This window comes from Impatiens glandulifera, chromosome 8 (assembly GCF_907164915.1).
Source record: "Impatiens glandulifera chromosome 8, dImpGla2.1, whole genome shotgun sequence".
In the NCBI taxonomy this organism is placed as follows: Eukaryota; Viridiplantae; Streptophyta; class Magnoliopsida; order Ericales; family Balsaminaceae; genus Impatiens; species Impatiens glandulifera.
In genome coordinates this window covers 20,871,866-20,932,813 of record NC_061869.1, presented here as the reverse complement: position 1 = coordinate 20,932,813, position 60,948 = coordinate 20,871,866, and the positions used below count along the sequence as shown (strand labels likewise).

The 60,948-nt window shown below is 34.4% G+C and overlaps 3 protein-coding genes and 1 pseudogene across 3 annotated transcripts; 1 reads left to right on the top strand and 3 right to left on the bottom strand.

Moving 5' to 3' along the window:
- Window positions 1-553: 553 nt before the first annotated feature.
- Window positions 554-1,669, bottom strand: LOC124913163 (annotated as a pseudogene).
- A 1,143-nt stretch (window positions 1,670-2,812) lies between these two features.
- On the top strand, window positions 2,813-6,904 carry LOC124911238 (putative potassium transporter 12). The gene is made up of 9 exons (XM_047451692.1): window positions 2,813-3,319; window positions 3,490-3,718; window positions 3,796-4,044; window positions 4,133-4,183; window positions 4,427-4,687; window positions 4,766-4,818; window positions 4,895-5,009; window positions 5,081-5,335; window positions 5,768-6,904. The coding sequence occupies exons 1-9, from the start codon at window positions 3,059-3,061 to the stop codon at window positions 6,796-6,798; spliced, it is 2,505 nt and encodes an 834-aa protein (XP_047307648.1). The 5' UTR covers window positions 2,813-3,058; the 3' UTR covers window positions 6,799-6,904.
- Window positions 6,905-7,975: 1,071 nt separating this feature from the next.
- Window positions 7,976-9,192, bottom strand: LOC124912382 (RING-H2 finger protein ATL47-like). The gene has a single exon (XM_047452993.1). It carries the CDS (start codon window positions 8,987-8,989, stop codon window positions 8,096-8,098), a length of 894 nt encoding a protein of 297 aa, XP_047308949.1. The 5' UTR covers window positions 8,990-9,192; the 3' UTR covers window positions 7,976-8,095.
- Window positions 9,193-18,614: 9,422 nt separating this feature from the next.
- LOC124912576 (xyloglucan O-acetyltransferase 1-like) lies at window positions 18,615-20,606 on the bottom strand. Its single transcript, XM_047453215.1, has 3 exons — window positions 20,302-20,606; window positions 19,630-20,225; window positions 18,615-19,243 (listed from the first exon to the last, which is right to left on the bottom strand). Exons 1-3 carry the CDS (start codon window positions 20,474-20,476, stop codon window positions 18,743-18,745), a joined length of 1,272 nt encoding a protein of 423 aa, XP_047309171.1. The 5' UTR covers window positions 20,477-20,606; the 3' UTR covers window positions 18,615-18,742.
- Window positions 20,607-60,948: the final 40,342 nt, after the last annotated feature.

Below are 60,948 nucleotides of genomic sequence, written 5' to 3'. Positions count from 1 at the left end.
TTGTTGCATTATGTGTTGACTCACTTCTCCTTTGGAATCAGATAAATCTGGATTTTAATCTATGATGGAAACTAGCTTGACGATAGCTGAGTCTTTGTGATAGTAAACTACTTAGTAAAACAGGACAGACACCTTTTGTTTTTGTTCCTACACCGGGATATTGTAAAAGGTATTAAACAAACTCGTCAAAGATGTTTAAAAGAAAATTATGATTGAAACAATATGACATTAGTAGAACACAGTAGAAGAATTTGGATTTATGATTGATCTTTTTTTGTCTTCATACTCGCTACAAAAGGCATAGAAGAACTTTTTTTTTAATATAATCATCATTTAACATAAATTAAACTTCATATGTCTCTATTTTTTGGTAACTTACTCAAATGATATAATATATGTTTTATTTATTTGATAATTTATTTTAACAAAAATCTCAAGATCTTAATAAAGTCCAAGACAAACACAAGTTACATCCCACAACATAATTAACAAAATTAGAACAAAGTTGACATAACTCATCATCTTCCCACGACAGAATAGAAACGAGATGAAGCTACTTGACTTTCTTCTTCTCCTTGATTGACGATGAAGATGATACAACACCAATTTTGTAGGGGTCGACACTATAAGCGTACTGCTGAATAATGGCGAAAAAACCCATCTCCAGACACACCAACACATTTTGATACGCCTCTTCAATTTGCTCCACATCAATCTAAATATGATGGGATTTTATTACCCCCATGGCAGCTAGAATCTCAAGCACAATCCCCTATTTTGTTTGTACACAATAAATTGAATGATTCACAAATATAATGATTTGGATCCATATTCAAACGGAAGGTTAGAATATTACCTGCCAGAAACAGAAGAAGACAATTCCTTTGATGCACAAGAATTTCGCTAGAGGGCTGTGTGGTTTCAATTTTTTATCAAACACATGGTAAAAGATCACAAGAGAATACAAGGCAAGTGAGACTGAAACGTTTAAGATAATAGTGAATGTCCAGTTGATCCAACTCGGATATATTCCCATTCTTTGAAGAACTATCATCAAGATTTAACATACAAGTCGAATCACAACAAACTGCCATGTTCACTTTTTTTAGAAGCTTTAGCGATTGGTGATTCAACCGAACTGTATGGGACTGCAATCAGACTAAAAAGAACCACATCTTTGAAACAGAGTAAACAAAATCCTCAAAAACTACACCCAAAAAAACAAGTTTTACCCACCTGAAAGAGAGTCATTGGAAACGAGTAGTGAATTTCTCTTCCTTTTACCCCATCTGGAACTATGTTCTTGCTCAAGGATATGTTCGAAGTAGCTATACATCAACGCCATAAACTTAGCAATCACCTGCATTTATAACAACAACAGAATAATCTCTCATTGGAATTACAAAACCCTTAAAAATGTTTGGTACTATACTTACCAAAGCTTCATAGCATTCCTTGATTTATTCAAGAAAAGTAAAATAAGAACTGCTCCATGTAAATGTAACAAACTAGTGTAGGATACAACACCATATAAAGGAGCCATGAGAATGATAACCAATATAGCATTCTGTTCCTTTGGTTCCCTTTAGCATAATATATCTGTCAAGACTAATTTAGCAGAAACTAACAGTGTAATCACCAAGCAACAAGTTGTTGCAATATAAGTCATTTGTGATGGATGCATCTTTCCTTAATAACTGAGAACCTACATTACAGATTTGAAACTTCAACCTTAATAACTAGATTTGTTGTATTATTCACGCGGTAGATTTCAGAAAATTTAATGAGATTCTAAATCTAGAAGTTAGAAAGAAAGGTGTATGATCAAAGTAACTAGGATTCCGAGTAGAATCGCGCAAGCAGCGAAGGTTGTGAACTCCGATAGACGAAAAATGTATTTTTCGCAGGCGACAGATGCATTTTTCGCAGGCGACAGATGCATTTTTCGCAAGCGACAAATGCATTTTTCGCCAGCGACATATGCATTTTTCGCCTGCGACAGATGCATATTCGTCTGCGACGCCTGCGACAGATGCATATTAAACCTTAAACCATTCATCCCCCTAAAAAACGCTAAAACCCTAAACCATTATTCCATTTCAGCATTCATGCAAGGAAAACGACAGAAAATGGGCATAACTCACCTGAAATGATGAAGGCATTCCGGGACGTTGTTTCGGGGAGTTGATCTATCGGCTTCCTTCGTTTCATTGCTTCGCTTAGATCGTCGGGGGAGAAACTGAAATGGGAGAAACTGAAATGAGAGAAAGGGAAATCAAAGATAGGTTGAGGAGAGACTGAAAGGAAATGAGGAGAGAGAGGAAAAGAAATAGAAATAACTCAAAATTTTAATTAAGGGTAGAATTGTCTTTTACCCATGGTAAAAAGTTAATTTTACAAAATATCTCATGCCTATGTTAAATTTGAAAATGAGCCTATCATTAGGGTTATTTCGTCAAATTTCCCGGGACAAGAAGGGTTAGTTGAAATAAGAAAAAAGACATTCCATTTTAATACTAGAATAAATTTAGATCACCAAAATATGAAGTTTAATAAATTTAGTTCACCAACTTTTTAGGTACAATATAAATATATGGCACAGCAGATCTCACACCAATTTAATATACTTTAATACTAAAGCTCAATAACCAATTTGAAGTTCCAATTATTTTTCTTAAAATTTTAAAAAAGAAGTGTAATGAAAAATTTACCATCCTCGAGATGACATCTATAGAAAGATGGACGGTGGATGAGCTTATATCAAATCCCATTGTGTTTCCAAGATCAATGGACAGCCATCCCCCAATCGTAATCCATGGGTAAGCGAGAATCTAGCTCACTCGCCGCCATTGGTTTTATTCAAGGACACAACTTGACAGCAGCATGCTTTTATTCTTCTTCCCTCACCCCAATTATTTTCAAATAAATCATGTACAATATTATTTGCTGGCATATCTACCATGAATTGAATAACATATATTTTGAAAAAAAGATTCAAAACCCGGATCAGTATTCATAGACCAGTCCCCGGTTAGGAGAAATCAGCGAATTTGAAGAAATGAGGACGGAGGATGAAGAAATTGAGGAAATGAGTTTGAGATTAAGGAGTAGTAGTGGGGGTGGTGATGGGTCTACTAGATGGGTTGATGGAAGTGAAGTGGATTCAGAATCGCCGCCATGGTCAACTTTTGAAGAATGTGAGAGCAGAGAAGCTGAATATGGTTCTGTTAGGAGAAGACTGGTTAAGAAACCCAAAAGGGTTGATTCGTTTGATGTTGAAGCTATGGAAATCGCTGGATCTCATGGGCATCATTATAAGGTGAGATTGATGATACTTCCATCCACTTTTCTTCGTTGACTTATCCAAACCCACTCATATTTTCTTTCAGAAAATGGGATCTATTGTCTTCTTTGTTGTTTAGTAGGACAGATTCATGTGGGTTTTAACATATGTTTGAGCTGAGCTGAAATTATTTGAAATTTTCACAGGATATGTCGACATGGAAAACTATTGCTTTGGCATTTCAAACTCTTGGTGTGGTTTATGGTGATATGGGTACAAGTCCTTTGTATGTGTTTGCTGATGTGTTCAGTAAGGTTCCCATTACATCCGATGTAGATGTCTTAGGAGCTCTGTCTTTAGTTATGTATACAATTGCTCTCCTTCCATTAGCTAAATATGTGTTTATAGTTCTTAAAGCAAACGACAATGGTGAAGGTAATCATATATGTTTCACAAAACTTTTCTATTTAACAACATTTGTTTTTAAAAGACTAAACGAACTGTACTTATAGGAGGAACATTTGCACTATATTCGCTTATATCCCGTTATGCTCAAGTCAATATGCTGCCTAACCGCCAGCCTGCTGATGAACAAATATCCAGTTTCAAGCTGAAGTTGCCTACTCCTGAATTAGAAAGGGCTTTGAACATAAAAGAAGCTTTGGAAAGAAGATCATATCTTAAAACCCTTCTTTTGTTGTTGGTTCTAATGGGTACTTCCATGATTATAGGAGATGGTATCTTGACTCCAGCAATATCAGGTGATTTTTTTTTTTGTAACTGCTATGCAAACTTAAAATTGTCTAAATGATGGTTGTCAGTTTCATAAATTGGGTTTTCTTATTGCAGTAATGTCTGCTGTGAGCGGCCTACAGGGTAGAATTCCGGGGTTTGGTACAAGTGAGTGTAGTTGTTCATTATCATGACATTGCGTATAAACTTGCATTCTAAATGTGTGTTAAATTAGTTGAGATTGATATAGGGTGTTTTTGAAATAATCCTATTTTTTTTCAAACAATCTTGTTCGATGAAATTGGATGTCGATACTAATTCATGTCTGGCATGTCAGAATGAAGGTGTTTTGAAATGAAAAGCAAGAAAAATGACTGATGGAAGTTGCATTAAATTTTATTCTTCTTCCAGATGCTTTAGTGATAGTCTCGATTGTTATCCTCATCGGGTTGTTTAGCATCCAGAGATTTGGCACAAGCAAAGTTGGATTCATGTTTGCTCCTGCGCTAGCATTATGGTTCTTCTGTCTAGGAACCATGGGAATCTACAATATAGTCAAGCATGATACTAGTGTCTTAAGGGCTTTCAATCCTGCATATATCTTTTACTTCTTCAAGAAGAACTCTTTCAAAGCATGGTCATCCCTTGGGGGTTGTGTTCTCTGTATTACGGGTATGCGATTATTTCTTTTTATATTTTCGTAGGCTCGAGTACTTTTGACGTAGTAGTAGTAATAATGTTACTCTGCAGGTGCAGAAGCAATGTTTGCTGATTTAGGCCATTTCTCTGTTCCATCAATACAGGTTTTTTTTTTTCATTTTGGCTATAATAAGCTGGCTGCTTTAATTTATAGAAATTGATTTACTTTGGCCATTACAGATTGCCTTCACTTGTGTAGTATTCCCCTGTCTTCTCTTGGCTTACATGGGTCAAGCTGCTTACCTGATGAAATTTCCTGATTCTGCTGAAAGGATATTTTATGAATCAATTCCAGGTAAAAGATTTCTCCATTTCCTGATCAAGCTGACTGAATGACTGACTGTCTGTTGATGCATTTCTTGTTAGATGGGTTTTTCTGGCCAGTGTTTGTAATAGCTACTATTGCTGCTGTAATTGCTAGTCAAGCAATGATATCGGCTTCATTCTCGTGCATAAAACAATCTATGGCTCTCGGATGTTTCCCGAGGCTGAAAATAGTTCACACATCGAGGAAGTTTATGGGTCAGATTTACATCCCTGTTGTCAACTGGTTTTTGATGGTGATGTGTGTTCTTGTGGTTGCTTCTTTCAGGAGCACCAATGATATCGCAAATGCATATGGTAGGTCCTGAGAGCTTTTCTTTTATAATCAAATATCATTGCAATCACATCATTAATTCAACCAAAATATTAAAATACTCTTTATTTCTTTAAAAAAATAAATTATCATTACATATTCATATCCTTTTAAGGTTTTTTACCCCAAAAAAATCACTTTCTATAAATCAATATCAATCAAGATTTTCTAAATAATCCATAGATTATTCTAAAAAGCTAGGTTTAACAAAATTGCCTATTATGCCGTTTTCCAAAAGAAATAAACTGATAGAACTCAAACTGCATGGTTTAAATATTCCAAGAAAGTGGGATAGGAAACCACAAGAAAGTATATATTAAATTAGATGTTATGTGATTGGCTCTTCGTAACCCTTCCGTATCGCTATATTGTAAACAACTTCTAAACTGACTTCCCCCCGCTTGTTTTGGGTGCAGGCATAGCAGAAGTAGGTGTCATGATGGTAAGTACAACATTGGTGACACTAGTTTTGCTTCTGATTTGGCAAACCAATTTATTTCTCGCAATCAGTTTCCCTCTTGTATTCGGGACAGTTGAAATCCTCTACATGTCAGCTGTCCTGACCAAGCTCCTAGAAGGCGGTTGGCTTCCTCTTGCATTCGCCTGTTTCTTCCTTTGTCTAATGTACACATGGAATTACGGAAGCGTATTAAAGTACCAGAGCGAAGTAAGAGAAAAGATCTCAATGGATTTCATGCTTGAACTCGGGTCCAATTTAGGAACTGTAAGAGTCCCAGGAATCGGATTACTCTACAATGAGCTTGTCCAAGGGATACCCTCTGTTCTTGGGCAGTTCTTATTAGATCTTCCAGCAATCCACTCAACAATTGTGTTTGTCTGCATTAAATATGTCCCTGTCCCTATTGTCCCCCAAGAGGAAAGGTTCCTTTTTCGTAGAGTATGCCCAAAAGACTACCACATGTTTCGTTGTGTGGCTAGATATGGGTATAAGGATGTTAGGAAGGAGGATCATCATGCTTTTGAGCAACTTTTGGTTGAATCACTTGAGATTTTCTTGAGGAAAGAAGCTCAAGATCTAGCATTAGAGAGTAATCTTCGAGAGTTGGAGTTTGATAGTGTTTCTGTTATATCAAGGGACACTGAGTTCTCCGATGGTGGAGGAGATACAGAAGGTCTCGGGGAGCTTAGAGTTCCTTTAATGCGAGATCAGAGGGTTGAAGAAATGGAGAGGAATATGAATATGGTAATGGAAGAGGATCCAGGGCTTGAATATGAATTGTCTGCATTAAGGGAGGCTAAGGAATCTGGTTTTACTTATTTGCTTGGGCATGGTGAGATGAGAGCAAAGAAAAGCTCATGGTTCATAAAGAAATTGGTGATAAATTATTTTTATGGATTCATGAGGAGGAACTGTAGAGGAGGTGCTGCAACAATGAGGGTTCCCCATACAAATATAATGCAAGTTGGAATTACATATATGGTTTGAATAACTTAGTTTAGACTTGTTTAATGAGGTAATAATAGTTTTAAACAAGTACTTGTATCCTTTTTGATTAAGAATTTAGGTAATAATATTGGATCTCTTTGCATTAGTTTTTAAATTGGCTCATTTTGCTTGTATTTCTTTCTTTTATATATATATATATATATATATATATATATATATATATATATATATATATATATATATATATATATATATATATATATATATATATATATATAAAAGAAAGAATATATTGATGACTCTCAAAATTGAGAGTTTATTTAGTAAATTTGTTAAGAGTTAATTTCAAAATATATTAGTTATATATTATTATTTTTATTATATATATATAATTAAGAATGTTATACATTGATCATTTTCTTAATTAAAAAATAATAATATCTAAACTACCATATGTTACTCACAAAAATTAACAATAATTTATCAATTCAATTATGAATCAAATTAATTAACATAAACATTAAACTACATGGGTTATTTAATTAATTACCCAAAACCCTCCATATCATGATAGTAACCCTTAAAATAAACTTGATAATAATAATAATAATAATAATAATAAAAAGAGGAGTAATAGAGATAGGAAATTTGGTGAGGGAATGACTTAGCATCACCTTCATAAATAAACTTGATAATAATAATAATAATAATAAAAAAAAAGGAGTGATAGAGATAGGGAATTTGGTGAGAGAATGACTTAGCATCACCTTCATTGGTTGGAAAATGTAAAAGTGAGAGGAAAGAGAGAAAAGAGAAAAATTATTTGATTTTTTCAGCGGATTATGTGAAGTCATTCCCTCACCAAATTCTCTCACCTAATCATTTCTCTAATAAAAAATAACTAAACTATTCTTTATTTCTTTTAGAAGAAAAGTTATATTATCATTATATATTAGTATTTTTACTTTTTATAAATAAAATTTCATTTCTCAAAACCTCTATCAAGATTATTTAAAAAGTCTATAAAATATTTAAATAACCTCAATATTAACAAGCTCTTGAAAAGCAAAAATGCACAAATTTGGTGTTTAATGTAAGTAATGAAGGTTAAGGGTGTTGTAGTCAGACATGGCTTTTGTACTTTTCATTTAACTAATAACACAAAAGCAAACTAGAAGCAATTATTTAATCAAAATAAGAACCATATAGAATTTATATTTAGAATGATTGTGTGTGGACTGTTTATATAATTCAAACTATTTCCAAATATAATGTGATGGGTTTTATGGTATAAACAAACACACCTACAGAAACAAATCATTACAGATAGCTACCATCATCTTGGCAAACTCAAATTTACAGGGTTATCTGAAGAAGAAGATACAAATTTATTCTTCTTAGACCACAACCAGATCTTAGAAACAGAAAAGCTGTCACCTTTACTTCTACTGTTAATATTTTTTCCCTCAGTTTCTCCTCCACCATCAATGGCTAAATTCACACTCTTCTCTATTCCTCCTGCAGTTATATTGGGTTTCAAAATCACTTGTAGCTCAGAATTTTGAACAACATATTGGAATGAACCCATTGAGTAACATCTCCTTGCATCCACACTTCTACTACTGCTGCTTGTTTCCCCTTCACCAACATTTGTGTTTTTAAATTTGCCAAGTCTAACTGAGAAAACCCTCTTTTCCCTTACGATTTCTGCTTCAACTGGCTTTGGATTTGAAAAATCCCCTTCTTCTGTTGAATCATCGAAATCAAAACATGGGTTTTGGATGGAGAAATCAGCTGCGAAAAGGGTTCCTCTACAAAGTGGACATGTTGAATTTGACAGTAGCCATGTATCAATACAGTCTACATGGAAAGCATGACTGCATAAAGGAAGCAATCTCAACTTATCATGCTCTGAGAATTCACAAAGACAGACAGCACAATCAAATGATTCTTTCAAACCCATTATTTCTTTATGCAGGAAAACTGGGAGTGCATCAATATATTCTTGATCAAGGCCAGAGTCATGTAGATGGAAGAGCTGCTGCAATTGCCTCTGGACAGAATCTGGGTTCGGCTCAGAGCGAGACACAGGTGAGGAAGATCTTTGTTTGATTAGAAATCTAGCAAGAAGATGGAGAAGACCAGCTATGAAGAATATAACTGCTAGTATAACTATGATAAAGAGAGGAGATAGAAAAGGGCTATTACTCCCAAAGCCATTACTTTTCATGATTTGCAGAAATTTCAGAGGATCAAAGAAAGAAGATGGATTCACTTTCACATGCTAAACCCAACTCAGGAATTTGAGATAAACACGCAAGATAACCAGTAGTTTAATAATAACATTGTTCGAAACCAGAAGAAACCCTATTGAGTATAAAAAAAACAAATAGAGACAGACAGGAATTGGAAATATTTTACTGAAATAAAACCCTTGCTTTAAGAGAAGATTACGTGGCAAGAAGAAGTACCATTTCTCCCTCTGCTTTGACATAAAACCTCTAATTAACCTTAGAGATCTGGATGGTTTCTACTTAACCTAACACAGTTGGTAAGAATTTTTCATAAATGGCGACATTCCTCAAAACCACACGTTTTCTCTTGGGTGTCTTCATAAACAATAATGCATGTATGGGAAAAATGAGGGTTTGGAAATTGTTTTGGTGGAGGAACAGAAAGATGATTGAACTCTCCGCACTTCAGTTTATGGCGCTCACTAATAAAGATACTGAATAGTAGTTTCAAAAAGGCAAAAGTGAAAGGTTAGGAGAAGGGAAAAGGAATATAAAAAGATTGTTTTTGTCATATTAATTGGAAAGGATGATAATGTCAAATTAGAAATAACAAATAATAAAGATTTTCTTTGAACAAAAGTTACAAACCAAAAGTCACAATATAAATTGTTTGATCTTGTTATTTGGGAGGTTTAAGCTATTTGATTTTTTTTTTTGTTATATAATAATTAAAAATTTAAAATCATTTGTATTAAATTATTAATATTAATTTATTAATATTTTATTTATGTAACTAGGGCTTATTGGTTAAAGTTATTTAAATGACACAGTCTAATTAAATATTATTTTATTTTTTATCTGTTTATCACATCACTCAATTTATTAATAAAATATTAAAATATATTCTATTTTAAAAAAATATTTTATCATTATATATTAATATCCTTTAAGTATATTTACCAATAAAATTTATCTATCAAAATCATTATCAATCATTAATTTTTAAATAACTCAAATAATTTGAATAACCTAAATCTGAACAAGTCTATCGAAATATCTCAAGTTACAAGAATTTTGAAAAAAATAAATTTAATAAAAAAAAATATTTAGGCCTTTAAATAATCCTAACCCAAAAACATCATATCATTCTCTCTCTTCTCCATCATATCACTCAATTCATTACATAAAATTTAAAATATCATTTATTTTAAATTATTATTTTTTATTTTATCATTATATATTAATACTTTTTAAGTCATTTATATATATAAAAAATTATTATCTTCTCAAAATTATCTTGAATAACCTATATCGAACAACCAAATCATTAGCAAAAAAAATCCAAAATGTATATTTAATGAATGATTCAAAAGTAAATAAACAATAAATAAAGTTTGAATTTAACTCATATACCTTTTAGACGAAATGGAGGTCGTAGCACTTCAAGGTATACTCATCATATTTTTTGGACAAACATAAACATATAGTAGTTGGAATAGATTAAAAAATGAGTTTTCTAATGGTAGTAAACATTCTTTAAACAAGATTACTCCAAATGCAAATCGTAATAGCAAAAATCATCATAAATGTACCATTTGCAATAGATTAGGACATGCTAGCGTCAATTGTCAAACACATATTATATGTAAGATTTGCAATAAAAATGAGCATCAAGCGCCGAATTGTTATCCACGTTATGATAAGAAATAGTCTTCTCCAATAGTTATGATGACTTCTCCTCCTTCTAAGTCAGATTTATCATTGTATCCGACTATGGTGCATCTAATCATATTACATCAGATTTAGGTAAACTTTAAACTCACACTCCTTACACAGGTGACCATGATATTAAAATGGGTAATAGCATGGGTATTTAAACTCAACTATTCCGAGCATTCAAAGGCCACTACATTTTCAAAATATTTTTCACGTACTAGATAATTCAAAAAAATTATTAAGTGTAACTCATTTTGCAACCGAAAATAATGATTTTTCTTAATTTCCCCCTATCTTTTGTGTTGTGAAGGACCGAGTTTCAAAGATTAAGCTTCTAAGAGGATCACTTAGAGGAGGTATATACTGTCTTGACAATTTACCTAACAATGTAAGGCATCAAGAGGTTTTTATTGCAACACGCTTTAATGTTGACACATTGCATCATCGTTTGGGTCATCCCACTTCAACAATAACATCTTTTATCATTTCTCGTTTTAAACTACCGATATTAGGTAAAAATAATATCTCATTTTGTGAATCGTGTAAAAGCTCACAAACTTCCATTTCTAGTTTTTTATTCACGAACTCATACACTCTTAATTTGGTACATTCTAATGTTTGGGACCCACCCTAATTGCTTCTTCATATGATTATCGATACTTTGTTTTGTTTATGGATTATTACAATCGATTACGTGATTATATCAATTTACACAAAAAGAGATGTCTTGAATGTTTTTACCAAATTTAAAAACTTAGTTGAAAATCAATTTAATAGGAAAATTAAACTTCTACAAACAGATTGGAGATGAGAATATCACAATCCTAAATCAATTACAGATCTTCATGGTATACAACATCGACTCTCTTGTCCACACACTAGTGAGAAAAATGGCGTTGTTGAAAGAAAAAATTGTCAACTAATTGAAACAAGCCTAACCTTACATGCTCATGCAAAGTTACCACACACATATTGGGTTAATGTTTTTCTTACCGCTACATATTTGATGAATAGACTACCAACACTAATATTTGAGCGTAAATGGCCGTTTGAAATTTCATTCAATAAACTATCTGACTATACAATACTAAAAACCTATGGTGCATGTTACCACCTTACACGACCATATAATCAACACAAACAAGATTTTAGATTAGTTCAATATTTATTTTTTAGTTGTAGATCTTCTCACAAAAGATACAGAGGTTTACATATTCCAACATGTTGGAACTTCATATCTCAACATGTCACTTTCAATGAAACAATCTTCTTAATGTCACTTCCAGTATCAACAACAACAAAAAATGTGACTAATATACCAACAATGATTCCAAACTCCGTTGAGATACAAATTGATCCCTCTTGCACTCAAATCCTGAAACAGTCACCATGATTTCACATACAAAAGTTAGTCTCATAAATACTCCTCATGTTGAGCCCATTGATCATATATAAGTAGTATAACTACTTAGTTAGAGCCTATGTAAGATGTTGTTAGAACCTTAGCACCACAAGAAGCGCATCAATGTTCAACTCATCCTATGATAACTCGTGCTTGTACTCAATCTCGATATGATGTTCTCATTATTAACTCTTCTACTACTATTTTCACTTTAGAACCAACATGTTATACTACTGCCCATAAAGATCTAGCATGATATTCTACTATGACTTCTAGATTCAATGCACTTATCCATAATTCAATATGGTCACTTATTTCTTATTCGTCACAACAAAATATTATCGGGTACAAATGGGTTTTCAAAATCAAACTCAAAGCTAATGGTTCCATTGAACGAAATAAAGCATGATTTGTTGCAAAAGGATTTCATCACCAACCTGGTACTGATTTTGCAGAAACATTTAGTCTAGTGGTCAAACCAACAACGATTCAAATCGTTTTAACTCTTGTAGTCACTCGTGAGGTGGTCGATTCATCAGTTAAATGTGAGTAATACCTTTTTACATGGTACAACCTACGTGCTTTATCAATCAAGAATTTCTTGATCATGTATGTCGTATTCATAAAGATATGTATTACCTCAAACAAGCCGGCCATCAGACTTGGTGTGCTACATTCCTAACTAAATTACTTTTCAAGGGCTTCATTGAATCAAAGTCAAATATATTTTTATTTCTATTTCACTCTAGTGATATTATTTCATACATTCTTGTCTATATCGATGATATGGTCTTCATAGGTAACTCTACAACCCATATCACTACAATAATTAAACGTCTAGGTGAAGAATTTCCAATAAAAGATCTTATTCAAATAGAACAGTTTCTAAGGTTGGAAGCAACACGTACTACCTCAGGATTATTTCTATCTCAAACAAAGTACATTGATGATATTATTACACGTGTTTATATGCTTGATGCCAAGCCACTCCACAACCTTTTGACTTTAGGTTCATTTCTCTCTCAACATGATGGTGATCCACTCTTTAATCCTACAATTTACAGAAATATTGTTGGAGCTCTTCAAAGTTTGACACTTACTCGTCATAATATAGCATATATTGTTAATAAAGCATGTCAATTTATGCAAACTCCACATCATTTCACTAGATAGTTGTCAAACAAATAATGTGATATTTAAACATACTCATAATCATGAATTATTCATATGATGCACATCAAATTTGAACTTGATAACTTATTATGATTCAGATTGGACTGTATGTCTAGATGATAGACGGTTGAAAACTGGTTATTGCATTTTTCTCGGAGATACTCTTATTTCTTGGAATTCAAAGAAATAATAAGTCGTGAATTGATCTAGTACCGAGTCTTAATATCATGCACGTGCCCATGCAGCAACATAACTATGTTGGCTTCAATAATTATATAATGAATTGAGAGTTGATTTACCAGCTTATCCTACTCTATGGTGCAATATTGATGATTTTCATTTTCTTCGTGAACGAGGTGCAAAGAAATTACTTCAAATAAAATATATTCTCACTTTATCCCAAATTACAGATACTCAAACAAAAGGACTTTCATCACACATATTTTCATTTCTACGGGATAAACTCACAGTGTGCGCTTCATTGTTTCTCTTATGGGGGAATGTTAAAAAGAAAGACCATGTACTCATATTATTATTTTCAAATCTTTTTCTTTTTCCTTTTCCTTTTCCTATTTTATTTTATTTCTTTATTTTTGAAAAATCTAATTTCTATAGTTTAGTTTAGTCAGTTATAAATAAGTTAATTCAATTATTTTGTAATAAATTTGATTAATCAATAAAACATACAATCTCACAATTTATGACTCTTTATTGTTAAAGTTATACAAAATGAGAATTGATTTAACAATTTAATTCGACATTAACTTATTATCTACGTGACATTTATAAATAAATAAATATTTATGCCACTAATTTAACTACCAAATATTAGTGAATTAAAAGTTTTGATAAAATTTGAGTATTAAAGAATATACATCCTCTAATAGTAAAAATAAATCTATTCGACTAATTTTAACAAATAAATCTCTATAAATTAATTAGTTGGAGCATTTTATTAATAATTTAAAAATTATTGGTGCAAGATCTTAATAGTCATGTATTTAGGTTTTGTTTAACCAATAATCTTTAACTATATATAATAATAATAATAATAATAGGTGAATACTAACCCTAAGTTCCTGAGTTCGAGCATATCAAAAAACAAGTTCTATGCCTAGTTAAATGGTTAAGTGTGTTTGTGAGTTATATACTTAATCTGTTGTCTCATTTTATTGTATATATAATAATAATAAGAATAATGCTTAATTTGAATTTGTTTAATTTGTCGGGTTGAGAGTTGTGATTAATTTGAATATATATGTGAGAGTAAATAGACACTTCTTTACAATCATTCAATTAGAAATCCAAACATTAAATTTCAGCTCACATATCATTTTCGAATTCCCTAAACTCCAACTTTGGGCCGGATTATAGGTTTCATCCTCTCATAAAATTGAAACGGTTAAAAATAAAATTAAAAATACTTTAAGTATGTTTCAAACTTGCAAACTAACAAAAATAAATACAACATTTTAACCAACTAAGATAATAAAAAATTAAATTTTAAATTCAACACAAAATTTGATGAACGTATGACATTTATAACATTATAAGTTCAACTTTTTAACTAACTAATATATATATATATATATATATATATATATAATACTTAATTTGAAATTTCTTGGTTTTTCGGGTCGAGAGTTGTGGTTAATTTGGATATATATGTGAGAATAAATAGATAATTTGGTTGGATCGTGGGTTGACCCGTCCATAAACTTGAAACGGTTAAAAATAAAATTAAAAATGTTATATGTATGTCGAACATGCAACCTAACAAAAATAAGTACAATATTTTAAACAAGTTTTAATGTAAAACCAAGTTGGTCTAGTAAACCGAGAAAGATTAAATTCTCCAAAGGTCTGTGACGTGTCGTATGTCCGTCAATACCCTCTCGATTCAGATCAAGGTACAGAACAATACTTTACTTAGCCTCCGTTTGATTAGGGGTATAAGACTGTAGGTACAATAGAACTATACCCACAATAAAATTTTAAGATGTTTGGTTTTGAAGTTTTGTATATACAGTAAATAAATAAATTACAAATTATCTCAAGAATAAAATTGTAACCGGTGAAACAAATTACAAGCCTTTACTAAAATATTTATTCCATTAATACCCTTTTCTTCTTCCTTCATCTTCTTATTTCCCTATCATTCACTCTCCTTTATCTTCAACTTTCTTCATTCATTTGTCTTTCATTCTACAACAACCAAATTTACAACACCGGAGTGAAGAACACATGAGTAAAGAGTAATTTCAAGTCATCAAGTATGTGTCATTCTTAACTTATTCTATTGTTGATCTATATAAAAAGTGAGAAAGTTAGATTAAACCTCAATCACTTTTCTCGTACTCTCTCTTTATATACAATCAGTACATCTAGATTTCATTTCTTAGCTAGAAAGAATCATGGGCAAGGGTCTTAGTCTATACTCTGATTTTGGCAAGAAAGTCAAATGTACAAGCTTCCATCTTGTTTGGTTGGGTTATAATATTGTAAGTTAAAATAATTTAAATGACAAAAGAAAAAAAAAAAACCAAGCATTAGCCTCCAGCTGGGTGATTCCATCAACGACATACCAAATATCATACAATAAGTCTGAAACATTCCATTAGATGGATGACCATAACAATTTAAGCTATTAACATTTAATTTTCTTTAACAACCAAACATTTTTTTAATTCTGTGACAAATTAGACATCTAGCTTCTATGATCCGTAAACATGAGATCAAGTGTCTGGATTCAATGCGAGGATTGGAAGGGATAACGCATAAACTCCATGTCTCACTATGTCTCACTAGTAGATGAAATTGTTTTAAATGACATATCATGAAGGCATAAGGCTTTGGTTTCAACCGTTACATTGAAAATCCTTCAAAGTCTCTTGTGAAGCTCTAATGTGAAATGCATTTGATGAGAGTTTCTATACGCTCTCATGAGAGATTCACATGAGAACATTGAAAGCACTTCATATGAGATCTTAACATGAGAACTTCAATTACATGAGACCTTTGCACGAGAACTTCTACATGAGAGCTTCAAATGAGAGTTTCACATCAGAACTTCACATAAGAGCTTCAAATGAGAGTTTCACATCAGAACTTCACATAAGAGCTTCACATGAGAGCTTCAAATGAGAGAATACAACAGTTCTCATGTGAAGCGCACTTCAAATGAGAGCTTCACAAGAGAGCGTACAACAACTCCCATATGAAGCGCTTAACTTAACATGAGAGCTTCGCATGAGAGTGTACAACAACTTTCATGTGAAGCGTAATTCACATGAGAACGTACATCACCTCTTATGTGAAGCGCTTCACATGAGAACTTCAGATAAGAGCTTTACATGAGAGGGTTCAACAACTTTCATGTGAAGTGTGATTCACATGAGCGCTCCCATGTGAAACACTTATCATGAGAACTTCGCATGAGAGTTTCACATTGAAACTTGGCAACAAAAGATCTGGAGTGGAGGCTCTACAAGACTTAACTCTAATAATCCTCATGATTTATGAGGTAGCATCTATCGGAGTTGGCGAAGATTGGCCTGCCGAAATGTATGATGGTATAAAAATAATAATTTCTATTTTCTTGGTGGTTATAGTTAATGTAACTAACTATAACTAGTGACTATACTAAATTTTTACATTTCATTAATTTGGATAATGTAAAAAGAATAGAAGTAACAAGTTCTATAAACAATTATTTATAATTCATTCACCACATACAATTAAATCAAGTAATACAATAAGCTTCATCAAATAAAATTAAAATAATAATTTAAAATAATTTATATAAAATGATAAAATAGTTTTTTTTTATACTTTTTACTACTTTCTTATACTATCAACTAAACACAAAATAATAAAATTATATAATTTATACTCTTTTTATACCTCTAACCAAACACTAATAACATATATAATTTATACATTTCAATACCCTTGTACAATTAATACCCCTTATAACTTGTACCCATATACCTCGTACCAAATTTAGGCTTAAAATACTGTGAGTTTCGCCCTTGTCCATTTGTTATAGTATTCGAAAGTAAGAGAATCTAATCGGGCTCGTATGAACTAACTAGATGAGCAATACACAAGTCTCTCATCTCCATCGATTCACGTATCAACATATATTATTCTTTAACAATACACCAATGCTTATATTAGTTATGCATAGAGATCTTAGTATTAGGTGCTAAAATTTTGATTTAAAATTCTACTTAAAACACCTAATATTCCAACAATTAATGTACTATTTGTATTAGATCTCAAAATATTGAAGAAATTATGTAATTCAATTTAATATATAATTACTAAACTTTGAGAGTACAATTAATGTAGACAATTTATTCCATTATTTTAAAAGTCCTAGTATTTTGTTTTAAGCCAATTTCGATTAATAGTGTTAAACCTATCATTATTACAATTGAGTCCTATAGCGTCACGTATGACTAAAAGTTTACATATTAAATTAAAGGAATGAATGATTGATATATTATTAATAATAAATAACAATATTTATTTATGAAATAAATAAAATAAAATATTATATATAATTAAAGGATTTTAATTGTGTAATTAATATTTTAAAAAATATTATTTATTTATAAAATAAATAATATATAATTAAATGTATTAATTATGGAGTTAAGAATTTAAAAAATATATATTATTTAATTAAAGAATATTAAATAAATAAAATAATATATAATTAAAGATTAATTCAAATCCTCTCTTTCAATATTTTTTCGTCTATTTATACGGGATTAAACATTTTTAATTGATCTTTTGATTATATATTATTTTATTTCATACAAAAATATATATATTCTTTAAAATCTTATCTACATAATTAAGCCATATAAATAAATAATATTTATTTTAAAATTCTTTAATTTCATAATTAAACTCTTTAATTATATATATTGTTTTATTTCATTGAAATGTACTTTTATTTTTCAATTAATTGCCACCATATATTTTTGATGAAAAATTAACCTTTTATATTGAGAGACATGCCTGATAAGTATATTGACACCCATATCTCCACCATTCCCCCACATAAAGATCCGCTGCTTTTTTTCTTCATAACATAAGAACATTTTATTTTTAATGAAAAATATATATAGTGAATAAAAAAGAAATAAAATTATTATTCACCTTAACATATTTAAGTAAGTTTTTGTATGATTAGACCGACAGCCATATTTTTTTTTTATCATTTTTCAAAAATAATATAAAGATATACACTTTTTAATATTTTATTATCAACTCATATTTTCAAAGATTTATCTTGTATGCTAATATTATATCAATAATTATAATATAATATTATATAGATTAACAATTACATAGTAAAACAAGATATTTGAGACATGATACCCATATTATAGTTCATCATTCACTTAAAATAAATTAAGCTTGAAGACAATAACAATTTGACTAATCACAATGCCATCTTATCATCACGATGCCAACTCTTCATCATCTCGAGAAGTATTTCGTTCCATGTATCAATGGCTCCCGGCATACACCAATGGACACAATCATTCTGAACTCTCTCTTTTATACCATTTCCAAATGGATTCGCATACATATATGGTCCCGGATGACCATCCGCCCTCAATAGTGCCAACTTCGTCACGTCCAAACCTTCCAACCTTATTTTCCTAGACGACTCCTTCGCCTTCACCCTAGCCAAATCTATCTCATTCATTGCCACTTTTCTCATTTTCATATTCATCCCTTCCAAATCCTTTTCTCCCTCGTCCAACGGCCTTGTTTTAGGACATGCACCAAATTTATCCCACTCCCCTTCAAAATGATGAGGAGAAAACGTAGTCACTATAGCATGAAAATATCCTTCGCTTCTTTGATGTCCTCTTCTCTTGATTATTGTCTCAAGAGATGTCTTTATTGCTTTTCCAAACACTTTGTAGAATCCAACCTAGTTAAATAGATAATATATAAAATTATAACAATGATATATATAAATCTTATTGAATAATTCAAATCATCTTCCTTTCAATAAAGAACTAATAAATAATTGTCAAATATAATTATTTTTATAAAAAATTAAATTTTATCAATCAAATCACTTAATTAATTAACTAAAATACTAAATTTATTTATTTTAAAAAACTATTATTAGTCCTTCTATCAAAACATAAGAAACAAAAAAAATTGAAAAAAATCTCAAAATCCATCCAAATTAACCCTAAATCAAGATTTTTTAAAATAATATCAATCCATAAATTATTTAAAAAATCCTATACCGAACAAAGCATAGTAATATATTATTTAAATTTCATAATATAATATAATTGAATAAACCTCTGTTATGTTCTTAACACCACAGGAATGACAACCAATGACTGCGCCATTGTAGTAATACACCGCAGGGTGAAGAAACCAGTGACCGACCGACAACACAACCATGTCGAAATAATCAATATTCGACGCCCATGTCTCATCAACGGATTCCAAGTACAAACGATTATAATTGATCGATTGATCAGATTTCTCAATCCCCTTCACAAGAAACGGAGACCAATAGATCGATATGGTAAGATTATAAGACGGGAAATTCCAACGCCTGAACTTGTTGTCATACCCACTTGTGTAAACAAGGATAGGTTGAGAGAAAGAAGAGATCATGCAAAGGAGAGACTCAAGTTGATTCCTGGCCATGGAGTCTCCGATGAAGGCCAAATGTTTGTTTTTAGTTAGTGACAGAAAATGCATAGGATTGAATCTCGAGATCTTGCATTGATTTTGATGGGGCCTCCATCGCCAGTAGAGATAATTGGTATCGGGTCTTCCATTGTTTATACAGTTTTGGCCATCTTTAATTGTTTCACAGCTAGTGTCATTGTATAAAGGACCCATCTTGTCAGAAACCCATTTTCCATTTCCATAGTCGCATTTATCTGGAAAAAGAAAAGAAAAGAATGGTTTATCAATTAATCTCAAATATAATTACAAAGAAAATGAAAAAGATGAGACCTTTTGGTGAAAGAGGAGAATGGCGGTCAATGAAGAGGGGTTGAGTGAGAGTGATTGGATATAGGAAAATGCAAAAGAGAGATAAAGGGAAGAGGGCATAGAGGGAAAATGGGAGAAGCTTCTTGAAGTGAGAGAAGTTTAATTCATTATTGATGTATGGAGATGGGATTCTCATTTCTTGGAATGGTTGCTTCCTTTTCTTCTAAAGCTTCTTCCTTTTTCTCTTTCTAGAGTTAGAAAATTTTGGATCTTTAGATGCTCATTTTGATATCACAGATTGAGAGAAGAGAGAAAGAGAGTTGTAAGGGAAGTGTTGGTACATTTTCCTTTTATTTCTTTATTTTTATGTTTAATAATCAATTTTATTTTCAAGGAAAGAAAGATGTGGATGGCCTATAATATTTATTTCAGTGAGCTTGTTTGATTTTGGTTTTTTCTGTTTTTTTTTTATAAGATATTAAAAAAAAAATTGTTTTGATACAAAACAAAAGTAAGTTATTTTTGAGTTTGTAAATGAGTTAGTTATTAAAATGTTCTTTTTGTATTTAAGGTCTAGTTAGGTATAAAATTGTTGAAATAATTTATGGATTATAACAATAATCTTGTATGGTGTAAATTTTGAAAATATAGTTTTTTTCAAGTAAAAATACTTAAAATGTCGTAATATTATAATGAAAATAAAATTTTAAAAAATAAATTAGAGAATTTAAGTATTTTTATTAATAAATTAAATAATATAATTGATGAAAAAAGAGTAAAATTGTCACGTCCCAAAAAATCAACTTTTCTAGATTGAGAAATCTACGGTCTTGACAGAGATCTAGGACCGTGGATGATGGAACCAAAGACCGAGTGGTCCGACCGATGATCATGCAGATAAAGGATTTATTAGGCAAGTATCTTTTCTATATGTTTTATAAACCCACACAATGCTATTTATTCATGTATTTTATATAAACGATGCATAAGGTTTTCAAAGCATGTCCATGATTTCTAAAGAATGATGATTTTATAGAAGGGATATCGAATCAAAGTGATAATGATGAGGTATTGATGGATACGGGAGGATGGCTACTAGGATGAGCTCTGGTGGTCCGATGCTCCCAAAATATGGCTGAAGTATTGACGGATGGATGCCTTCCCTTGAGGATCAGCTCTCAAGGCTTAAGGTCCCAAACATGTGCTCAAGATGTTAATGTCATTTAATACTGATGATATTCCCTTAAAAACCCTCATGAATGCAATGTAGTATAAATGTCTTTTATGTATTTTTTTTCAATGTTTGCTGGGTCTATCGACTCACTATTCTTGTGTGGGGTAGGGACCCAACCAACGGTTTTAAATGACAGGTGAAGGGAGACTTGGAGTGGAGCAAGATGGTGGAGATGCGTGTGGAAGGAGGGACCGAGACCATATGACCGACTTTTATATCAACCATTTCAATAGAAACCTTAAAAAGACACCTAGCTATCGCATTTATGACAGATATTACGTTGAATTAGGTGCAAAAAATTAAGATTTTAGAGCGTCACAAAAATGGTCTTTATTAAGTTGAGATTATTACAAAATAATTTAATTGCTCACTGTATTTTAATATTTTAATTGATTAAATAAATAATTTTATATTTAAAACGATAGGGAAGGTAATAGATAAAATTTAAAAATAATTTAAAAAATCTAAAAATATCAAACTAGTCTATGATGCCTAAATTTGAAGTATAACCTAGTTTTAAGCCAAAAATATTGATTTTAATATATTTTTTCTCTATAAATATATCATTAGCCAATTGATTTGAAATAAGTTAATATTTTTTAACATAACTTAGTTATATATGTTCATATAATCATTCCTTTTCTTTTAAACTTAATTCTATCTTCAAACTCTATAGCTTCCTATGTCTTATATTTACTAAATTATTACAATAAAAATAAAATTATAAAAGTGTATAATTTATATAATCAATTAATTATATATTTTTTTTTAGAAAACGGTTAAAACTATTTCATTAAAATAACAAAAGTGGGAGGGTCAGAAATCAAAGCTAGACAAACCCTAACTATGATTAAGGATGACAATCAAAACACCCTAAAAACTAATTAATAGCATTCATACATTCTAAAAAAACAGAGATTACAAACAGAAAAGATTACATTCAAAACTAACCGTCCCAGCCTGGGATTTCGTATGCCATCTATCTTCATTGAGAGGCCTTCTTCCCCTTCCTCTTCATCTTCCTTTTCCTCTAACGATAAAAGGAGATTATATTGAAGAGGATGATGAGTATTGTTGTATCTCATTTTGAATTCTCTCTTTGTACGAGCCCGTTCTGATTTGATAGAAAGAATTGTTTTTGAGAGTTTTAGGGCTTTTACCTTTGTTATCTTCAACTTGAATTTCTGTATTCTTGTCTTCCTTATCTTCAGCTTCATCTTCAGACTCCACATTAATTTTGAAATCTTCTTTATCGACTTTAGAATTCGCTGTTTCAGCTTTGAAATTCTGGGTGTTTTCATCTTGACTTTCCTCAACAACAACTTGAGGTTCATCTTCCATTTTAGGCCTAATCCTTTGCATTACAGAAAATTTTATTTTTATTTTCACCTTAATTCCCTTTACTTTCTTTCTTTCGCTGATTTCATTTTTTTCAGAATCCTTCTTGCTTTCTTCTATAAATGTTTGATCTTTGATTTTAGCCTCCCAAGTTTCCTTCTTTTTCTTTTCTATTTTCTGAGTTTTATGTTCTTCTTCTTTATCTTTATCACATTTATTGTGCAGAAAAGTATTACAAAAAGCACACCTTTTTAGTTTCCATTCATAAGAGATCTCCATGATATTGCGCTTTCCTTTTCTGTCAACAACTGCCATTTTCATTGACAGGACACTCCTAAGATGCACTTCAATGCTAATTCTAGCAAAAGACAAGTTCTCTTCTCTTTCAATTATTGGGTCCATATATAATGGTTTTCTAATTGTACCTGCAAAGTGACTAATCTCTTAAACATTGTACATGTGGGCTGAAATGTTCTAGAGCTTGAACCAAATCTGAGCAGTTTCCTTTGGTCTACTCTATAAATTCATCTCTTCTGACTACTTTTTCAGCTTCATGCAATTTGATCCTATGTAAGTATGCCCATTCTCCAAGATTTTTTTTCAGATTTGAGCCCTTTTTGAATTGCAGGAAGTAGAGGTCATGTATGTTTGCAGAAACTTTTTCAAACCCCTTTTCTCCCCACTATTTAATTAGAGTCTCTTTGGTAGTTGTGAATGATACTCTATTTTTCCCAATGAAGTTTCCAACCACCACAAACTCCCAGTCTTCAATACATTTCTCCTCTACTTTAGAAGGCAGTTTAAATTGAAAAGGAGATTTGAGTACCCCTACCTTTGTTTGGATATCCCCAAGTAGTTTTTTCCTTTATAGGCATGATCTTCAGATTTGTTTTCTACTTTATTCTTCCATACTTCGTTGACTTTCCATGTTGAATTACTCCTAATAGTGTAGGTCTTAGTTTTGGGAGCCTTCATCAACTCCTTCATTGCTTCAACTGACCATTTAACTATCTCCTCATATTCTGTTTTTTTCAGTAAATTCCAGTCCTGGAGATAATGAATATTGAGTTGGACTGTTATTTGCTGAACTTTCTCTTTACCGATTGTGATTTCTCCCTTTTTAGAATGCATTAAGAGTTTGGTAATCTGTTTTTTAAGAGCAAACATGTTAGCTCTTTCATTATAACCAACCTTCCAAATTCATTCTTTCTTTCCCTGTTTTCCTAAAGTATTTTCTTCAGAATTTTTAACAACAATTGGTTCCTTACTTTTGCTACATTTATGTTTTTCCTGAATTTTTTTTCCAGCAACCCTATCAATTTTCTTTTCAGATACCTCTCTTAAACCTTCCATCACAAATTCTTTGACTTCCTTATACTTATTGCTTTTGTTTCTTCCTATTTTAATGAAAAACAGAATAAAACAACAAAACAACAAAGAAGAGCAATTACAGAATAAGGTACACCAGAAACCCTAGCTATACAAAACAGGGTAAACCAGAAACCCTAACCTTCTAACCAAACTTTGTAGATGAATGACCGACCTAGCAATTAGAGATGATACCGTGTTGTTCGTGCCGATTGTGCTGATCGTGCGCATGTTTGACAAGCGACACTGAACAACTAACAACGTGAACACAATAAGTGAAACGCGACCTTGATACCGTGCAAATCATGTCGATCGTGTCGTTCATTCCAATCGTGCCAATCATGTTATTCGTGTATTCGTGATGAGAGAATTTGCTGCTGAAATTTTCGCCGAAAATCTAAAATCTCCAGAGATTTTTTCTCCCTTAAATCTTTGAGTAATTCTTAGATGATGTACGCAATTAATTATATTTTTGTAACTAACATATTGGCCTCAATTGTTATTTTAAAAATAGATTATATTAAAAAAATAGATTAACACAAATTCTACCTTTCAATACAAGTGAGAATTGGGAAAGTTAAAGGATTCCTACCTTAGATGCAAATCAATTGGAAAGAAGCTTCTCCAAATAAAGGATACCAACATATCAATTAAATCAAATCCATAAAAAAACATAAAAAAACTTCTTCTTCATGTTATTATAAAGGCTAAAAGATGAACAGTCCAAACTCATGTGATCATAGAAGTAAGATATTAAAAAAGAGTTTTTATAAAGAATAAGACATCTACAATTGAGCATAAGACAATCACTTGTATATAATTGTGACATCAAAATGATACTAATAGTAAGAGGAGATGATTGAATTCTAAAATACTGTACTATTTTCAAAATAAAAAAGGCACGAGTCATCATCATTGATCTCAAAAACATTTCGATCTACAAATGAAATATGTTTATAAACAAATTAAGGATTCGTGCAAATTTGTTAAAACTTATAAATGTGTAGTTTATACATGATTCTAGAATAACAACCCCTATGTTTTCACAGGAATTACATTTGCATTTAATTTTGTAAAAGAGATACATAGGTAATTAATCTAATATGCTTATTTCATCTCCATCTCCATCTCCATCTCCATCTCCATCTCCATCTCCATCTCCATCTCCATCTCCATCTCCATCTTCACCTCCATCATTCAAGTGTACTTATTATTCCAATCAATTCTTTTCGAGATATCATGACCGCCTGTTGCATTAGATTATCCAGAGAAACTAATGAACTCTCCACAACACTGGACATTTTGATTTTCTTCATAGTCAAATAAAAATGCTAGCACCTCATTCACAAGAAACAAAACAATGATATTATGAAGACACTTTTCAATTAGCTTACCAAGATTTAGAGAATTTTGATTTTTCTTTTTGAAAAATAAAAACAATTTTTTCACAATCCTAGGAACATAATGTATCTAACTAAAATTCATCTTAATAGTCACTTGAATTAAACATTATTTCAAGACTAAAATAATAATTATAAAAATAAATAAAGGCTCTCCGTCGATACTAAAATCGTCATGTTTATTGTTTAATTGATTCAAAACATATTAATTGTCTTCTCTTGTAGAATGAAAATGTGATTGGGTATACTCCTCTTTTAAAGATTCTCTATAAAAGGCAAAAGAAACAGATTCGCAACAAATGTTTTCAAGTGTGGCTTTGAAGCAGTAGTTTACAACAATTGGCAGGAACGTAATGCGATAGTCTATGGCAGAACTCGCAAAAGTGTTGAAGAATTATGGAGAGACATAGTCTCGCATTGTGGCACACTTGCGGAAACGTGGAGAAAAGTTCCAAATACGAAACATAATTGGAATATCAACAGGAATTGGAATTTACCGTTTACTGAAATCATTAGAAACAAAAATATTGTAATAAGATAGTTCATTTACATTTTTGATTTTATTCAGAAAGATACGATTTCAAAATCATTCTAGGTCTGTCTAGAATAATCTCTTAAACTCGTGTTTTTTTTCCTGTTTTTGAGAATTTTTAATATAATGATACTAAGTCGTTTTTCCAAAAAAAAGGAAGAAAAATTACACAACATAAAAGTCTAATTTACAATAAGTTGTGGCTTCACTAGTAAAAAAACATTAGTAACTAAAAATAGTAATAGTTTGTACTGCAGTTGATATTAAGGGGTAGTACTAAATCGTTTTAAAAATCATTTATATAAAAGGGGTCAATATCAATCGTTTTTCTAACGGTTGATATTAACCCATTTATATTAACGGATTTTAAAGCGGTGAATATTGACCCCTCTATATCAATACTTTTAAAAACCGTTGATATAGAGGAAAAAATATCAACAATTTTAAAAACGATTAATTTAGAAGATGTCAATATCCACGGTTTTTAAAGCTGCTGATATACATTTGACGGTTGATATAAAACAGATCAATATAAACGGTTTTTAAAACGGTTGATATAAAGAGGGTCAATATCAACCATTTTAAGAACGGTTGATAATGAAGGGTCATCAATCGTTTTTAAAACCGTTGAGATATAGAGTGTCAATATCAACCATCTTTAATACCATTCATATTAGATTTATTTTTTTATTTTTTTAAGTTACAAATTTAATTTATAATTTATAAATACTATATTTGTAAAATAATATTAAATTTAAATAATATTAATATATATTTTTATATATCAATATATTTATTAATAATTAATTATAATTGTAAGCACTAAAAAATCTACATTCCAATTAATAATATTATAATAATTATTTTGAATTAATTTTAAATAAATAAGATCAAAATAAGTAACCCCATGGCCAAAATCTATTTAAAACAATTAATTAGATTTAATTAATATGATAATTAGTTAAATTAATTATGGGTTAAGGTCAAAATAAAAAAAAATTATTTGGATAAATGTTCCTATAATGTCTCAAAATAATTTTAGAAAAATTAAAGTAAAAAAGTAAATAATTTTTATGAATTGTTGTATCCATTTTATCTATAGAGAATTATTTATTTAAATCCTAAAAATATTCCAAAAAAAAAAAAAAAAATTGGTAAAACATTTAACGTATTTATTTTAATATTTTGTGTATTAAAAAGATCAAAATTAAAGCCATAAGGGTGAAAGAAAAATCAATTTCAAATAATTCTTTAAGGTTCTAATAAAATAAATAAATCAGTAATTTAGTGCAGCCGAAATCTAAAGAATTCACTACTGTAGGATTCATGGCCATCAGAACAACACTGGATTTTCATCTAACGCCCAAGAGAGTTCTACGTAGTCGGTTGTAGCCAAGGAGACGCGCGCCCGGGGACACAATGAATTAGGAGACGAGCATTTTCTAGAACTCTAACGGACCACCCAGATGCCAACGACGTCAAAACGGAACGCCAAAAACAGAAGAAACAACGTCATTTTTAGCTTCAATCACCTTCTTCATTGCAGCGACGCGAGGATAAACATGAAGAAGGCGTGATGATATTGGCTTATAGGAACTAATCCATTTGTTGAATGTTTTGACTAATTCAAAAGCTAGAACGATCACCCTACGATGGTGATCATTCTTCCCTGCGAAAATAGGGATGAATCACCCTCTAGTGACTTCCGGCCAAAAACAGCCAAAAGCCATTAATGGCTTTTGGCTGATTTAGGCCACTAGGCTCCCCCAACTAACCTAGGATGAGTATAAATCCCCCCCCCCTCAACTCATTCCAAAGGTAACATACCAACACATAAGCCTCAAATAAAAAATCGAAATCTGCCATTAAAGCTTCAAAACTTCAGATTTTTTTGAAATTTTTGTTTAAGGCATTCCAAGCTTGAGTGGAACAAGGCTCTAACCTTCAAGCATCTATGGACTTTGGAGCGCAATAAGGAGTCACTATGGATCAAATGAGTGCATGCGAGGTTTATGAAACACGAAATAAACATTTGGACCTGCAAAATTTATGAAGGTATGAGCTGGTCTCTGAAAAAGATTCTTAAACTAAGAAGTGATATTGCACTCTATTCTGGCACGACCCCTGGTTCGAAAACCAACCTATCATCCAAAAGGAGAAGTTTTAAAATACTCGTATCAAAAGGGACTACGCAAAAGCGAAAATTAGAGACATCAAAGATGAAAATTGGAACTCGCTCCTAAGAAGAATTCTAGAAGGAAAGAGGATACTTGATCATATAAGTAACATACAACTACACGAAAGACCGAATATTCATGAATGGAAATCTGAGGACAATGGGAAACTGGTATCGAAGAAAATATTGGAGGTAACCCGGGAAAAAGCGCACAAAGTAGAATGTGTTCCTCTTGTATGGTCAACGAAGATTATCCCTCGACACCAATTCATCCTATGGCTCGCCTTCTGGGAAAGACTTAGCACTCGTGATCGTATCATCAAGTATATGCGCATCCCAAATACGAGTTGTCTTATATGAATAGGAAATGAAGAAATCATAGATCACCTATCCGGGAGCTACTGTATTGTTTCGGAGCTTTGGGACAAATTATATAAAAGCCTGGAGCTGATTAGTTTCCCAAGCGAATGGAATAAAATTAAAGAAGCATCACTACTCAAAGTCAAGGGAAATAGATTTGTAACAAGCGTGTTCAAGTGCGGCTTTGGAGTAGTGGTGTATAACATTTGACAAGAACGGAATGCAAGGGTATATGGAAGAACCCGCAGGAACGTTGAAGAGTTATGGAATGATATTGTATTGGATTGCAGCGCCCTCGCGGGAACATGGAGAAGACTTCCAAGCACGGAGTAGAACTGAAATATCTACAAGAACTGGAATTTACCGTTTTTTGAACTCACTAGAATTGAAAGTATTGTAATCAGATAATTCATTTACGTTTTTAGCTTTTTAGCTTTTATTCAGAATGTTATGTGTTCAAAATCATTCTAGGCCTATCTAGAATGATCTCTTAAACTCGTGGGTTTTTTTTCCCGTTTTTGGGAATTTTTAATGAAATGACACTAAGTCGTTTCCCCCCCAAAAAAATCTTAAAATAAAAAACCCCATTTTTGGTCAAAAACTAGTTTGAACAAATTGATCATCATCTAGGTCGATCCATACCTTAAGATGATGATCAACATGCTCCTAGGAGCTTTGTGAAGCCACCCATGCTCTTGGATTAAAAAAATTAATGTTAAAAAAACAAATTTTAAAAACCTATAATTGTTTTTTGAGGACCGAGGCTTGTTAGCCTACGACCGAGAGCTCCGACCGAGGATCCTCTATCTAGACCGAGACGAAGGACCGATAAAATAAGCCAGGACCAAGACCTATGATGTGTGTTCTTGAGTTAAGATTGAGATATCCGACCAAGAATTCTCACCCAGAACTGATAAAGTTCATACCTAGGACCGAGAGGTCTGACCTGGGACCAAGACTCCTAAGACCCGTGACCTTATATCCCAGACATGAGACTAAAATTCCTAGGACCTAGGACCTAGAACTCCAAACCTGGAACTGAGTATCCCAAACCCAGGAGAGACTCCCGAGACCAAGGATTGAGAAACATAGCTTAAAGCTAACCCTAGACCGAGAGGTTTATGCACCTCGATTGAGAAACCTAGCCCTAGGCTAGTCCAGGATCAATAAGTTTTTACTACTAAACTGGTAAGATTAGCCAAGGACCGAGAGTCCTTAACACCTCGATAGAGAGACTCCGATACTTAGACTAGAAGCTCCCGAGCCCAAACCGAGGGTCTTCGATTGATAAAATTGGACCCAAGACTTATGAATCCAGTCCTAAAGCCTGTTTCGTTCCACCTTATCATAATCAAAAATTATTTTTGTAAATTTGTGACACCAAATCATTTTATAAAAATCCTGAAAAATTAGAAAATGCATTTTATATACTCTTGGGATATTTCCATAAAAATATTTCCACAAAGGCTTCTTTGGTATTTATTTCTAAACCCTAATGCCTTTAAAAATGATTGATATTCTACAGAAATTTCTACCATAGTTATCATCTACAACATGTACCAACATTTAAATAACGCTAAACCTAGAAGCATGACTAGGACCGGAAAAATAATTGGTTAAAAATCAAAATTTGATACAACCAATTTTCAAAAGCCAACTTTATAAGTAGTGATAGTTTTTGAACGGGTACAAAGGATAAAGATTGAAAGCCCTTTCCCGAGTATTACCAAATGCCGAACAAAAAACGAAATCTGGTACAAAATATGTTTGTACACGTACACCTTTTTATTGATTTTTATAAAATAAATTGGCGACTTTGTCCTTAAATAAATAAACTTTCTTAAATTAATTATGTTTAATTAATTTAAACCGGATTTCAAATCAAAGCGTCATTTGATTACAACAAATCCTAAAATTCTTAAAATTTGAATAAAATTAATTATTTTTACATAATTAATTTTAAAATCTGTTAGTTACTATCAAAATCTCTTCAAAATAATATTTTATTTTAAAAGATGCTTGTCACACAAATCAAGGTTGAAACTATCAAACTATAGCCATCCTGGGTCCTCGTATTGCCACGTGCCATATCCAAACACATGCTAAGCTACGAGAGAGAAGGGGATTTCCCAAGGATTAAAACATTTTGGTGACTTTACTGGGGTCTTAAAATGTTTAACTTGAAAACATAAACTTGACTTTTAAAATGTTTGTACATTTAATAGGCTTGTCTTACGAGGTACATCACCCTAAAAGATGTATAGGTTTTACCCTATTTTAAGCCTTTATCCTTTATGTGTATAGGGTGGTACATCACCCTCTCCTTTCAAAGAAGTACTCGACTGAGATTGGTACTTCTACACTTACATGCAAAGATTGTCAATGTGGAATGACAACTTGTTACAAAACGAGTGATGTTGCAAGAGGAAAAATTATGTAACTGGGATCGACACACCTTTTGGAAATGAGTCGTCCAATAGGACACAATCATTGTGGAGGTTGGGGGTAAATTCCCAATTGAGTTGATATTCCCTTGTTTATGGAGGGTGTTTACCCCTTCCATTATCGGTGAATGAGACTCTCTTACCCATTCTACACTTAGAACATATAAACCTGGTTACTATAACCAAGCCGGTTATTTATCGTGTCTAGAAAACCAAAAGACCTTGTCACTACAAGCTTTATGTGGATACTATATATGTATTAGGTGTATGCATGTGTAGTCTAAGTGAGCATCTTGAGCATGTTCGTTCCTTTCAAAACAGACACATGTTTGTAAATGTTTTGAATCTCTAGTCACAAACGATGTCCATGCTAACAGATGTCGAGCTAATCCCATGGGTTGAAAACTTGCACGGAGCCATGGGATTTATGGACTAACTGTTGGAAAAAACGTATATTTTATTCCCTACTTGATTGAAAAACTTAGGAGCAAATTAACCACAAGTAAAAGCACACACAATATTTTTACGTGCAAAACCTCCTCAAATCAAGGAGTAAAACCACGGGACTTTACGTCCAATTCAAGCTTCACTATAATCAGAGTCGGGAATACAAACAAGGTATAACAACCTTTTAATACCGCAGAAAGATAAAAGGGCATAACCAAAAAGATACAACTTTTGGTCCTAAACAAGTCAAATAAAAAACTCAAATTAGGAAGTACTTTTAAAACCCAGAAAAACTCTGTTTGAATCTCCGATCGTGAGTTTGATGAACCTGCGTGGCTGTTGGCGAAAATCTGCTACAAGATTTTCTCTTTTTTCATCTCTTTTTAATTTTTGACTTCTGCTTCTTAATTATAGTTTCCACTCTTTTAAATAATAGAGCAATTAAGTTATAACATAACCCTTTAAATACTATAATACCCTGAATGAATTAAAAGTGAACTTGGACCACTATTGGGTCTTTTTCATAGTTGGGAGCCCAAACAAAAACCCAACAAACTCCCCCCCTCACAACTAAGGGAAAGATGTTGTCAACCCAGCGGTTGAACAACAAAACTTGAACTTGCTTTATGATAGTTCCTTAGTCATCATATCGGCGCCATTATCTTCTGTATGCACCTTTTCTAAAATGAACAACTTTTCATTTAACGCATCCCGTATCCAACGATATCTTACATCAATGTGTTTGGATCTAGAATGAAATGTTGAATTTTTCTCTAAATAAATAGCGCTTTGACTATCACATAGAAGCACATACCTTTCTTGCACAATATCAAGTTCAAATAATAACTTCTTAACCCAAATCAACTCCTTACAAGCTTTTGTTGCTGCAATAAGTTCAGCTTCTGTGGTTGACAACGCAACACACTTTTGTAGTCTCGATTGCTAAGAAATAACCCCCCTCCAAAATTAAATCAAATAGACTGAAGTGGATTTTCTTGAATTAGCATCACCTGCCATATTTGAGTCGGTATAACCAACTAAATTCGGATTCTCAATTCCAAGGAAAAGTCTCATACTTGATGTGCCTCTGAGATATCTCAATATCCACTTCACCGCTTCCCGATGTTCTTTTCCTATATTTAAAAGAAACCTGCTGACAGTACCAACAATATAAGCTAAATCTGGTCTCGTGCTAATCATAACATACATAAGACTACCAACAACTGAACTATAGGGAACATTCTTCATATATTCATTCTCATCATCATTTGAAGGACTATATTCAGAGCTCATATTTGAAGGACTATACTCGGTAAGGTTTGAAAATTAACTTACTTAATTTTTCTTATAAATTTCTCCCTTTTTGATTATTTAGAATAAATATTCAAAACTTGTAAAGTATGGCTGGGTTTGAAAAATGTTTTAACAATTTCTCCCTTTTTGATGTTTTTCAAAGAAAAAAATTTCAAAACAAGTTGGTTTTTCAAAAGATGTTTAACAAAATCATAAATTTGAGATCAAGAAAAATGACTAAGTTCTAAAACAAAATATTAATAAATAACATAGATAAGTTGTTCATAAGAAGATAAGCTAAGGATTGGATGATCCCCCCTTTTCTTTTTCCTTTTGTCTTTCTTCCTCCTCCTTGCATTCCCATTCTCTTCTTTCCACGTCAATTTTCCATCCGGTAAATACACTTGATATACCGGGATTTCGCTGGTTGAACCGGAAGGCACCGCCTACTGTTATGGATGGACGAGATGATTGGGCAACGGTTGGACCGGAACTTGGAGATGCGGTTGATGTCTCAACTGCTTTCTTCTTCCGCGGGTTGAGTCGTGCAGCATCTTCCTCTTCTTCTTCGTTTAGAGGTTCCTCGAATTGACCAGCCGGTTGAAACTCTTCGATACCGCTTTGTTCTACCTGATGCAGCAAGCTCGCAATCTTCTTTCTTTTATTCTTGTTCCTTGTTTTCATTGAGTGCGAAGCTTGTGCTGGTGTGAATTCCGGTTGAGCGGCCTTTTCCGCCTCATCGACTTGCTTGGCCAACTCGTGGTCCTTGTCTTCGGTTTCTTTTCTTAACCGTTCCCTAGCATCTTCTTCGGCTTGAATTCTCCGAGCTGTTTCGGCATCTGAACGAATCTGCTCTTGAGTTCTATCCGCTTGCAGCTTAGACAACTCCTCAATCTGAGCTGCCATAGCTTGCATCATTTCAAGCAGGGGAGCGGTTTCCATTTCAACAAACTTGTCAATCATTGTCTTGATTGATGTTTGAACCGTTTTGACAATTTCAGAGTGAATGGATGCCCGGACGGTTTCAACCAGGTCGGCTTGAATGGTTACAATTTTGGCGTCTGTAGCAATGCTGTACTCGTTAAGGGAGGAGATGATTGTGTCAACAACAACTTCCTTTATTTGCTCAAGTCCCGGAGTCTGACTAGTCTGCGATGGAAGTCTGCTCCGGTTGTTCTCTTGTTCCGTTTCATGCATCTGATGCCCCTTTTTCCGGTTTTCTGCCGAATTGGAAAACTCTCTGGTATTAAAGTTTGGTTTACTTTGAAACTGATCGGCATGCAGTAGAAGGTTCTTGCACTCTTCTCTCCATTATGCCTCTAGCCGGTCAACATTGCGTGCGAGATTATCCCTTACTGTCTGAAATCGCTCAATCATTCTTAACTCCATCGGAGTTAGTTCCGCCCCTTCTACCTTCTTCAAGGCATCATTTACCGCTTGCAGCTTGACGTATTCCTCCATCATAGGAGTTTTAGCGTATGCGGCTTGGATGACTTCGGTACCCGTAACTTTAAGAGCTTCCTCTTCTAGTGCCACGAGTTTCTCCCAATATTCATTGCCGTTGAAATTAGGGATCATGTCTGAAAGCTTCGTTTCACAACGCAACCTGACCTATAAGTGATAAGGAGTGGCCAGCTCTTCAGCCTCCTTATTCATATCCTGAATGAATGATTGGAACATCGCTTCTTCTTCTTCTTCTACTGAGATAGATACCTCAACTTCGGGTAAAATTTCAGATTGTCCGGGGCCGGTTTGTAGTTCACTTTCTCCTCTCATCGGAGAATCTTCAATTAATACTTCTTTACCTTTGTTAACCTGAGATGGACCTTCAGGTGTGATCGGTGGGTTTGTCGGCCCATCTTGAGCCAGTTGAGGATTTGATTCGGTTGGAACAGATTTGTCCCCAACCGAACCGGATGGTTCATTTTCTTCGTTGTTTCCCTCCTAAACCGGAGGGGTGATGTTTTCTGAGTTGGCCGTTTCATCGACCGGATGAATTTCAGGCTGACTGGTTACCCCAACCTGATTAGTTTTCTGGAGAAGACTTGTGACATCGTCTTCGGTTTCATTAGTAACATTTTGGACTACGTCCTCTATGACCTCTGAGTTTCTCAATCCCACATCGTCGATTATATCGTCGAGATTTTTGGTTGGAGATTTAGAGTTTTCGGATTGAGCGCTAACCTCCATAGCCGGATTCTTCTTTGATTTGGAATTAGTTTCTTGGCTCCCCGAGGGTTCGTCTTGCCTTGATGAAGGAGAATTGGCTACGTTTGGACGGACAGTGTTGAGCGGAATCGGCTGAAGTAGCTGTTCAGTTCTTTTCGGTGATTGCTCCGAGGATAGAGTTTTCTCGGAGTCTTCCGGTTTCTTGACGCTTTTCTTCGCCGATTTCTTTACCCTTCCCCTTTTCTGTGGGACTTCTGTTTGTATAGCCTTTCCCTTTGGATCGGCTTGTTTCGAACTCACACCAACCGGTGTAGCCGAACCGCCTTCTTTTGTGGATTTGGCCCTTGTAGCTTTCGGTCTGGCCTTCTTAGTAGTTCTTTTGCTCATATGCTCAGAGGTTAAAATATTACCGGATGCGAGTGGTTCACCTTCACCGATTCCGACTTGAAGGAACCGCAGGATCTTCCCGATCTGCATGGCGTATGCTTGAACCCGACCGTTCATTTTCACCACCATTTCGCAGAACTGTTCGAACAGAACACTTCCCCAGTCAATCTTGTCGCTGCGGATAATCGCCATTAACATTTGCAGCTTCAACTTTGTCAGGTTATCGAAGTTTCCTCCTTTACCCTGAAGCGGTTTGGATATGATATCCACCAGCCATCTGAACTCTGGCTTGAGTTTTTTCTTCCGATTGGAGTGAGACACCAGATCCGTGTCATCACTTGAGATGGCTAACCGGACAGCATTAGATTCCGCAGCCGATAAGCTTGTCTTGAAGTCTTTCCCAGTATTCGACAAACCGAGAGCTTCCGAGAAAAATTCTTCCGTGATGTTAACTTCCTTGCGCACACGGTGGCAGAGACTATCCTCTTCGTTAGAGTCGCCGTTCCTAGAAACTCTTCAACTTCCGACGGATGCACAAAGAACGGGCCAGAAAGGTAGGTTTCTAACCCAAAATCCCTTAATGATTGAAGCACAGCCTTGTGTTCTTCTGCAGTGTATTCGTCGATGTCGTTAAAATCGACATGCAAGATGTATTTGAATAGTGCTTTATCTGATTCCATGACGAGATTATGTAATGAAGAAGATGAACATCAGAGAGGATCGGAATGTAAGAGAGTGCTTGAGTTTTTAGAGAGAGAAAGCGTGAGCAAATAATGAACTGTTTCTGTCTTATATAGGGAGTGGTTTTGAACGGTTAGAAGTCGAACCGTCACATCATTCTTCGTTTTGGCGCCAATTTTTCCTCCAAAAGTTACTGCCGTAACTTTAGGCGGTAATTATGGAGAATAACTATGGCGGTAATTTGTGGGCGATAATTTGTGGGCGGTAAACCGTGAGCGGTAAACTTTGAATTTTCAGATTTGTTTTGATATTTGATTTTCTTAACCGGGAATTTAGTTAACCGGAAGCTTTGGTTAACCGAAAATCTTTTATTTACTCAGATCAGAACCGGAAAGAAACTTATGTGAAAACCCAGAGAGTTAAAGATATGAAATTCTTTATATTAAGCCGAAACAAAAGAAGGTGAAGTGGTTATCTAGTCGTACAACAAAATGACCAGAATAACCGGAAACTACACAAATTTAAAGAAGATCGAGCCACTCTCCCTCGATCATTCTGTCAACTCACTCATCCACGGTGTTGCCGGTCCGTTCCTCAATCCTCGATATCCATCTGTTCAGCATGGGTCGAGTCATGGTGTTGGCCGGTCCGACAGGAACACCAGGTCCATGGTTGGAACGATGAACTTGCAGGAATCGGCTGATTTGGGGAGAGAAACCGACTCTTCCCCTTGGAGCTAAGACAAGTTTCTTCAAATTATTGAAGAGATATGAAGCCCAGTTTATGGGAGATTGTCTAACAATTGCTATAATGATGTCGAAAGCCTCCCGGTTGTAGTTTTGGTTGGGCATTCGGCCCATGATAGACCGCTGGACCAAGTCATGAAAGACTTGGTATTGAGGTGCAAGGTCATCCTTTTCACCGTATTCATTAATCAGATGAATGGAGCTGGAAAATATGAAGGCATAGTCTTCTTTGACCGGAAAATGCAGCGTTGGAAAATCCGAAAATACTTCGGTTGGAAGTTCGAAAAAGTATGCAAAGTGCTCCTCGGTGAGCCGAAGAAATTTTCCGTCAATGATGGTCCTTATGCTGCCATCATCAAGTATGTGCCCATTATTGAAAAATTCATACACCTCCTCTTCGAGGATGTTGTCTGAACCCTCGAGAAACTGTTGCAACCCAGATTCTACGATTGGTGAGAAGATGGTTTCTTCAAACCTAGAATTCAACACTTCATAGAAGTCGATGATAATGGTGTTTCTCATTTCAGCATTCATTTTCAAGAGAAGATTTGAACAGAGAGTGAATGAGTTTTAAGGATTCGAGCTTAGAGAGAGAAGAAAATATTTGAAGTGTGATTTGATGAAGAAGGATGAGGCCCCTTTTATAATGCAGGCGGTTGGTTGCATTTAATGAGAATATTTGACAAATCAGACCGTTTATGTATAGTCATAAAGGCTTATCAATTTTCAAGGGAACAATAGATTGTCTAGTCTATTCGGATTAAGCATGCTTCTTGGAAAGCAAACAATTCAGTTTTCAAGACTTGTTTGATTTTATTTGGTGTAGCGCATTTAATGTCGTTTATTTCTTTAGGATACTTTGGTTTCGACCAAAGAGGAAATATAAGATTTTCATTAATGAAACTTACCAAACCGGTAGTACAACAAAATTACCAGTTTGATGATTGAGAAACGAGATGAAGAAGATTTAGACATTAGATGAACCGGCAGCTTGATTTTTCTTAGCCCTTGCTACTTCCCACTGGTCGATTAGCTCTTGAATTCTCTCTTTCGTAAGTATGTGCTTCGGGTGAAGAGTGACGAAGGGCCCGGAATGGATATCCAGACTTGCACAAAAACCGCTTAGCTGAGGAGCGTAGCCGGTTTTGTTTGAGAGAATCATCTTCTTCAGGTTACTGAAGATGATCCAGGACCAGTTTACCGGTGTCCCGACCGTGACGGCAATCATCATTTCGAAAAGCCTCTGGGTATAGTAGTAGCTCTTCTCTCTACCCAGAACGGACTTCCCTAGAATCTCACAAAGAATCTGATACTTGTGAGACAGTTGACTCTTAGCACCCCAGGGCTTAACCGGGATGTTGGAGTTGGAAAACCGATGACACATTTCTTTAATGGTCACCAGGGAGTATGTGAGGTCGGTTACCCCTTTAGTGGGTAAACCACAATATTCAGCGAAATCCGTCTCGCTGAATAGAAAAGATTGACCATAGACCCGTGCCACGATAATATCTCGGTGCACTTCTTTTGCTGTTTCGAAGAACTCATCGACTACCAAGTAGTCGATGATGTATCTGTTCTCCAAAAGTCTTCTTAGCCCGCTTCTTTCAACAGCTAAGAACATATCCTTGATGTCATGGTCTTCATATTGGTATATGAAGTTAAAATCAGCCAGCATAATTTTCTTGGCGAGTGGATCGGAGTTCATGTTCTTGTGATGGTCTTAGTTCAAGAAATCTTTGTGAATAGTGAGTTTTGTGAAGTGTTGTGAAGAGTGAAGGGTTGTTTATATAGCCAGGGGTTCGACTAGATTAATAGGTTAAGCATGTTTAGTGATGTCATCGATTAATTAATAGGCTTTAACTTGTTGAAGTGTATAATGTTTATTTTCAATGCAGAGTTAATAATTACTAAGGATATTCATGATGACAATAAATCTATTGACAAGATGTTAGTCTCCCTTTCTTGATGATGGACACGTGTCGTCATCTCGATTGAGGTAACTATTTTATAGATTATAGGCTTCATTTCTCAAGGTGTACATGAAAACGCGGTTATTTGTCCCAAGTTAACCGGAAAAATTCAGTTAATCTAAACCATAATGCATTTTTACTAATTGGTTTTCCGTGACCGGTTTTAGTTGGATATCTTATTCCGGTGTGAAGAAATATTGAAACGCATCAATATTTGTTCAGCTTTGGATTAAACTTATCCACTTTACCAAGTCATTTGAACCGCTTAGTATGTATACATGTGGTTTGATATTTTGAAGTGATCAGGCATAATCGGAGACTTCCTCCCGGTTAGCATCCTTGAATATTTAATGACCTATTTGGGTACGGTTTGAGAAGCGAGAGCTTCTCCCTGAACGCATACCCCGATTTTTTTTTCATGATAAAGTATGTAGACAGCATGCATGGATGATCATGGTATAAGTTTCTTGCTATCAGTAAGTCCTAAAATATTTCTGAAATGAGAAAACTTAGCTTCCTGTAGCGGTTTGGTGAAGATGTCAGCTACTTGTTGCTCAGTTCAAACGTATTCTAGCCGGATGTGCTTCTGTTGAACATGCTCCCGGATAAAATATTGTCTTATGTCAATGTGTTTCGTTTTTGAGTACAACACCGGATTGTATGTGATCGCTATTGCACTGGTGTTGTCATAGAAAATTGGTGATTCTTCAACTATTACACCAAAATCTCTTAGTTGCTGTTGGTTCTAGAGGAGTTGTGCACAACAGTTTCCGGGTGCTAGGTACTCTGCCTCTGCGGTTGATGTTGCAACTGAGGTTTGCTTCTTGCTGTTCCATGAGACAAGCCGGTCTCCCAAAAATTAGCAAGTCCCACTTGTACTCTTTCTATCGATTTTTTATCCTGCGTAATCCGCGTCTGAGTAACTTATGAGATTAAAACTTGAATCTTTTGGGTACCAAAGTCCCACATCTTGAGTCCCTTTCAGATATTTTAAGATTCTTTTAGCCACGGTGTAGTGTGACTGCTTTGGATTGGCTTGAAATCTCCCGCATACTCCGACCGCAAACAAAATGTCCGGTCGGTTGACTGTTAGGTAGAGCAGAGATCCAATCATTCCTCGATATGACGTGATGTCAATAGCTTGACCATCCTCATCTTTGTATAGTTTTACGGAAGAGCTCATTGGTGTAGCTGCCTCATCACATGTATCCATTCCAAATTTCTTCAGCAGTTCGGCTGTGTACTTTGGCTGACTTATGAACGTTCCGGTTTCGATCTACTTAACTTGAATCCCTAGGAAGAAACTCAGTTCTCCCATCATACTCATTTGAAATTTGTTAGTCATCATTTTTGAGAATTTATCACATAACTTTGGATCGGTTGATCCAAAAATAATATCATCAACATAGATTTGAACGAGTAATATATGTTCCTTTTTCTCAAATTTGAAATGAGTTTTGTCTATTGAACCTATTGTAAACTTGTGATCAAACAAGAATTGCGTTAATGTGTCATACCAGGCTCTTGGAGCCTGTTTCAAACCATAAAGGGCTTTGTTTAACCTGTAAACATGATTTTCATATTCTGAATTTTTGAAACCTGGAGGTTGATTAACATACACCTCTTCATTTACTTTACCGTTCAGAAAAGAACTTTTAACATCCATTTGAAAGACTTTGAAATTTTTGAAAGCTGCAAATGCTAGAAATATTCTAATGGCCCCAAGTCTAGCTACAGGAGCAAATGATTCTTATTAATGCCTTCTTCCTTTTTATAGCCTTAAGCCACTAACCGGGCATTGTTCCTCGTAACTAAATCGTCTTCATTGAGTTTATTTATGAATACCCATCGTGTTCCTATAACCGATTTGTTTTTTTCGGTTTAGGGACTAGGTACCAGACTTTATTTCTCTTAAACTCGTTTAGTTCTCTTGCATTGCTAGGATCCAGTCGGGATCTGACAATGCTTCATCCACCTTTTTCGGCTCAATTTGTGATATGAAAGCTGAGTTTTCATAGTGTTCCAAATTTTGTTGCCTAGTTTGGACGGGTGAGGATATGTTACATATTACTAGTTCAAGAGGATGATTTTTGTTCCTTCTGAGGTTTATCCGAGACGTGTCTTCCAAGCGTTCGGTTGGCTGATCAAGGTTAGACTGATTGGTAGGTTGAACAGAGTCAGAACGACCGATTTCTTTAGTTGAAACTGAAGAGTCAACTTTCTGCGGTAAAGCAGCTTGAATAGGCTGGGGTTCAGCATCAACCGCTTGATCATATACAAAACGTCTATAAACTGGAACCTCATCTTCATCATCATAATAGATATTGAAAATTTCCATTCTATTGTGAAGGTCGAAGGGTAATGCTGTGTTTCGTTCAACCGATTCATCAAAAACAACGTGAGATGTTTCTTCAACTGTTAAAGTTCTAGTATTATAGATTCTATATGCTTTACTTACAGCTGAATATCCCAACATTATTCCTTCATCGGATTTAGCATTAAAAGCGGTCAAATAATTTTTGCCGTTGTTGTGAACAAAACATTTAGTGCCAAAAATTCTAAAATACCGTATGTTTGGAATTCGATCATAGTATATCTCAAAAGGGGTTTTAGAAAAACGTTTAGTTACTAGAGACCGGTTTTGAGTGTAGCATGCGGTTCAGAATTTTTGAGCAATGCCCGAATCGGCTATCATTGACCTTGCGGCTTCCTTGAGAGTTCGGTTTATTCTCTCAGCCAGACCGTTTTATTGAGGAGTTCTGGCACTAGACAACTCGTGTCTAATACCGAAATCATCAAGAAAAGTAGTTAATTTGCTGTTTGTAAATTCAGTTTCTCTATCATTTCTGATTTTGTTTACCCGAATAGATTTTCATTTTGTATTCTCAAAATCAGTTTGATCAAGTTTGGTGTTGCTTGATTTTTAGAAGCTAAAAATATTACCCAAGTAAATTTAGAATAATCATCAACAACTACCATAGTATATTGCATGCCTCCTAGACTTGTTACTTTAACCGGACCAAACAGATCCATATGCATGAGTTCTAAACATCGTTCGGATTGATGATTTCCTTTACTTTTGAAAAAGGACTTTATTTGCTTACCCATATGACATGCAACACATACCTTATCTTTTGAAAACTTGACATTTGGAAAACTGTAAACTAAGTCCCTATAACATATGAAGTTTATTGTTTTGAAGTTCAAATGGTTTAGCCGTTTGTGCTAGAGCCAATTTGGATCATTTCTAGCTATCATGCATACGGGATTTTCAAACTTAGTTTTCCAATCAACTTTGTAAATGTTTCCCATTCGGTTACAGGTTAATAAAATATCATTTTGATGATCTTTAACTAAGCATTCATTTGACTAATGCTTAACATGTTGAAATGCAAGTTCTCTACCAATAGTACATTATTTATAGACAGGTTACCATGGACAATCTTACCCTTGCCCACAGTTCTACCTTTTGAGTTGTCACCAAATGTGATAACTGTTCCGATTTCAAAAGTGATATCTGCTAGTAGTCCACTGTTACCGGTCATGTGTCTTGAGCATCCACTGTCCAGATACCATTCCGAGTTCCTTAGCCGGTTGCTTCTCCTAACTTGTAAAAAAGAGATATTTACACCTTTTTGGTACCCACATTCAGTTGGGTCCATGGTTGATTAGTCCCTTTGGGATCCAAACTTGAATAAGTCAGATCACTTTCCCGGTATTGGTTCTTATGGTATTTGGTTTAATTTCTTGGTCTTTGCTCAAGAATGCCTTATATCGAGGTGATGAGAGGTTTTGAGGTTGAGGTGCACTTGTTTCATTTCGTTTATCTTCTGTCCGGTTGGCTTTCCTCTCTTAGGATGAAGCCATTTTTCCGATTCGGTTGGACTTACATATTTTAGTTTCGGTTTTAAGACAGTTTCTGCCTCATTGTTGGTGGAAGAAATTTTGACAAATCTTACAAAGGGAAGGTTGTCTTTTGTGAGTTTCATCCCGTTAGATTGATTTGGTTTGTTTGATTTGTTTTGTTTGTATCCAACACCAAATTTACACTTGGGATATCTTTTATATTTGCACATCTGATCTATGGCTTTACGGGATCTTTCCCAAGCGGCCGTAATATACAGTGTTCGTTCATTTTCTTCTGTTACCGGTTGAACTGTCTCCTCATTCTCTAAGGATAGTTTAGCCGGTTCATATACTATGGTTTCACATGGCTCACCAGCGATACCACTTGACTCTACGGTTTTATGTTCTACCGGAGTCGGTATATAAGGAGATATGTTTCTGAACTCAGCGACCATTTCGTTGAGTGCAGAAATCAGATCTTCCTTAGTAAATTCATCAGAAGAGAAATCAAATACCTCTTCGTCGTTTTCCATGAAGCATGTTACTCTCTCCTCATCATTTTCGTTATCGGAGTTCGCCCATTCACTTCCACTATCGGATGCGATGAGTGCCTTTAGTATTTCTTTTCCTTCATCGGCTTGCTGGTTGTCATTTCTTCGGTAATCGTTCCGTTGGTTGTCATTTCTCCGGTAATCGTTCCCTTGATAGTTGTTACCTTGATACCGGTTACCTAGATAGTTGTTGCCTTGGTAGTTGCTTTCCGATTTTCGATCATCTCTTCTTGGTTTCCTACACTCTGACCTGAAATGTCCAAAACCATCACAGTTATAACATCTTTTATTTGATTTATCAACATAATTATAATTGAAATTGTTGTTAGATGACAATTGTTTTTCTTCATGAATCTCCCGAATTTCTAAGCTAGCATCGCCATCACATCTTCACTGATCTGGTCAGCGTTTTTGACTGGAGCCGGAGCGGTTGATACTTGGACCGCCGGTTCCACCGATGTAACCAAAGCTCTGGTTATGGTTGACGTAGATGCCTTGTCTTCGATCCGAGACTTGATCTCGAACTCATATGCTTTCAGATCTTCGAACACATCATGCAGTTTCATCTGCCCGAGATTGCTTGACTCCCTCATCACCATGGTTTTGATATCCCATGTGCTCGGCAGTAATCTTAAAGCTTTAATAATTACTTCCCGGTTGTCGTATCTTTTTCCGAGTGTTTGTAGCTCGTTGACTACACTGGTGAACCGGTTGCTAAACTCTTTCATATTTTCTCCCGGTTTCATCATGATGTTCTCATATTTTTGAGTAGCCACCAAGATTTTGTTCTCTTTTGTTCTTTCGTTTCCTTCATAGATCTGAATGATCGTCTCCCAGGCTTCCTTTGCATTATCACAATCTGATATTTTGTTCAATGTGTTATCGTCTATAGCCTTGTAGATGTGTTTCATGCAATGGTTGTCCAGGTTACTCCTTCTTCGATCTTCAGTTGTCCATGCGTCTATCTCCTTGTTGATCTTGATTGGCCCTTCCTTCAGAACTCTGCTCATCTCATCATCCAGCGTAATCAGATGAAGATATATCTGTTTCTTCCAACTACTAAATGCTTCCCTGTTTAGCATTGGTGGCTTGTCGTTGTGGGTCACGCTTCTCATATTCTTCGGTTGCTTGAGTGTTAAGAACCTCACTCTGATACCACTTGTTAGGATCGGGGTCGCCCTTGGAGGACCGGGGTTCTCCGGTTTTGAAAGGGTTGACCGCTTACAATACAACACACAATTTGGTGATAGTCCGGTTAAAGACTAAAACCGTTCTCAACACTACGCAAACTGTCACAAACTTTTGAACCGGGTTCAAGGGCGGAAATGTCTGTTTCAGTCTGAAGCAACGCACACGACTTGGATGAGGTTTATGAGGAGTCGGTTTAAGGAGTATGTATAGACCGGTTTTGATTATAGGAGTAGGATTATATTTCGGTTAATGTATTTCGGTTTTAGTGTAAATAAGCAGGAAATAAGTAAAAGACACGAGACAAGATTTTTTATGGATGTTCGGAGCAAACCCTCCTACATCACCCTTCTTCTTAGATTATGAGAAGGATCTCCACTAACTTTCAAAGTTACAACACTTACAATGCCGGTCGAGCCTAACTCGCTACTCGCCGGTTACACCAATTCACTCTTGATGTAATACAATAATACAGCACAATAAAGCTTTCGGTAAATGAAAGAATAGTTTAGGATCGCGCGTGAGATTTTTTTCTCTCTTAAGATATTTCAGAACCGTTATAAATGAATGAGATCCCAACGGTTATCTTCTTCTCTCACCATGTAATTGGTCAGTTTGAAACCACGCCGGTTTAGAGATGTTACGTGCACGTTTCATCTTTCTGACATTTGGCAAGCATGCATATACCGGTCAGGTATTGATGACGCAACCGGCTTGCAGTTTTGGACACGTGTCATACATGCACCTTCCGGCTGTCTAATTCGGATCTTCGGATCAGCAGATCATCATTGTCTTTATCGCATGCTTTCTGATCCGGATCTTATCTTTTTGCATTTCCCAAGAGACATCTGTTTCGTCATATTACGTCATCTTGTAATTCTAAGTTTCCGGTTGACTTCTTTCGTAACATGGTCCGGCTGGAGAATGAACTTTTCTTTGCTAGCCGGTCTGTCAATGATATTGAAACCGGTTCCTCTTGATCATGACTTGATCATCTGGAGCCGGATTGCTTTGATGTATTATTTAGCCGGTTTATGCAGTCTCCACCCGGTTTATACGACTCGGTCTGTTCCTGCACATGAGAGTTAATAGTGGTTTAGTTTTCTGGCCGGTTCAAAAATTAACTTACTTAATTTTTCTATCAAACTATTAATAAAAAACTTAATTAAGTTAATTTTGTGTAGATTAAAGAAAACCGTAATGAAAGGTGATCGATATTTTATCAAGTCGGCTTAGCTTTCTAATTCAACATTTAAGGAAATTGTTATCTCAATTATTGGTATTATGCACATCGGTCTTAGCGGAATCGGCAAAGTAAATAATATTGGTTCGGTAAGAAGCGTAACCGGTAGTGGAAATATCGGTTCGACAAGAAGCGTAACCGGTAGTGGACATTAGTTTCCTGAAGAAACATAACTGGTAGTGGACATCGGTTTCTTGAAGAAGCATAGCCGGTAGTGGACATCAGTTTTCTGAAGAAGCAACCGGTAATAGACATCGGTTTCCTGAAGAAGCGTAACCGGTAGTAGACATCAGTTTCCAAGAAGCGCAACCGGTAGTAGATAAAATCGGCTTTACTGCTTCTCAAAATACAAACACATTTCTAGTAGCGGTAGAAATCATCTGTAAGCTACATTAGGATTTTATTTCCATTTTGGGGCAAGTGTGAGGAAAACCTTTTGATAACTGTTGTCTGCTAACATAGTTCAGACTGTCAAGTGTACCAAAAGACAAATTATCCTTGCTGCATGCTCCTAGGAAATCATGATCTAATTAATTCCATCTTGACTTATTATAATCAAAGTGCATATAAGATCAAAGGATATCCTATCCAATGTACTTTTTTGGACCTCAAACAATCAAGATCAAGAAAGATATACTATGAAGAAAATGTATCCATTGAATAATCAAAAATATCTGTTGATATTTTTGGCTACTTAAGAAGACAGAAGTCATTCTGCTTCGGCACCTGTTCTTACCTGCTTTTGACACTCTTAATCGTTACTATCAAATATTTTCAAGCTTTCAAATTTACAAGTTCAAAAAGAGTGTGCTAGAATCTTAAGTGTATTACAATACTACCTATTCTTTGTGAGTGGTGAGCATTGTAAGTTGACAGAATCCGTTTCTGTTCAATAGAGAGTGTGTGCTAGGAGTTCGAAAGCAAGTAGTAACTAAGTCTTGGCTATTCAACAGGGTTGTATAAGAGTGTTGTATTCAATCAAAGATTCTAGTGGATATCCTTCTATAAGTTTGACAAGAAAGGGTGACGTAGGAATTTTACTCCGAATATCCATAAACTTTGTGTTGTGTTTTTTCTTCCTTATTATCCTCTAAACCGACCATCTGTTGCTTCAAATTGAATCAAACACTTCCGCACTTGAACTCGGTTCAAGAGTTTGTGACAACTTGTGTAGAGTAGAAACGAGATAATCAACCTCTAACAGGGTTATTATCAAACAGTGTGTGTAAGCGTTCAATGTTGCGAGACCCAGTCTCCTTCAGTGAATCCGATCCTAACACCCTCTACCATTTGGTCCTCTTTGATAATAATGATAGTCCTGATGGCCCATTTCCTTATGGCTCTGACAGATGATAATCCATCTTTCAACATCCTAAAGCAGCATACCACATGCGTAGGGGAAACAAAGACCCCTCATGTATCATTTTGGCTGAAAATCTAATGTGTTTGAACGACTTGTTCTTAACCTCTTCTATGAACAAAAGAGGCTAACCTCTGGTCCTTTACATTTAGTTTCTTGACAAACTTGGGCGCTTTCCACCAGTATGTCCTTGAGATGTATTATCTCCCTCTCTTGAATATCGAAGAATGAGGAAAGCTTTGTCTAGACCACTCGTAGAAAGTGACGATGAAATCAGGGATTCTCTCCCATGGTACCCCATTAAGAGAATGTCATACATGATGTATGCCAAACCCATTATCATATTTATGGACCTAGAATGGATCACGTTCTACTGCACTCACGACCTCTACAAATAGTTCATTCGTGATTTTATTCCCCCTTATATGGGAAACTTCATCACTATAGACATGCCAATTGATCATAAGGCTTATACAAGGTACCTCGAGAAATGGCACAATGCTTCTTAAATGGGTATCCCAAAATAACAAAAGAATTACATTGCTGTCATTCTAGAAGAGTACGAGAGGTCCAAAAAGGACAAAGATGAGGAAGTTTCCAGTGCAGGAACAAGATACAATAGAACTACTAGTTTGTAATCCCAAACGTTTTCCCTTTTAGACTCTCTTTGTAAAATATCAACAAGAGAGTCATGTCTATAACAAACTTCGTGAGTATTTTTATATACCACTCTATGTTTTTTTAATCAAATCACAAAAAGAGATGCTCATTCTCTATGATTTATTTTATATGCATATGCATTACATTTGTGCTTTGTTACATATGCAAACCCTCACATCTTTCTCTTCGCAACAGTCCACGACTGCAACAAACTGACACGACTCCAAGAAAGAGAGATAAAAAATAGACGTTTTATACGTCACCAGATGGCCGAAGAACCCTCTGTACCTAAATCGACCTCAATGACCTAATTCAGAGAAAAGAAGGAAACTCGGCAACATGTAACGAAGCAACTCCCGTTGATCACAACTTCTTTAGCTAATTAGTAAATTTTGTCTACATCCTAGAACATCCTTTCTTCTCCTCATTTTCCTAACCAGGCAATCCCGGTTATGTTCACTCCCATTAACCTGTCCCATTGGTAAAAAAGGTCACGAAGAAATCTTTCTCTACGAAGACTCGGAAGAGGATATCGACAAACTTATACACGTACAACGTGAGGAAATAATCACCCTCCTGGGTTTACATGTAAAACAAAATTTTTAGTGACTGACCAACCACCGATAACGGAATATGAATGCTAAATGACTCAAGTTCAAGGAATACATGCAAAGATGCAAGCCCATCTAGACAAGTTAGTTAATGGCAAGATCTTTGAAGAACACCATGATTGGAAGGGCGCTATGAAAGATGGCAAACGAGGAGTTATTCCAATAAGTGTCAAACTTCAAGCTCTCTCTAAGTACATAGGAAAATGCAATTCGTTTGTCTTTTTCACAATGTATTTTATTGCAATGACCTCATTGTGACTTGGAGAACCAACTATTCTCCACCTAACCTCTTAATATCTTGATGATGTTGCTCTGCGCTGATATCAACAACAAAAGATAGTTTATTCACAGAGCATTGAAGAACGAGTTGCAATGTTCATAAAACTCTTCTTAATGCATCCTAACCTCCAACGACCAGAAAAAGTTTGAAGTAAATCAAATAAGAGGAAAATGAGAAATTTACCGTGTTTATCGAACGATGGGAAGTTTTCACCGAGGAAATTGATTCCCTCCCGAGTGAACAATGTCAAATTGACATAATCTTAGAAAATGTTAACGAACGATATTATTTTGGACTCGTCGTCAAAACTACCAAGCTTTCTTTTCGACTAATATTAATGGAAAATGACGGTTTGAGGCTTTCTTTCCCTTATTATTAAAGGGGATGGGCATATCATATATGTTGAAACTTGCAGTTGCTCATGTTTCCTATGTTCACATGGAAGCATTCTATCTCCCTAATCAGACTTCTTTGGGCTTGAGAAAGTTTCTCCATGTAATTCATGATGACGTGCACTTCCATTCTCTCTGAACTAGACATATAGACAAATAGGCTTTACAAACAATTAAGAAATGGCTAAATACTGGTGTTAACCTCGATGACGTTGAAGAAAGGAAAGGAAAATACGTAAGTACACCAGGTAACTACTGCCTGGCAGGAGATATTACCTCAAAAGGTGAGCCCAAGTAAGCCTCCCCATCTTAAAGAACATACAACTACTCCTACTAATGGCACACCTTCAAAGGTACCTAAACCCCTAGAGTCTTCGACGACCTAGGATGCCTTTAAGTCAAGTCATGAAGATTCTTCAGGAAAAGAATCTCGTCAAACTACTTTCCCCAAGAACATATAAACCATTTTTGGGAAAATACGAGAACACTTGGTGTGACTATCACCAAGAAAAGGGCCACACAACTGACAATTGTAACACCCTCAAACACTTGTTCTAAGACTTGATCGATAAAAATGTGATCACCAAGCTGAAAATATCAAAGAATCCTCTACTGGATCATAAATTCAATATGATCCCCAATAATGAAGCATCTTTTGACAATGTGTTATTGGACCTTATCCATAATACTAAACCAGAAATCAACATGATCGATCCCTGGCCCAAAGAGAAGTTCAAAGCATGCAGCGGTGATGATTATGAATGGTAGAAGTCAAACACGACTGTCCACATCTACACCCTGACTGATATCACGACAACACTTGGTGGAACGGTTTTCAACTAAGTTTCATGTAAACCACACTAGAAAATGTGTCATCCACCTCCCAACTTCCTATTGGAACCTAAAGGGAGGATGAACCTAGAGCTTTTAACCCAAGAGACAGTCTCCTCAATCAATTTAAAAGGATAAATGCTAATATTTCCATCCGAGAAATCCTAAAGTACTCTATCAAGCATAAGAAAATAGTCCTCAATGAGTTGACCAAGACTAACGGCTGTACCAATACCATCCATGAATAACTAGTAGGAATCATATCCGCTAGTTCACAACACAACATGATTTGACTTTGAAGACAATGATTTTCCATCAGCCGAAACAAATCATGACAAAGCCCTCTACATTTTTATGCAAATGGAGGAAAAAACCATTCCAATGGTCTTGATAGACAATAGATCCACTCTCAACATATGTCCTCGGAGGACTCTTGAGAAGAAAGGAGTATCCCAAGATAAGATAAACCATCCGACTTGTGTGTCAGAGGTTTCAACAGCTCTCGCCGTGAGATAATGGTTTGCTTCAAGTGCACCGTCCGAGTGACCTACATCCCATTATAGGTTGACTTTTATGTCATCAATTTGTAACCTTCCTATAACTTGATATTAGGAAAACGATGACTTCATCAAGCCAATGTTTTAACCTCTACCTACATCAAAAGCTCAGGTTCATTGCCAACGACCAAGTCATCACAGTCAACGACGTGATTAACACCACAATAGTCATAGGGTCTACTCACATTGACACCCTTGAGGTTGAACTGAGTGGGTTCGAGATATGACAATTCCTCTCAGAAGGTAAAGACTCATTCAAACACTATAAATTTAGTATGTTTAGCCTCTCCTTAATCATGATGATGTACTAAATGGGATATTTCTATAGCATGGTCTTGGGTCCTAACACCAAAGGCATGACATCATTCTGGCAACCATGTTGTAACATGGATCGACACGGTCAAGGATACATCCCTACATGATTAGAAGAAATTCGCATGAAAAGGATATCCAAACGACACATAGATGTTCCACCAACCTTTAATGGACAGTTCATTCGTGAGGGACAAAGCACACTGTGCTTTGACTTCCCCAAACCCCTTACCAACCCTGATTTATAGAGATGTTTTCCAGGTCTCAAAATCTTTTTAGATTGCCCTTATAATCTTAACCCTTCTATTTGTATGATTATGGAAAGATTGGACTATTAGTGCGACGCCCTCCAACACTTGGCTTGGATTCCCAAAACAGTTTCTCCAGCTCAAGAATCTAGCTATCTCGGTTCTCAAGAAACTGACTCCCTTTCATCCATCGATAATACTATGATCGATGAAAGTAGAACTCATTTTCCTCTCCTATGTAGAGAGATGTTAAATATTGTACATTGTAAGAAACCTAAGAATAATGATCTTGTTGGATCATCTTCTTTTACATGTAATAAATCCCTCGATGTAATACAAGAAGTATAATTTAAATCTTATAGTAAAAACGATATTTCCTTTTACTCTAAGTGAAATTTTGAAAACAAACACTTCTTAGAAATTGAGGATGAGACAATCAAAATCAATCAAAATCAAAATCAATTTAAATACGTTCGACGATCCTCAAAATGCATTGATTGGCCAAAGTTTAAACCCCCAAGAACGCCTGAAGATTGTTGAGCTACTGAAAGCCAACAAAGACGTCTTCACATGGTCATACAAGGACATGCCAGACATTGATATAAAGATCACACGACATCATATTCCTCTAATCCTGACACTAAGCCTATGAAGAAAAATCTTAGACGGATGAAAGAGGAAGTCGTGAATAAAATTTGGGAAGAAGTCTAAAAACAACTCAAAGTTGGATTTCTCGAGGTAGTGGAATATCCTACCTGGATTTCCAACGTAGTCCTCGTCTTGAATAAAGACTAAAGATTATGTGTTTTTGTGTGTAGATTATCGGGATCTGAACAAGGCTAGCCTTAAAGATCATTTTCCACTACCACACATCGACATACTGGTCGATAGTGCCGCCAATCATGAATTGTTATAATTCATGGATGTATTCTCAAGATACAACCAAATCTTGATCACCCCGTAAGATAGGGAAAAGACCACGTTTATAACGAAAATAGGAACATTATGTTATAGTGTTATGCCTTTCAGTCTTAAAAACACGAGAGCCACCTATCAAAGGGAAGCCACTATGATCCTTCACGACATGATCCACAAGGAAGTGGAAGTGTCGACGAAATGATTGTCAAATCAAAGGATTGAGAAAGACAAACCTCGGAAAATTCCTACAATGAATTAGGAAATATCAGCTAAGACTCAACCTGAAGAAATGCATCTTTGGAGTCACAATTCATACAATTCTAGGCTTCTTAATCACACAAAGGGACATCAAAGACGATCCCTCAAAACAAAAGAGAGGTCCGAAGAAATTTTGGGTAAAATCCAATTCATTAGCCGATTCATCAGTAAGCTTACTATGACATGTCATCCGTTGTTTAAGTTGTTGAAGAAAGATCAAAAATTCGTATGAGATGAATATTATCAATTAACCTTTGATAGAATCAATGATTAATTAAAATCCCCTCCAATACTCATGCTTCCCCGAGCCGAAATTCCTCTCAATCTCTATCTTACTATAAAAGACACAATCATGGGAAGTCTCTTGGCTCAAGAAAATTAGGATAAACTCGAAACAAGTGTGTACTACATTAATAAACAAATGATTGGATGTGAACTTAATTACACTCTAATTGAGAAAATCAATTGGGCGTTAGAATGGGTTACCAAAAGGTTAAGACACTATATGTAAGCCCACCCCTTTAAGTTAGTATCAAGACTAGACCCAATCCATTTCTTGTTCCAACAAACTCTTATGTCACCAAGGATAGACAAATGAATGATGATGTTATCCTAATACGACATAACCTATACGGTACAAAAGTCTATCAAAGGAAGCGTTGTCGTAGACTTCCTTGCTGACCAACCCATTATTGTTGAGTCAGAAGACTAACTCGAATTCCCTAACGAGGTAATAATAAGTATAACATCAAACACATGGAAACTGATGTTTGACAGAGCTTCCAGAAAGTGAGGGTACATAATTGAGGTTTTATTAGTTGACCCAAAAGGTACGTACAACCCAAAATCTATAAATTTGAATATCCCGTCAACAATAAGGAGGCTGAATACAAGGAATGCCTCTAAGGTCTCATGTTGATATATGAAAAATAGGAAACCAAACTAGATGTCATTTGTGACTCTAACTTGGTTATATCTCAAGCCAATGCCACATGGCAAGTGAAAGGGGAAAATTTGAAACACTACCATTCCCACTTGACCAAATTCATGAGCAAATTCGATCAAGTATCATTTGTTCACGCTCCAAGAATCCAAAATCGCATCGCGGATGCCCTAACTACTTTAGCAACCATGACTCAAATTCCCAACAAAATCAAAGTCAAACCTCTGAAATCCGACAAAAGCAATGACCTGCTTTTGAATTGAGAGTAGTCACTTCCTATGATAATTCTGTTAAACCTTGACATGATATTTTCTAGAAGTACATTGAGTATAGAGAATACCCTTCTCATTTCCGAGCTAAGGAACGACGGGCGTTGCCCTAGTATTCCACCAACTACGCTTTGATTGCCAATAGAATTTACCGTCGATCTTTCGATGGTCAAAACATGCTATATATAGACAATCCTGAGTCCAAGAGGATCATGGAAGAAGTGCATTTAGGGACAAGTGTCCGACACATGAATGGAATGGCTTTACCCAAGAAAATACCCCGCCTAGGATATTATTGGAAAACCCTCGAACAAGAATGTGTGAGTTATATAAGAAGATATCATCAGTGCCAAATCTATGCTAACCCGAAGCATATACCGACCTCAATCCTCTACAACATGACATCCCTTGGCCCTTTTCTACATGGGGCATCAATGTAATCAAGAAAATCTATCCCCACGCGTTGAATGGACACGAGTTCATACTCGTTGCTATAGACTACTTCACCAAATGTGTTAAAGAAGTCTCTTACAAAGTCCTGAAATCATCTCAAGTGGAAAGGTTCATCCGATCTAGCATCATTTCTAGATATGGAGTTCCTCACACCCTGATTTTAAACAATGGTCGACACTTCCAAGGAAAAGTGTTACATTTGCTCGACGATTAGGATCATCAAGAAGATGACCAGCACATATAAGGACTGACATGAGAAACTGCCATATGTATTATGGGGATATTGTACAACCTCTTTAACATCAACGGATGAAACTTCATACTCTTTAGTTTACGACATGGACACTATACAACCCATCAAAATCAAGATTCCAACTTTAAAGGTTCTCTTAATGAACCACATCATAGAAGAAGACTGACTAGAATCATAATATGACCAACTAACGTTAATGGAGGACAAGAGGTTAAATGTTTTGTAAAACCCAAGCCTACCAAAAATGCATGTCAAACACCTTCAATAGAAAGGTAAAACCTATAAACCTCAAAGAATGTGATCTAGTTCACAAACAAACCCAGGAACTCTAAAATAAAATTATCAAGCATCGCATAATGGTTTAAAGCTTGACCTTAAAAGAAAATTATTTCAACAAAATCTAATCCCAAGTTTTGTATAGATACGTAGGAAACCCATATGTTTCCGGGACCGGTCTCACATAAATAAAACCCTCTTATCCCTTCCTAAAGAGAAAGAAAATCTTTTTAGAATGGAAGAAAACACCAATCTCATCCTAGAACTGATGTTTTAGATTTTAGTAAATAAGTAGTGATAAAGCCAAGTGCATCACTACTTTTCTAGTGATATTCTCAAAAACAAAATGATAATTTCATAATAAACCCGATTCAAGAGATATCAGTCATAAGCTCTTTCTTTATTTGTAGAAGATTATCCTAAGAACAACCCCCATCGAAGGTTTTTGAAGAAAAAGAACCGGAATAAACCCCTTACAAGCGAATCCTAGAGCCCCAAGTTGGGAAAGAACACCTCATTGCTACTTTTTTTTAAAGAGAGAGGATTTTGAAACTCATGCTTTGGTAAGAAAAACTAAAACAATGAAAATGCCAAAAAGAGAACAGGAATAAACTCTGAAATCTCTAAAAACATTGACAAATGTTCTTGTGTTGGTTGAGTCGAAAGCCTATGAAAACCCAAAGCATAAAGTCGAAAGCCTCTCCCAAATGTTTTTGCAATGAGTCAAACTTTTCAGAAATGCGGTTCAATGCTAAAAAACCAAAAATAAGTTGCACTCTTTTATTAAAAGGTCAAAGTACGGACCGCCTTCCTCGAGTGTTATAATCATGGATAATCGTTTGTATACGAGATTGAATTCATAGTCAATATCTCGAAAGTTGGGGAAAAATATATCTTATTCCTTGATGAACGAAAAATTATCACAAAGGACGAAAAAAAGTTAAAAATCTATATCCAAATACATTTTGAATCCGAAAATGTCATGATTCATTCCAAATGATTAATGTTCATTTCAATCTAAAAAAGAAAAGAGATAAACAAGAATATGAACTAGGAAACAAAAAATGTTTTTTATCCAAAAACATTAGTCATTCGTCTAAATAATTGCTAGAAACCGTTAAATAACAAGTTTGAACTAGCTGCGAAGGAAACTTTGAAAAATAAAGGCAAACAATTATTTTGTTGAAATATTCCCTTTAAAGGCATTGAGTCGCGACCGTTACTACAAAAGCAAAATAAGAAAAATTGAGTCCTTAAACCTTATCTGTTGATAGGTACGTGAGATTGTTTGTACACAATCCCGTTTAAACCCTAATTGTAGTTAGGTACCTAAATCCTATTTGTTGATAGTTATGTAAGATTGGTCGTACCACGTTTAAACCCTATTTGTAGTTAGGTCTCACGATAGGTATTTCAATGATGTTCTTTTCGCAATTCCCAATACTAAAGTTTATCTTTTGATAGAACCATGATAATTTATATATGATCATTCTCAACCTTACTTGTGAGTGATCTTCACGAAAGTTTGTTAACTCCCGTGATAAACATTAACGATACCATGATCATATGTTTATGATCACCTCTAAAAAGTTACTTGTTATTAACCCACATGAAACGTTATTAAACTTTTATGTTCCTTACATATCTCTCAATGTTAACCCATTTAGCCATTTGTATATGACTAAAACATGAATCATCTGTTGACATTCATGGTATATAGGAATTGATGCTTCAATACCTATGACTATCCTTACCCAATAGATTTTATGGATGCTTTGATAAGTTTTGTAAAATTAGGTTTCACAAGAATCAACCTTGTTAGGATAAGACAAAACTTAAAATGGTTAAAAATAAAATAAAAAATGCTATAGATATGTTTCGAACTCGCAACCTAACAAAAATAAGTACAAATTTTTAACCAACTATGATAATAACACTTTATATTTTTAATTCAACACCAAATTTGATCAACGCGGAACGTGGTAACAATATAAGTTCAACTTTTTAACTAACTAATCTATATATATATATATATATATAATGATGCTTAATTTTGAAAATGTCCGGATTGCCGGGTCGAGCGCTATGGTTAATTTGGATATATATTTGAGAGTGAATGGATACTTTGGTCGGATTCTGGGTTGACCCGCCCATAAACTTAAAACGGTTAAATAAAAAATAAAAAATTATATAGGTATGTTTCGAACTCGCAACCTAAAAAAACAAGTACAACTCTTTAACCAACTAGGTTAATAATACTTTATATTTTTAACTCAACACCAAATTTGATGGACGCGGGACATTGTAACAATATAAGTTCAACTTTTTAACTAACTATAATATATATATATATATAATGATGCTTAATTTTGAAAGTGTCTGGATTGTCGGGTCGAGAGTTGTGGTTAATTTGGATTTATATGTGAGAGTAATGGATACTTGGGTCGGATTTTATGTTGACCCGTCCATAAACTTAAAATAGTTAAAACTAAAATAAAAATTGTTATAGATATGTTTCGAACTCGCAACCTAACAAAAATTAGTACAACTCTTTAACCAACTATACTAATAACACTTTATATTTTTAATTCAACAATAAATTTGATCAACGCAGAAAGTTGTAATAATATAAGTTCAACTTTTTAACTAACTAATCTATATATATATATTATAATGCTTAATTTTGAAAATGTCCGGATTGGCGGGTCGAGAGTTGTGGTTAATTTGGATATATATATGTGAGAGTAAATGGATACTTGGGTCGAATTCTGGGTTGACCCGCCCATAAACTTAAAACGGCTAAAAATAAAATAAAAAATTCCATAGGTATGTTACGAACTCAAAACCTAACAAAACAAGTACAACTCTTTAACCAGCTAGGCTAATGACACTTTATATTTTTAATTCAACACCAAATTTGATAAACGCGGGACGTTATAACAATATAAGTTTAACTTTTTAACTAATTAATCTATATATATATATAATGATGCTTAATTTTGAAAGTGTCCGGATTGCCGGGTCAAGAGCTGTGGTTAATTTAGATATTTATGTGAGAGTAAATGGATACATGGGTCGGATTCTGGGTTGACCCACCCATAAACTTAAAATGGTTAAAAATAAAATAAAAAATACTATAGGTATGTTTTGAAATCGCAACGTAACAAAATAAGTACAACTTTCTAACTAATATATATATATATATATATAATGATGCTTAATTTTGAAAGTGTCTGGATTACCGAGTTAAGAGCTGTGGTTAATTTGGATATTTATGTGAGAGTAAATGGATACTTGGGTCGGATTCTGGGTTGACCCGCCCATTAACTTAAAATGGTTAAAAATAAAATAAAATAAAAAATGATAAAGGTATGTTTTGAAATCGCAACCTAACAAAACAAGTACAACTTTTTAACCAACTAGGCTAATAACACTTTTTAATTTTAATTCAACACCAAATTTGATGAATGTGGGACGTTGTAACAATATATTTTTATCCGTGTGTATCGCACGGGGATCTTTCTAGTTTTCATTAATGGTAAATTATGGATTGAAATCTATTTATTAATGGGATAATTTATTTATTTCACAAAGCATGGCCTATAATTTAATTTTTATTACAATAAATATTAATATATAATCTTTTTAAATTTTTTTTCATGTCATGTTTTTTTTGCGTTATCAATTTTAATGTACATAAACTATTTTCAAAAATATATAATTTTTCAAGTAAAATAAATAACTTTTAAATTTATCTTGGTTCTTTGTTTTGGTTGAAGATAATTGTCTTTAGATCAAGAATATTTGATTTCGATATTTTTAAATGATGTTTTTATATGTGATGATTGTACTTGTTAGTTTTATCTAAGTTTCCTACATGTATAGAAGTTGTCTAAGTGAATTTATGTTTCGAGCTTATAATGAAAACATTTTCTAACATGTGTGAGGTCATAAGGATTAGTGTGATTGTGAAACTAAAAATAAAAAGGATAGAATGTAATTATTTTTATACTTTATAGGAAATAATTGAACATGGTTTGAATTACGAGTTATTACAAAATAAAAGTGCGTAAAATGAGTGATAAAAATCGATTGAATAGAGATAATATAAACAAATAATTGAAATATACATAAGACGTCGTCAAACGAAACATGAGAATAAGTGAATAGGGTTAAATGAACTTTACCTTAACCTTAAAGGTTTGGCCTACAAGGCCCATGCGCATACTAGAAGGAAACCCTAACTTTATGAATAAATACTTCTGAGTTTTTCTATAGTCGCACGCTTCACAAGGTATTACTTCTTTGAATTATCTAGTCTCATTTTCCACCACCATACTAAATTGTACTGTCGACTGCCGGACGCGAAACTTAGTATTTATTCTTATGAAGGATCTACAATATGGATGCATTCTCAACTTCAAGCATCTGATCTTCACTTTGGGTAACACATTTAACCTACATTTGAGCTCTTATGATTTATAGTTCATTGTGTTCAATCACCACTTATTTAATTTTTAAGTTTGTAGTCACAAGATTTCGCATGAATACCGTTAGAGTCGTCGTAGGTTCTGTTCTTGATATGAGACGTTGGTTGTTATTGAAACATATTTTTTTTGTTGGGAAAAACGACTTAGCGTTATTTCATTAAAAATTTCCAAAAATGGGAAAAAAAACCACGAGTTTAAGAAATTATTCTAGACAGGCCTATAATGATTTTGAAGTCGTAACATTCTGAATAAAAACTAAAAATATAAATGAATTATCTGATTACAATGTTTTCAATTCTAGTGAGTTTAAAAAACCGTAAATTCCAGTTTCTACAGATATTCCAGTTCTGTTCCGTGCTTGGAATTCTTGTCCACGTTCCCGCAAGGGCGCTGCAATACGATACAATATCTTTCCATAACTCTTCAACGCTCCTACGGGTTCTTCCATATACCTTTGCATTTCGTTCTTGCCAAATGTTATACACCACTGATCCATAGCCGTACTTGAACACGTTTGTTGCAAATCTATTTCCCTTGGCTTTGAGTAGTGCTGCATCTTTGATTTCATTCCATTCGCTGGGGAAACTGATCAGCTCCAAACTTTTATAGAATTTGTCACAAATCTCTGAAGCAATACATCAGCTCCTGAATAGGTGATCTATGGTTTCTTCATTTCCTCTACATAGAAGACAGTTCGTGTCCGGGATGCTCATATACTTGCTGATACTATCACGAGTGCTTAGCCTTTCCCAAAAGGCGAGCCATAGGATGAACTGGTGTCTATGGATAATCTTCGTTGACCTTACAAGAGGAGCACATTCTACTTTCTGTGCTTTTTCCCATGCCACCTCCCATATTTTCTTTGATACCAGCTTCCCATTGTCCTCAACTTTCCATTCATGAATATCCGGTCTGTCGTGTAATTGTATGTTACTTATATGATCAAGTATCCCCCGTCTTTCTGGATTTCTTCTCAGGAGTGAGTCTCAATTCCCGTCTTTAATGTCTTTGATTTTCACTTCTGTGCAGTCCCTTCTGATGCGGGTATTTTGAAACTCCTCCTAATGGGTGATAGACTGATTTTCGAACCAGGGGTCGTGCCAGAATAGAGTGCCTTTCCCGTCCACTAGCCGGATTTCATAAAGATCTGCAATATCGCTTATTAGTTTAAGAATCTTTTTTAGAGACCAAATTCACAACTTCATGAATTTTGCATGTCCAGATGTTGGTTTCGTATTTCATAAACCTTGTATGCACCAATTTGATCCATAGTGACTCTTGATTGCGCTCCAAAGCCCACAAATGCTTGAAGGTGAGAGCTTTGTTCCACTGGATATAGTTCTTCAAGTCGATGCCTCCCTCGTCTTTTGGTTTGCAGAGAGCGGTCCATTTGACTTTTTTCCTCCTCTTCCGCTACTACCCCAGATAATGTTCTTCATCTGAGACTTATTTACTTATTAAGAATCGGTATTCAAATCTGAGACTAAGTCAAAAATAGAACCTTCAAATGAACTTGAGCCGTGTTACTAGGGATATAAATCTTGCCAGAATTAAATATTTCTTATGGGCCGGCCCAATTTGATTTAGGGGAATTATGTATAAAATACATTGAACTACCTAAATAAATTTAGACTTTACAGTTGTATAATTTATTTATTAATGTATTATGATTCCCCTCAAATTTATAATAGAAGAGTATACAAATAGAACTGAGAATTGTTTTTTTTTATTTTTTTTTTTTGTTATAGTCGGGTTTGTTTAACTCGAAACAATTTAAACTTAAATTTTTTATTTAGTAAAAAAAAAAAAAAACTTGTATTCATCATACAAAAGAAACAAGTCCGCCAATAATAACTCATAATTTTAAACTACATAATAATACTATTCGAAAGTGGAAAAATTAATTCTTACAAATTATAAATAATTGAAATTTAGAGAGATTAATAGAGTTCATTTTGGGAAATATGAAAACGTTCTCTAGTTATATTTAAATTTTACAAATTAAATAAACTAAAAAATTATAAATACAAACATTACATATATATTATTTGTTTATGTTAATTGAAATTTGGAAGGATATCTAATACTGATTGAACTTGTGTATAAAATGCAAAAACTCCAACTGTGCTTGTTCTCATTTTTTTATTGCCAGTCTTTTTTAGTTTGCAAGTTTATTTATTTTCT

What these genes read in the sequence shown, in the direction of transcription:
- LOC124912382 (XM_047452993.1), bottom strand. Translation starts at nt 8,989, where the DNA reads ATGAAAAGTAATGGCTTTGGGAGTAATAGCCCTTTTCTATCTCCTCTC.
- LOC124911238 (XM_047451692.1), top strand. Translation starts at nt 3,059, where the DNA reads ATGAGGACGGAGGATGAAGAAATTGAGGAAATGAGTTTGAGATTAAGG. An exon ending in AGCAAACGACAATGGTGAAG is followed by an intron (nt 3,719 to 3,795) that starts GTAATCATATAT and finishes CTGTACTTATAG; the next exon opens with GAGGAACATTTGCACTATAT. An exon ending in ATTTTATGAATCAATTCCAG is followed by an intron (nt 5,010 to 5,080) that starts GTAAAAGATTTC and finishes ATTTCTTGTTAG; the next exon opens with ATGGGTTTTTCTGGCCAGTG.
- LOC124912576 (XM_047453215.1), bottom strand. Translation starts at nt 20,476, where the DNA reads ATGAGAATCCCATCTCCATACATCAATAATGAATTAAACTTCTCTCAC. An exon ending in TTCTCCTCTTTCACCAAAAG is followed by an intron (nt 20,226 to 20,301) that starts GTCTCATCTTTT and finishes TTCTTTTTCCAG; the next exon opens with ATAAATGCGACTATGGAAAT. An exon ending in GTGTTAAGAACATAACAGAG is followed by an intron (nt 19,244 to 19,629) that starts GTTTATTCAATT and finishes CTATTTAACTAG; the next exon opens with GTTGGATTCTACAAAGTGTT.